Source organism: Mchenga conophoros, linkage group LG20, assembly GCF_057382185.1.
Source record: "Mchenga conophoros isolate Kocher_MC1m ecotype Shallow Benthic linkage group LG20, M_conophoros_male_GT1.1, whole genome shotgun sequence".
Lineage (NCBI taxonomy): Eukaryota > Metazoa > Chordata > Actinopteri > Cichliformes > Cichlidae > Mchenga > Mchenga conophoros.
The window spans coordinates 5,981,630-6,045,957 of NC_140545.1; the positions used below are offsets into that span (position 1 = coordinate 5,981,630).

The following is a 64,328-nucleotide window of genomic DNA, read 5'->3' on the forward strand; positions in this document are numbered from 1 at the left end:
ATAAATTATAATTTGCCATACCGCTTCCATACCGCCTTCACATGTAACTGATCGCTTTTAAAATGTATTTCTTTATTTTATTTTAGAATTTGCTTAAAATAAATCAGAAACATATTAGCATGTATATATATATATATATATATATATATATATATATATATATATATATATATATATAAAATTTATTTTTATGTTTTTATTTTTAAGAAAATATTTTGGCTTAAAACAAAGCAGCCTCGTGTCAGTGCCAAGAATGACTCCATATGGAAGCAGCTCATTGGCTGATTCTACTCATGACGCGTTAACGCGGAAGTCAACCACCGCCTCGAGAAAAATGGCTGCTCACAGGTGCAGCTGCTGGTCTTGGCTGCTTATTCTTTTTAGTTTGTCCGTGTTTGTTGTCGCAGACATTCATGAAACGACGCCAGTTAATGACCACCACGGTGGGGTTGACCATAATGCACAAACAGCGGAACAAACGGCTGACCAGCCCGCGGTGGAGGAGAGACGGTGGGAAGCAACCGAGGTTAAAGAAGCCGCTACGGTTGATGCTGCAGCCGACATTCAGGGCACTTCTGCACCTGAAACAGTGGTACCTTCGTCGGTACCACAGCCTAAAGACGACTTCCAAGAAGAGCTGGTCATCAGACCTCTGCACTCCGGAGATATTTATGCCAGCTTCCAGTTCCGCACCCTGTGGGACACAGACTTCATGAGAGAAAACAAAGGTAAGCTAACTGCTAGTAGGGAGATAACACTTGTTAGGCACGAATAAGAAAATACACACATGTAAATGTTTTATCTTCTTATAGAAGTAACTTTTGAATATACTTGAGTCTGTCGAATAGCTGACAGAAAAGCTGTAAATGTATAAAATGATAAGCATTTAAATGTTTCGGAATGAGGGTTCATTTTTTGCTTCTCGATGCTCCTATAATCTGTCAGATTGAAACATTAAAAATACCACGTGATAGGGCATCTGCATTTTCCGTCAGTTGACTTTCTTTTATAAATCACCATATTTTTGTTCATTTATTGATATCCCCTTCCTGTTAAAATCTGCGTCTGTTCCTGTTTAGTTGGTTTCAGGAGTATTTATACATTATTGGAAATATTATACGAGTTTAATACACCCCACATTCATTCAATAAGATTTTCTTTCTCCTGTTCTCAAAATTACAACAATGTTTGGTCTTTCTAACTCTAAACCACGTTGTTGCATTTCTCAGTGTCCCACTACCGGCTTTTCCCCAAGTCTCTGGGCCAGGTCATCTCCAAGTTCTCAGTCAGAGAACTGCACATCTCTTTTACACAAGGTTACTGGAGGACCATGCAGTGGGGGCAACCCTTTATACCATCCCCACCTGGAGCTGAGCTCTGGGTCTGGTTCCAAGACTCAGTGACAGAGTGAGTACAACAGAGATGAAATGAATGTGTGGATTAATAAGGGGAGGGGAGACAGACCCGTACTTATATAGTGTTTTTGTACTCTGAGCATTTAAAGCCCCTTCTTACTATGAGCCTCATTCACTTATTCACAAACACATTCATTAACCTGCTTTCGTAAACATTTTTTCTATGCCTTAGCATTTTTAATCTACCATGCACACATGACACTCCAATGGTGGCATCAACGACAACTAGGAGTTCAGTATGTGGACCAAGGATACATTGACATGCAGACTAGACAAGTAGAGGATTGAACCACCAACCTACCAGTTTTGCTCATCCATAACCGTCCTTGCGGTTTTTTGCTTTTGTGTTTTTCCTTTAGTTCTTATAATGACAGTGATGTTTCTCAAGCATTTGCCGAACTAGCAGACAGTTCAGGTAGTTTTTTTGCTGCAGTAAAAAGTTATGCAGTAAAATAACTCTCAGTAAAAACTGGCCATAAACTTGTTGCATTAAGACGGAGATAATCTGTCATCAGTCTGCGATTGAATTACATGCAATCTGTTTCAGATGATACATCAATTAAATGTGAATTTCATTGAATTTAATGCAAGTTTGCTCAGCTAACATAATCTCAGGATGGTGGTGCATGTGATGAACCCTCTTGTTCGTTATATTCCCAGAGTATCAATATTTGGTGACCCTGTATCGATACAATATCACCATACAAAGTATCGTAATGGTTTGCTGTATTGATTTTTTTCCCCCCACCCATGTAAAACTGCCAGAAATTCTACTCCCACAACTTTTGACTACAGTTTGTTTTGATATAGTTGCTGCCTAACCTACCTTTGCTAAATCATGTTAACATTTCCACATGCCTTTTTTCTGCCTTTCCCAGTGTCGATGCTACATGGAAGGAGCTAACCAATGTTTTGTCAGGCATCTTCTGTGCATCACTGAACTTCATTGACTCCACCAACACTGTTCAGCCCAGTGCCTCCTTCAAACCCCTGGGACTAGGCAACGGTACAGTCAGTCTCCTTTTTGCATTTAGAGAAACATCTCTAGTAATGAACCTCTGCAAAAGCTAATTGTGTCATCAGCCACCATTGAACTGTCTAATATCACGTTATTATACAGAATTAGTGCTAGAGAAAATCCTCTTGCAGTAATCCTCTTCTCAACTTGTTCCATCACTGGTCAGTTATGATTCATACAACTTTAACAGCATCAGCTGCGATAAAGTGCTTCAGATTACTGGAGATCAGTCTGTCATTTTTACCTTGTGTCTGTCAGAGTCACAAACACTGTGGTAGCTTGAATATTTTGCTCAAAACTTTGTTAACCTCACTGATGACTGTTCAAAGTGCTCTTAGAGGAATTCTGAAAGGTTGGCAACCTCTAGGAAGATTCTCATTTGTTCCAAACGACCATGTGTAGCAAATTTCTTTCAATTTCAATTGAGTCTCAGAGATTTAGTGCAATAACCTTCTTCCTCATCTAACCTAGACATGTGCTCTGTTTTTAGTTTTGTTTTTTAAACTATTGTTTCTAGTAGAGCAGGGCGATATGGCCAAAAATATTAATCACGATATAGATTTGAAAATTTGCGATAACGATATAACTGACGATATAATTGATGCAAGACAAAATACAACTCCACAACTTTACTAGCGCAAAAAAACCCCCATCCATTTATTTTCACTTAAACAAGCAGCTGTTTTTTTATGTGCATTAAAGCTGTATAAAAAATTTAACAGTGCAAATGCAAATTCCCTGTTGAAAGTTTAACCAAAAGGCATTTCCAGTAGAAATGGGCTGACATATCCTGAGCATAACCATGTATAATATCCACTGAAGTTAAAAAGAGATGCTTTGCAACATTAAACTGCAGTGTGCCAAATAAAAAAGTCAAATACGTATTTTTCGGACCATAAGGTGCACGGGATTATAAGACACATTAAGCGAAACAAAGCAGTCAGATAAATCAAACTTTATTCAACTCATCTTCTTCTTCCTCCACTTCTGTACCATTGATTCATTAATGCTGTATTCTATCACAGCTGCTCTATTCCCATGTTGTTGCAGTATGTTAACGACTAACCTTCTATTGTGGATGGATTATCTCAGTTGTTCTCCTGACTGAAGTTTGGTCCGTTTACAGCATCCTGCCATGCGATTGCATTTGTCTCTAACCATCAGGAACCTTCACGAGTGGAAAAGTGTTAGCGTTCATCCTCCAGCTTCACTGTTTATGTTATGCTAACATAGCTGTGTCGCTAGCGATCACCTAGCACATCATTAAATACCACCTAGCCCAACTTCAGTAACCTTACAAACCTCACTGCTGTGTAGCTTCATGTCTTCATTTATGTTGGAAATGATAGCAGAGCTGTACGTTTGAATTTTTTCAGAAATCTCTCAGTCAGAACATGCTATATCATGCTTAGGTAACTAGCAAAACTAGCGAGCTAACTTCCGCTAACTTCCTGCTAACTTCTAACTCCGTTAAATGTAATAAATTCTGTTTTCATGGATGCCTGGATGTTAAACTTCATAGTTACACCTGGTAAAGCAGCAATTCTGATCGTTTTATTAAAGATGAAAGAATTTAGACAGTTTTTAACTCTTAGTGATGCTGCAGTGTTCGTTTGACTTTGGGACCTGAAGGGAGCGGAGTTTAGGACACAGATTACTCCCAGATTTACGAGCACCTTAGTCCGACAAATACGGCAAAAACGACGGCCCGCTTCCATGTTCTACAAAAAAAATGTGCTTTGGTGGGTATCTGATGGACAAACGCCAAACCAGTTCCACACCACTGAAGTTGCACCATTTTTACAAACCAATTGTGGTTCATCCGTTTCACTCAACGATCCGCTTTCTCCCTTCTCATTCTCTGTTGCCGCCATGCTTTTTCTGCCATGTGCGAAAACAAAGGCACTGCGCATGCGCGTTTTACCCATATTCTATCGCGATATTTTATTTTCTTATCGTTGCCTAGCATTGTACCGGTATTACTGTTAACGGTATAATATGGCCCAGCCCTAGTTTCTAGTGATTTTACACCTCATGTTACTGCAAATGGTCGACTTTACAGGTGATATGATTGTCAGGCTTGTCAGGTGTGCTGCACCCCGTTAGAAACTTGGTTTAGTTGTGTTTTTTTGTTGTTGTTGTTGTTGTTTGGGAATAAGTAAACAGATGAACACTTTTTACACAGGTCCTGTTTGCATTAAAGAAACCTTTTGCAATAAAATGAGTGCTTTACCTGTACTCAGGTGCCTCTTTTTTTAATATATATATTAGATTTTATTTGGGCATGTGATATTCTTATTCTGAGGTGCATGTTAGACAGTTGAATACCCATTACAGCACTGCAGATGCCCCAGGACTCACTGTACTGCATATGCAATATTTGTGTGTGTGTGTGTGTGTTAAAGTGACAGACCACAGCTTCCTTCGCTATGCCACCCTCCCACGAGAAATTGTTTGCACAGAGAATTTGACACCCTGGAAGAAACTCTTGCCATGTGGATCCAAGGTAAATGTCTCTCTCTCTCTCTCTCCCCCCCCCCCCCCTTTTACATGTGCATTTTTCTTCCTAAAAAAAGCGCGGGACATCAATGCCATCTGTTAGCGTATTAAGTTTTCTCCTCACTATGTTTTCCGAACAGGCTGGTCTCGCTGTCCTTTTGAAGTCAGAGAAACTCTTCCACAGCAGTTTTCATTCCCAGGCAGTGCACATCAGGTCCGTGTGTCAGGACTGGCAGTGCAAAACCACATCCTGGGAGCTGAGACAGACGTTGAATTCAGTCTTTGACCTGCACAACTCTGGACAGACCAAACGAGGTGAGCGAAAGCACGTTTTTTTTTGTTCTCTGTCCCATATTTGGGTTTTGGTAACATTCCCCTGGCTTTTGTTAATTCAAGCTGTCTCTTCCCTCAGAGTGGTCTTTGTTCAAGATGTTCTCTCGGACCCTGACAGAAGCTTGTCCGTTGGCCTCCTCCAGTAAATTATATATCGACATCACAGACAACCCTCAGGTTAGCTTTTCCTTTAATATAAAATATGCAAATCTAAATCATTAGATAATTCAAACCTTAGAATACAAAACATCGAATTGTGACAGCTATATGAACATGGAGGTGTTGCTGATCTAGTGGATTATCTGTTGATAAACGGCACTACTTGTATGTATAGATAATGTCAAATTTATTATTGAAGCTCTGTAAGAGTTATGATTGGAACAAACCTGTTTTTATTTTGCAGGGGGAGCAGTTTGAGCTCAGCCCAGCCACTTCCCTGCTGAGCCAGGCAGTGGTGCTGGGAGACAGACGGACCTTCTCTGTGTACGATCTGACCCAAGAAACCACCTTTGGCACTGTGCGCTCCCTCAACCTGCTGATTCGATGGAAGTCCAATGAGGGTGAGCCAGAAGAGTAGAGACTGTATAATGTATAAAGCTGTGTATAATAGTCAGAATATTGTCTTGAAGAATGTATGATGAAACAAGAACAAGATAATAAAATGCACACACTTCACACAATTTTAAGGCATTTTTTTGATTGTCACATTTGTTTTACACCCAGTGAATTATTAAAATCAGTCTGACTTTCTGTCCTCAGGTGAAATGCTGCGTCCCTTGCTCCATGCTGAGCGTTATGTGGCTGGATACGGGCTGCAGACAGGAGAGATTCACACATTAATGTACAACAACCACCCATACAGGTCTTTCCCTGTACTGCTGCTGGACTCGGTACCTTGGTATCTTCGTCTCTACATCCACACGCTCAGTGTGACGAGCAAGGGAAAGGACAACAAGCCCAGTGAGTATTTTTAGAAAGCAGTAAAGGATGTGTGCACTGTTCATTTGCAATCAGAATAATAAATTTACATTGTCCCAAAAACAATTTACCTTTGAAAGATGACCAATATCCTGTACAGTGAGTACACAGTGTAGTACAGGATATTGGTCCGGTACAATGTCCTTAACTTCACTTAAGGCCACTGTGGAAATAAGAATATCATGGAGCAGCTGACTTATGAATTATTAATTCAATCAAAAATGTATGTCTTATATGGCCTTCACATGTACAGTTTGGTCCACATATGAGCCTCATCCATCCATCCATCTTCATCCGCTTTATCCGGGGCCGAGTCGCGGGGGTAGGAGCCTAAGCAGAGAAGCCCAGACCTCCCTCTCCCCAGCCACCTCCTCCAGCTTATCCGGGGGAACACCAAGGCGTTACTAGGCCAGCCGAGAGATATAATCTCTCCAGCGTGTCCTGGGTCTGCCCCGGGGCCTCCTCCCGGTGGGACATGCCTGGAACACCAACCCCAGGAGGCACCCAGGAGGCATCCTTGTCAGATGCCCGAACCACCTCAGCTGGCTCCTTTCGATGTGGAGGAGCAGCAGCTCTACTCTGAGTCCCTCCTGGATGGCCGAACTTCTCACCCTATCTCTAAGGGAGAGGCCAGCCACCCTTCGGAGGAAGCTAATTTCCGCCGCTTGTATCCGTGATCTCGTTCTTTCGGTCACTACCCACAGCTCGTGGCCATAGGTGAGGGTAGGGACGTAGATTGACCGGTAAATTGAGAGCTTCGCTTTTACAATCAGCTCCCTCTTCACCACGACGGACCGGTGCAGCGTCCGCATCACTGCAGCCTCCGCACCAATCCGTCTGTCGATCTCCGGCTCCCTTCTCCCATCACTCGCGAACAAGACCCCGAGGTACTTGACCTCCTCCACTTGGGGCAGGAACTCATCCCCGAGTGGGCACTCCACCCTTTTCCGGCTGAGAACCATGGCCTCAGATTTGGAGGTGCTGATCCTCATTCCCGCTGCTTTACACTCGGCTGCGAACCGTTGCAGTGCGAGCTGGAGGCCTTCACCCGACAGGGCTCTAGACTAACTTTTTGCCATGGTTGCACTGGTGCGCCTAAAAATAAAATTTAGGCGCACCAGCACAAAATTTAGGCGTACAAGCACAAAAGTTAGGCGTACCCAAATTTTTAAACTGCATTACTTAACACCGCAGTTTTACATGTTCACGTTTTTTTTGATTTGTAAATGATTAACTAACAACCTTTCAAAATGATTAACTTGACACCCCCTTTGCTGCCCAAATTAACAGCAGCTCCATCAGCCCCCATAGCAATGATTTTATCCAACCAGTTACTGCACTGGTCCCCAAGAGCAGCAAATGCTTTCTTTGAGGCAGCATAAATTCCTAAACAAATTAAAAAAAAATACCATTTACTTATCAGATCAAGAGTTTACAATGCAGTCTTTTTCAGTTTGAGTTTCTATATTCATGTATTATTGCTATGTTTAATTTTCAATGATAAGAACATGCTAGATATGGTTAATTCAGTAACACGACGTAATATTATTAATCATATACATAGGCTACGTGACATGACATGGCTTACCTTGGGCATGGGCATGCTGGACCTCAATGTGTCCAATCAGTATATTCGCTGGTCTTCCTTTTTGCAAGATACGAGCGTACACAATGACACATTCTTTTGTGGCGATGTCTGTGTCTCCATCGATCAGGAAGGCCATGTATGTACTGTTCGCAATTTCCACTGACGTCTTTTTTTTCAGTGTGTCAGCGATTACGCCTATAAACTGGGCGCATGCAACATCATTGCTGTATGTGGGGTTTATGTCCAAGCCATTTTTCCTGTGAAGAGTTATTTCTGACTTGAACTTAGTAAACGGAACTTCTTCTTTTGCAATATTGTAGGCGATGTTAAACTTAATGATCATCTCGGCCTCCTCCGATGACCTGTTTACTCCTGCCTGCCGCTGAAAGGCAGTGGGGAGCGGGGACATTTTGGCAGAGCATTTATCGCGGCATATAATGTGTCTTCTCGATGCTGTATGCTTTTTCAGCGTTTCAATTCGAAACGTATTAGCACCAGTGACAAATGCTGTGTTGCCGGCCATGGTCTTTCCACACTCGCGACAATAAATGCAGTGCATCATATTGTCAGCTTGGCTGTATCTTAGCCAGGGAAACTGGTCAAGCCACTCGATTCGAAATCTATACATTTTCTCACTTTTACTTTCAGTGGACTCCGGCTGGGAGTCGATCGTATGTGGCTCATTTTCTGATGCCGTCTCCGGACCAGTGTTTGACAAAAACGGAGAGGTTGATGGCTCCGTGTCAGAGCGCTGGCTCAGAATTTTGGACTGATCAGGCCTTAACTTAACGAAAAAGTTATCAATTGTTCTTTTCATATTTTCTCAATACCAACTTCATACACTTCTGACCTGGGCTACTCACCCTTCTCTATCTGCCCGCACTTTCAAACGTAAACACAAGTAGGTCTGCAGGAATATCTGGACCACGGCCAATCACAGAGGTCCCCGCCTCTGAGTATCTCTGATTGGTTTAGAACACGACATGGGCATAATGTGTGCCTGTTGTTGAACACACGGAGACTTTCAGGGTTGCTGAAACTTTTTTTCCGAGAAAATACTTGGTTGCACCGGTGCGACCAAGTATTTTTTTTACTTGGTCGCACCGGTGCAACCAAGTATTTTTTATTAGTCGCACCATGGAGAAATTTGGTCGCATTTGCGACCAAATTGGTCGCACTCTAGAGCCCTGCCCGATGAAGCCAACAGAACCACATCATCCGCGAAAAGCAGAGATGAGATTCTGAGGCCACCGAAGTGAAAGCCCTCCGCCACTTGGCTGCGCCTAGAAATCCTGTCCATAAAAATTATGAACAGAATCGGTGACAAAGGGCAGTCCTGGCGGAGCCCATCACCCACCGGGTGCGAACCAAGCTCTTGCAACGGTTGTATAGGGATCGAATGGCCTGTAGCAATTGGCCAGACACCCCATACTCCTGCAGCACCTCCCATAGGACACCCCGAGGGACACGGTCAAATGCCTTCTCCAAGTCCACAAAACACATGTAGACTGGTTCGGCAAACTCCCATGCACCCTCAAGTATCCTTGAGGGGATAAAGAGCTGGTCCAGTGTTCCGCGACCAGAACGAAAACCGCATTGTTCCTCCTGTATCCAAGGTTTGACTAGCAGACTAACTCTCCTTTCCAGCACCCTGGCATAGACTTTCCCAGGGAGGCTGAGGAGTGTGATCCCCCTGTAGTTGGAACACACCCTCCAGTCCCCCTTCTTAAAGATGGGGACCACCACCCCGGTCTGCCACTCCAGGGGTACTGCCCCTGATTTCCACGCAACATTGTAGAGGCGTGTCAACCAGGACAGCCCTAAAACGTCCAGAGCCTTCAGGACCTCTGGGCGGACCTCATCAATACCAGGGGCTCTGCCACCAAGGAGTTGTTTAACTGCCTCAGTGACCTCGCCTCCAGAAATTGGCGGGTCATTCCCCTCATCCCCAGACTTTGCTTCCTCCTCGGAAGACATGTCAGTGGGATTAAGGAGGTCCTCGAAGTATTCCTTCCACCGCCTGACAATTTTGTCAGTCGAAGTCATCAGCGCTCCGCCAGCACCATACACAGTGCAGGTAGAGCACCGCTTTCCCCTGCTGAGATGCCTGACAGTTTGCCAGAATCTCTTCAAGGCAGTCCGAAAGTCTTTTTCCATGGCCTCTACGAACTCCGTCCACACCTGAGTTTTTGCTTCAGCCACTGCCCGAGCCGCATTCCGCTTGGCCTGTCGATACCTGTCGGCTGCCTCCGGAGTCCCACAGACTCAATGTCCCCAGTCTCCCTCGGAATGCTGTTGAAGCTCTGCCGGAGGTGTGCGTTGAAGATCTCGCGGACTGGGGCCTCTGCTAGACGTTCCCAGCACACCCTCACTACGCGTTTAGGTGTACCAGGTCTGTCCAGCATCCTCCCCCACCACCTGATCCAACTCACCACCAGGTGGTGATCAGTTGACAGCTCAACCCCTCTCTTTACCCGAGTGTTCAGAACATATGGTCGCAGGTCTGGTGATACGATTACAAAATCAATCATCAACCTGCGGCCTAGAGCATCCTGGTGCCACGTGCACTTATGGGCACTCTTATGTTCGAACAAGGCGTTCATTATGGCCAAAGTGTGATTTGCACAGAAGTCCAATAACAAAACACCACTCGGGTTCAGATCAGAGAGGCCGTTCCTCCCAATCACGCCCCTCCAGGTCTCGCTGTCATTACCCACGTGAGCATTGAAGTTTCCCAGCAGGACAACAGAGTCTCCAGGTGGAGCACCTTCCAGCACCCCACCCAGGGACTCTAAGAAGGCAGGGTACTCTGAACTGCTACTCGGCGCATAAGTGCAGATGACAGTCAGGACCCGTTACCCGACCCTAAGGTGCAGGGAACAAACCCTCTCATCCACCGGGGAAAACCCCAACGTACCGGCAGCAAGCCGAGGGGATATTAGAATACCCACCCCAGCCCGCCGCCTCTCACCAGGGGCAACTCCAGACTGAGAGTCCAGCCCCTCTCCAGGAGACTGGTTCCAGAGCCCAAGCCATGCGTAGAGGTGAGCCCGACTATATCTAGCCGGTACCTCTCAACCTCACGCGCTAACTCAGGCTCCTTCCCCACCAGAGAGGTGACATTCCATGTCCCAATTGCCAGTCTTGGCAGCCGGAGATCAGTCCGCCAGGGCCTCCGCTCCTGGCCGCTGCCCGGCACACAATGGACCCGACCCCTCCTGCGGGTGGTGGGCCTGCGGGAGGATGGGCCCATGTCCCCTTTTCGGGCTGTGCCCGGCTGGGCCCCATGGACTAAGGCCCGGCCACCAGACACTCGCCCGTCGGGCACCCTCCCCGGGCCTGGCTCCAGGGCGGGGCCCCGGTAACCCTATCCCGGGCAGGGTAAACTGTTCCCTCAATGTTTTCTTCATAAGGGTCTTCTGAATCGCTCTTTGTCTGGTCCCTCACCCAGGACCAATTTGCCACAGGAGACCCTACCAGGGGGCAAAAGCCCCCAGACAACATCGACCTTGGGATCCCTGGGACACACAAACCCCTCCACCACGATAAGGTCGCGATTCACGGAGAGGACCTCAACCAGTCTACAAAAAAATCTTATTAGCCTTTGCGCTGTTTAGCATTAGCATATCACAAATTCAACTAGAAGACTATCACTCAGCCACCTCCCCGCAACCTATTTAACAAGCCTGCTTTGGTAGAATAGATCTGATATAAAGGTAAAGCAATACATCTTTATTTTTTTGTTTCTATGTCTGCAAGTCTTACTGGGACTGTTTCATGGATCTGAATATGACCACTGAATCATTTCTTAGGAGGTTTAATTAAATAAAAGAAGAAAAGTAGATCTTACATCATGTTGTTTAGTTGATTCTTGCAGCTTTGTCTATTGCCATGAAACACCTGCACATAAAAATGAAAGTTGCACTTACAGCTCAAAGAAACAGTCCATGAGTGCATCTTTTCAGTTTAGTGGCTTTCTGAAGGTGCTGTCCCCTGCCTCTGACCCCCATACCTTGATTCAAACATCAACATGATGATGCTAATTATGTTCTTTAAAAGCACAAATTGCCAGTGGCAAATGAATACACAGCCTTCTCTTTACACTTTGTAGAGGTGCACGATAGTCAGACTCCCACTTGAGCTGAACTTGTGTGCCTTCAACTTGATTTCATTTTCATTTTTGTTGCCTTCTGTTAGTTAGCTTAAATGTCCTGTGGACATGTGAGCATCTTTGCAGGCTTTGATTTTTGATGTTGACTTCTTCAACGATGGATATTATTATTCAGTCTTTTACTTAACCCTGTAAAATCTGAACCATGAAATAATTGCCAGAAAAATCTAATTTTCTTGAAGCTGGAGTTTTTATTGAACCTGTCATGAATTATGAGTTTTGACTTGTATGATTTTTGCTACACCAGCATTTCTGTGCAATTTATTGATGACTATTCATCTTCAGCAAAAATGTGTAAAGGGTTTAAGGTTAAAGAAATCACATTAATGATGTAAAGGTCTCAAAAACTCATGTTTCAAATATGATACATTTGACCTTACAGGGGTAAGTCGGTCATGCTGTTCACAGCCCACTGTAAGATACTTGACTTCCCACATTAACCCACAGGAATGGTTAGTAAGGGTTCATGCAGCTGCCTCTTTTTGCCACAAGATGGAGAACATGAGTCATGTTTTCTGTAAGAAACAGTTATCAAATACATATGTTGGTGTTCATTTCTAACTTGAATAACATGCTGTTATTGATTAAATATTGTCCCATTATGTAATTTATATAAACCAGTGATCTGTGTCTAAACTAGGGATTCACTGACTGTAAAAACTCTGGGTTGATAGCTGTTTAAAATACAATTTTCTTGACAGCAGATGCCAGAGCCTTTGTGTTTGTGCAGTTCTAGTTTGAACATTTAATCAGTGTATTATTGGTCACTTGTTTTTTTTCTTCCTCTGCTAGGCTACATCCACTACGAGCCATCTAAGGACCGTGTGAAGCCCCACCTGCTGGAGATGCTGATCCAGCTTCCTCCAAACTCTGTGACTGAGGTTACAGTGCAGTTTGAGAGGGCTCTGCTCAAATGGACTGAATACCCACCCGATCCCAACCACGGTTTCTATGTCGGGTATGCACGTAGGATTGCATGTGTGACATGTGTTGCTTCTCAAATGATTTTTGCTTTTTATTTTTTAGGATTTTAAATTAATTTCAGACTTTTATTGTCTAAAGTCCTTGTCCTTGTCTTTAACATTTAGATCTTCAGTTATTAGTTCTCTTGTACCAAGCACTGTCGCCATGCATACAAACAGCACTCGGGAACGACCACTTTTCAGCAGCTTGTAAGTACACAGCCCCATCTCCCACCCACCTTGATGAAAATGACATTTATTGTGTTTTATTCACGGACTGTTTGAGTTTCTGCACAGACACGTTTATCTAGAAAATGGGATGATCAAATTTTCCTCTCTCACCAGTTTTCCCTGTAAAGAAGAGTCCAGCTACTTTGTCCGCATCTACACAGAGCCTCTGCTTGTCAATCTGCCCACTCCAGACTTCAGCATGCCTTACAATGTCATCTGCCTCACATGCACTGTAGTGGCTGTGGGCTACGGCTCTCTATACAACTTACTAACGCGGAGCTTCCAGATCGAAGAGCCCAACCCAGGACTGGCCAAGCGGATCGCTAACGTCATCCGAAGGATGAGGGGCGTCCCGCCACTCTGAGGCTTTGTGAGCATGCCAAGTGGCATCTTTTAGAAAGGAAGTTTTCCTTTTGTTGAACTACTGGAAAATATATAATATACAGGGAAGAACTGGGACAAATACTGCTATGAATGTTTTAAAACCTGTCAACTTGAGGATTTTGTTGTTGAATTGAATAAGATGGATACATTTGTGTTTTAAAGCAATTTCTTGCTGCCTAAGGACAAAAAAAGTAGACGGGAAGTTGAAGATTTGTTCTTGTTTGATAAATATGAGGAACCAAAGCTGAGCAATGGGCTGCAGTGTTTTAATACCCCTTCGTTTTGGGGGATTTGGGGTAGGGTTTTTTTTTTTTTGTTTGTTTGTTTGTTTTCTGGATTTTTAAAACTATAACCCATTACAACATAATGCCACACTGTCATTAAGGCATACTGATACTTTGAGGAAACAGTGATTTCATATCTCACTGCACTCTGAAGCCTCTGGACTCAGAAATATAATCGCTTTTGGTCTCTAAGTGGTCTTAAGACTTATTTGGCATCTCCGCCACTATGAGATACACCAAGTCAAAGTCACTTCAGGATGTCCTAACGTTTTTCTTTTTAGGCTGCTTATCTTAATTGAAACTTCATTCATGACAGCGCATTAAAAACTCTAAAACTCATTCCAGTATGATGTCGTATATTGTGTGAAACGAATTCTAAAAAGTATAGACTTAAAAGTGATAAAATGAACTTTTTTCATGTTTCTACACAGGATATCAATCGTTGTCAAGTAAAACCGAGCTGCCCTTTACCAAATATTTATTTGGCACTGATTTTGGTTACAGTTTTGAATGTTGAATGCAATTGTCTGAGCATAATAAAAACCTTTTATTTGTTGAATTATTAAGTCATCAGTTTTAAGCACTTTCGTTGTCTTACAACAAATACACTATGGACAAAACTACAGAGCCACACTTCCTCTTCTCTAAATTCAGGTGCTTTCACTCCTGTTGCTGCAGGTAACAGCCAAGCAGTCTGCCTTTATTTGTTAAAGGTTGTTCTAAAGAGCTCACTAAATTTGAGTATGGTAGTGTAATAGGATGCCACCACCGCAACAAGTCAGTTCATGAAATTTTTTCCCTCTTAAGATATTTAATGATCAGGTGAAGTGGTGATATAGCAAAGTGGAGGCATCTAGGAGCCACAACAACTTGGCCACAACTTGTTGGACATGTAGATCTTCAGAGGGGTTTCACCAAGGGCTGAGGTGATACAGTCTAAAAGTCACCAAAACTGCTGACTCAACTGCAGAACTCCAAACACCGCTTGGATTAACATCAGCACTAAAACTGTGCCTGGAGCTTTGTGGTCCTGGGTTCTATGGCTGAGCAGCTCCTGTAGATGTTAAATACTAAATAAAATACTGCCATGCATTTACTTTTGTTTAAGCCTTTTACACACATTTTTGTTTGTTTTCCTTCCTAGAAAAATATTTCTGTAAAACAGTGAGCTCCATTTGAATATTTGACTATGTTCTGTATTGTTATTACTGTCACTGCCTTTTCAATAAACTGCCAAACATCATTTTTCAAATTACTAGACATGAAAGTTCCCAACTCTAAATTAAACAGGAGTTGGAACATTATTACTTCCTATTGAGTGCCCACATTTTTGTGTAAACATAGTTGGCCTCACTGATGACAGACTCTGAAGGAACAAACACAGAGGTCTCTCTGTATTTGCCAGGTCAGCAGTTCTTACCCCTGTGTGTTTGCCAACAGTGTGGAACAAAAACAAAGCGAAAAGCAGCTTTCCACATGTAGAATTTGATGTTCATATGTGATCTGCTACAAACTGCAAGTTTTCTCCTCGGACATGATATAGTAAAGGAACTTGTCACTGATTGTTGCAACTTTCTTTGGTCAAACTAGTAATTTATAAAAAAAACTAAAATGTTCTTTAAATAACAAACAGCAAAATACATTTTGAGACACAAGTGTGCAACAATGCTGAAAACTAAGAACGTTTTCATTGTCCATCTGAATCATTTTGTGTTCTGCCAGGAAACACTTTCCATTCTTGCTACATTTCATCATTTGTTTTTGCAGGGAAACGGACTCAAAAAACCCGACAGGCTTGTGAATTCCAGGATCTATTAAAAACACATTTATAGCAAGGTTATACAGGATTGGGCTATTTTTATTGGTCATACAAAAACAACAAAAACAATGCATCATACTCTAAGGCTTTAATTAGAAATGGATATACTGTTTTTCACACTGAAGTAAGAATACACGCGGTAAAAAAAAGAGGACAAGGAATAAATGCAAACAGGCCACTTTTTCTTTGTGGGAAAAATGTGTCCGTTTAAAAAGGAGAGATGTTTAATGTAGATGATGGACTTCCTTAGCAGGGCTCACTGCATGCATGACCACAGGTAGTCCTGCAGCACTTTTGATCTCCTGGACACTGACCATCGTGATAGCAGTACTCAGCACACATGGGGGTGGTCTCAGGCAGGGGGCAGCCGCCAGGCTTCACTGATCACAGCGAAGTCAAAAAAATATGATTAGTTATAAAATACCTTTAAACACTTGGGATGTACATGGGGGTGTTTTCTACTTTGTTGATCTCTCACCTACGTACGGTGCCATGCACTCATGTCCACACCCGTTGGAGCAGCACTTTTCCTTGTCGGGGCAGTCACTGTCCTTAGAGCAAAATTCAGCACACCGTCCGTAGCCCAGGCGCCTGCGAGGACACACTCCTGGCTTTACTGAAAGAAAAGAGAAATCAGTATAGACAAAGAGATAGAACGGGAGAGTGTGGTACACGGGCCTTTTGACTGACTTTTAGACAGCTGAGACTTGAAAGAAAAGAGCAGAAAAGCATTACGGATCAGCCGTGCCAAAGGAGACATGAGTTATGATTTTGAGTGGTTACCAATTTGGTTGCTAAACAAACAATCACGCGCATTTCAAAAAGAATCCGTAAGCAGTCAGATAATGCGTTGAAGAAATTTGAGTCAAAAGAAACTTGCCTGTTATTTTGCAACAAGCGCTCGCTGAAAGAACAGTGTCAAAGTGCGCTAATGCGCAAAATGCTAAAACCAATGCGCAAATTGTCCACCAGTGTTTGTCCATGTTCACTTCTTGCTCAAAACATGTACTGCTGTGTGCAAAAAATACTGTACACTAGTCCATAGCCACATGCTGAGCAGGCCACTTAGAGGATGCTGGGTCCTTGTGCCTGTAGAGTTACAGATAAAATATGGCATGTACTGTGGTATGAATCTTCTAATGTTGTTTACATGTTAGTAATAAAACTAGACAGCTGAAAAATGTTATGATGAACAATAGTTTTTGTCATGTGACCTAATTTTACCTTCACTTTATTTTAGTGCTTCCAGCAAATGAATCAATTTCTCCTCCAACAGTATCTGACATGTGCAAAGCGGTTTATTTTCTTTTTAACCAGTGAACCGCATTTCCATCTAGCATTATTAGACTCCATAGACAAAAAAACAAAAACAATATGCGGTTGGATTATTTACACACTTCAGAAACAAATTTGATACAATAGATCAGATGAGGAGTTTTAAAGTAATTTCAGAGTTGTTTTTTTTTAAAGAGACTGGCACCTTTTTTAAAGAGACTGAAGTTAAATGAATTCTTGCTCATATATTAGAGAAGGAAGTTATGCTTCTGGTGTCCCCCAGGGGTCAGTGTTGGGCCCTAGATTGTTTAAATCACACATCAATTACATACATAAGGTGTCCACAATATTAATAATGATTCTGTTTAAGACTAATAATTTATGCTCTGGTGATGATTTACAGCATTTACTGGATGAGATGACTTTATGACTCTACAAAATAACTTGTTTAGCGTGTTAGCTTAAGGGTGATGTGGAGGATGGCCTCTCTGTTCAGTTTAGTTGGGTGTGTGCTTGGCGTGTACACCACTGTGCAGACCACACAGTCCATTGCAGAATATTTTACTTCCCACAGAAATTCTACAAGAAGTGTTGGTAAGTCTCAAGCAGCTACTTCTTCTTTTCTCCACAAGGTGGAGAACATGTCTTAGTCTTCCAATCTAACTTGTTTATTAGTTTTTGTTCCAACATTACATGCTGTTATTGACTGAATATTGTCACATAGTATCATATTTATGTAAATTAGTAGGCTGTGCTAAAACTAGGGATGCACTGATAAAATGAAATGATAAACAAAGTAAAGAATAAATAAATGAAGATTTGGCTTGATAAAAACAAATCATTACATTTGATTAAAACTGAAATATTTTTTATTTGGAAATAGGACTGAAAGATGTCAACGATTGATTTTAACTGGTTGTTTCAACAGAGCTTTCCAAATTCAGTGTGTGAAATTCTACATATGGCCACTCTGACAAACTCATTTTTCTGCAGTTTTTGTGTGCTCACAAACTGTGAAATGTTCATGCTATTTACTTCTGATTTTCCGCTTTTAGCACTTAAATTCCTCCCCTGCACAGAATGGGGAGCAATAATGGAAACAGCCGTGTGTTTTGCTTTAGCAGCAGGTATCATTTATACAAATCTATGACATTGTTAAACATCCTCAGCACAAAATTACCCTTAATAATGTTGGATGCTGTTAACTGCTGCCAATTACAGAAGAAAAAATGTTACATTTGCATTGAATGTGTTAATAATGTATTTTATCTGTGGTGTAAAGGTGCACCATAGTCAGTCTCCCACTTAAGCTTTCTTTCTTGTTGCCTCCTATTAATTAGCTTGTTAGCTTGAGGCTGCTGTGGAGGAGGGCGCACAGCTTGACGGGCCAAAATCCATATCACTCACAGCCTAATTTAAGATACTTTACTTCCCAGAGGAATCACACGAGAACGGTATAGTAAGGGTTGATGCCGCTGCTTCCTTTCACCACAAAGTGACGAACATGAGTCATGTTTTCTGTAAGAAAGGAGGTTGTCAGATACATATTTTCGTGTTCCTATCTTGACTTGTTTCTTAGCTTATGCTCAAACGTTATATGCGACTATAAATGGAATATCATCATATTATATCTGTTTATGTAAACCAATGGGCAGTGTCTAAACCAGGCATGCACTGACTATAAAAACTCGATAGCTGTGCTTAAAATACCATTTTTGTTGATAGCAGTGTTGGTGTTTTTATTTTATTTTTATTTTTGCAGCTCTAGTTTGAACATTGATTTGTTTTCTGGAAGTTTGAAACTGTAACTCCATTAAATCATAGTGCATGATGTTACTGTGAGGAAACTGTAATAAAATACAAATCAGGTTGTTCTGATTTGATATCTCACTGCCCTCTGAAGCCTCTGAGCTCACATGGAGAGATTATTGCTTCTTTTCAATCTCCCTACTAGGAACAATCAGATACAGAGATACATTATGTCAGAGTGAATTCAACATGGTTTCTTTTTTGTTTTTAAATGCAAACTTTGTCCAAAACACGATACCCAAATACTCTCACAAACAAACAAATACAAAGAAAGATACCTAAAAGTAATGAATATTATCTTTAATGGGACAGGAAATCACTTGTTTTGAAGTAGATTTAAGTAAAAGCAGCAGGTCTGGAGCCACACTCCCTGTTCTCTGAATTGAGGTGTTTTTTTCAGTCCCGTTGTCACAGACGCATATAATCAAGTGCCTAGCCACGCAGTCTGCCTTTACAAAAACATTTGTCATCATCAGAAAAAGAAAGTCTTAATAATATTACAGAAAGAAAAAAAGTATTGCATTAAAGAGAAGGCCACAGTAAATTTGTAAAGATGTTTAATGTAGATTGACTTGGTACTTTCTAATCAGCGGGGCTCATTGCACGCATGACCGCAGGATGTCCTGCAGCACTTCTGCTCTCCTGGACACTGACCAGCACACATGGAGGTGGTTTCAGGCAGGGGGCAGCAGCCAGCCTTCACAGATACACCAAACCCAAAAATATGATTAGTTACAAAATATCGTTAACCACTTGGTGAATTATTTAAAGGGTCTTGGCTGCTTTGTGCATCTATTACCTTTGTAGGGAGCCATGCACTCATGTCCGCATCCATTGGAGCAACACTTCTCAAAAAAGGGACAATCTCTGTCATTAAAGCAAGATTCAAGGCAACGTCCGTGGCCCAAGTGTCTGTGAGGACACACTCCTGGCTTTACTGAAATGAAAGAGAAATGAGTATAGACCAAGAACTCCAGAGAGTGTGGTGGGTTGTCCCTCTGAAAGATATCCTTTGACCTTATTGAACCCTGAATTGCAGTAAATTAATAAAAATCTCTTCTAAGAGTTTCTGGAAATTGTGAAACATTTGATTGTGTTTTAGGCTGTGGCCACCCTGTTTCTCTGAAGGATGCTTACTGCACTTCCTTCTTCTCGACTAAGGTATGAGTCTCATGGAGATCCAGTTGATTAATCTCTCATTTCAAGTTAGATTCCACCCAACGTGTACACTCCAGTTCCCAAATATCAGGCAAAACTTATACAGTCTCACACAAAATGACAGCAGTAAGTCTCTGGTCTGCAGTACACAAAGAAACACATGGTCATAAAGAAGACTAACAAGCTTTTTTTTTAAAGTTCTCACTCTTTCATGTTTCATACAATCTCAAGGAAATGTGTATGAAATTAAACATTTTCTCTTTTTTGTGCACAATTGTTAGAGACAGCCTTTTCTGACTTCTACCTATTGTAGATGACATGATAACAGATAACCTGTAGATCAGCGGTCCCCAACCCCTGGGCCACAGACTGGTACAGGCCCTTGAGTCGTTTGGTTCCGGGCTGCGAGAGTTGAAGCTCGGTTGTGAAATTTATAGTTTTTTTAGGGTTTCGTTATTTTTTATTGTTTTTATCATTAAATCGGTTTCCCTGGCTCTTTTCCAGTGTGTTATGAATAAATTTTCTTTTTTGGGTACTGGTACTGGTTTTATTTTGTTGTATTTATCCGCGGCACCTTAAAGGCTGGTCCGTGAAAATACTGTCAGACATAAACCGGTCCGTGGGGCAAAAAAGGTTGGGGGCCGCTGCTTTAGATAACTGCCACTTTGTTCGTATCTCACCTATGTCTGGTACCATGCACTCATGTCCGCATCCATTGTAGCAACACTTCAGAATAAAGGGACAGTCTCTGTCATCAAAGCAAGATCTAGCACAATTTGTATGTGCAAACTTTATTTTTAAACTACTTGTCATTTTATTAACTGAGAAGATTTAACCAAATATTTAATCCACACCCTTTTCAGAAGACATTAAACATAGTGACACGTACTGGGAGCAGGAGGGACGCAGACTTCTTCACCATCATAGACACAGCATATGTGGCCTCTAGGACAGTCCTCATACCCCTTACGTGACAGAGCAAGATTAAGATGGTGTGAACATTCTGGGGTTGAAAGAAGCAGAAAAGCAAAAAAGGACATGGATGAGCTGTGAGGAATAAGAGTTATGATGCTTTGCAGTCGCCAAATTGGCTGTTTGACAAAATCAAACATGCACATTTCAGAAAGGATCCGTAAGCAGGCAGATTATAAATTGAGCACATCTGAGCCCCCCCCCCCAAAAAAAAAAACCAAAACAAAAAACTTGCCTGTTAATTTGCAGTAAGTTCTAGCAGAACAAACAAAAAACTGACAAAGTCGATCAGTGTTTGTCCACGTTCATCTTTTGCTCAAAGGAATGTGCTCCTGTGTGGTTGGTTTTTGTTCTTCAGTACCCAACTTACCCCCAATCAAAAAAAAGGAGATTAACACAAGTTTTCACCTTCTCAAATTTCGTGCAGTCCCAAGTATACATATATTAAATTATTAATCTTAGTATATATATTTTCCTATATTTAATTATGTCTGCACAAATTAATGGTCAGTGACAGCCTCTTTGCAACTTGCAACATGATATGTGTTGCAGCAGTTGATATCCTGTGGATAACTGTCACTTTGTTCAATCTCACCTGACAATGGAGCCATGCACTCATGTCCACATCCGTTGGAGCAGCACTTCTCATTATTAGGACAGTCTCTGTCATTAGAGCAAATTTCAGCACAATGTCCAAAGTCTAAGCGCCGACGAGGACACACTCCTGGCTTTGCTGGAAGGAAAGAGAAATTAGTGCAGACAAAGAACTCTAATCAGAAAGTGCAGTAAATGTGGATTTTACTGGAATTTATTTAACTTTTAGACTCTCTCTCATTCTACTGACTGAGAAGACTCAATGAAAAATTTACCACACCCTATTAAGAAGAAATTAAACATTGTGACACGTACTGGAAACAGGAGGGACACAGACTTCTTCACCATCATAGACACAGCATATGTGGTCTCTAGGACAGTCCTCATACCCCTTACGTGACAGAGCAAGATTAAGATGGCGTGGACATTCTGGGGTTGAAAGAAGCAGAAAAGCAAAAAAGGACATGGATGAGCTGTGAGGAATAAGAGTTATGATGCTTTGCAGTCGCCAAATTGGCTGTTTGACAAAATCAAACATGCACATTTCAGAAAGGATCCGTAAGCAGGCAGATTATAAATTGAGCACATCTGAGCCCCCCCCCCCCCCCCCCAAAAAAAAAAAAACTTGACTGTTAATTTGCAGTAAGTTCTAGCAGAACAAACAAAAAACTGACAAAGTCGATCAGTGTTTGTCCACGTTCATCTTTTGCTCAAAGGAATGTGCTCCTGTGTGCAAAAATACTGTCTGTGTACTAGTGCACAACCACAGGCTGAGAAGGCCAGTTAGTGGATGCCGGGTCTTTGTGCTCACAGATTTGCAGTCTCTCTGATAACATGTCAATTAAGACACACTTTCATTTTCAACCATGCTCCAATAGTGGCGTGTATGGTACATAGCTTGTGTTTAATATTAGTAATGAAACCAGACAACTGAAAAATGTTATAATGAGCAGCAGTGTTTGTGTTTGATCTCACTTTCCTTTCACTTTACTTTAGTGCTGTGTTTCATTTTTGTGGTCAAAGATTGCATGCTGTTATATTGTCTGCATGCATTGACCCTGCCAGTCACTATCACAGTATTTTGTTGTGCAGCAGCTATTCCTGAAGTGCAGCAAATTCCTCTCTCCTCTTCCTCTTCTGTTTTTCTTGAATTCTGTTTCACGGAATGATGCTATTGGACCTCTTTCTTCCTGCTAAGGAATGAGTTTCCTGGAGAAGTCTAGTTTAAATTCATATTACCACCCCACATTTACACTCTAATTCCCATATATCAGACAAGACTTGTGCAGTCTGATACTGCATCATTACAAGAGTCTTAATGGTTTTTGTTGTTCAGTACCCAACTTACCCCCAAGCAAAAAAAGGAGATTAACACAAGTTTTCACCTTCTCAAATTTCGTGCAGTCCCAAGTATACATATATTAAATTATTAATCTTAGTATATATATTTTCCTATATTTAATTATGTCTGCACAAATTAATGGTCAGTGACAGCCTTTTTGCAACTTGCAACGTGATATGTGTTGCAGCAGTTGATATCCTGTGGATAACTGTCATGTTGTTTATATCTCACCTATGACAGGAGCCATGCACTCATGTCCACATCCGTTGGAGCAGCACTTCTCATTATTGGGGCAGTCTCTGTCATTAGAGCAAATTTCAGCACAATGTCCAAAGTCTAAGCGCCGACGAGGACACACTCCTGGCTTTGCTGGAAGGAAAGAGAAATTAGTGCAGACAAAGAACTCTAATCAGAAAGTGCAGTAAATGTGGATTTTACTGGAATTTATTTAATTTTTAGACTCTCTCTCATTCTACTGACTGAGAAGACTCAATGAAAAATTTACCACACCCTATTAAGAAGAAATTAAACATTGTGACACGTACTGGAAACAGGAGGGACACAGACTTCTTCACCATCATAGACACAGCATATGTGGTCTCTAGGACAGTCCTCATACCCCTTACGTGACAGAGCAAGATTAAGATGGCGTGGACATTCTGGGTTTGAAAGAAGCAGAAAAGCAAAAAAGGACATGGATGAGCTGTGAGGAATAAGAGTTGTGATGCTTTGCAGTCGCCAAATTGGCTGTTTGACAAAATCAAACATGCACATTTCAGAAAGGATCCGTAAGCAGGCAGATTATAAATTGAGCACATCTGAGCCCCCCCCCCCCCCCCCCCCCCAAAAGAAAATTTGCCTGTTAATTTGCAGTAAGTTCTAGCAGAACAAACAAAAAACTGACAAAGTCGATCAGTGTTTGTCCACGTTCATCTTTTGCTCAAAGGAATGTGCTCCTGTGTGCAAAAATACTGTCTGTGTACTAGTGCACAACCACAGGCTGAGAAGGCCAGTTAGTGGATGCCGGGTCTTTGTGCTCACAGATTTGCAGTCTCTCTAATAACATGTCATTTAAGACACACTTTCATTTTCAACCATGCTCCAATAGTGGCGTGTATGGTACATAGCTTGTGTTTAATATTAGTAATGAAACCAGACAACTGAAAAATGTTATAATGAGCAGTCCATGTCCAAAGTCTAAGCGCCGGCGAGGACACACTCCTGGCTTTGCTGGAAGGAAAGAGAAATTAGTGCAGACAAAGAACTCTAACCAGAGAGGGTGGTAAATGTGGATTTAACTTGAAGAAATTTTATTATCTGTCATTTTATTAACTGAGAAGGTTTAACCAAAGATTTGCCACACACACCAAGAAGAAATTAAACATAGTGACACGTACTGGGAGCAGGAGGGACGCAGACTTCTTCACCATCACAGATACAGCATATGTGGCCTCTAGGACAGCCATTACACCCCTTACGTGACAGAGCAAGATTAAGATGGCTTGGGCATTCTGGTTTTGGAGGAAGCAGTAAAGTAGAAAAGGACATGGATGAGCTGTGGTAAATGAAGTCAGTCTTATAAAGCTGTCTGATTGCCAGTTTGGCTGTTTAACAAAACAAAACAAACATGCGCATTTTAGAAAGAAACCGTGAGCAGTAGATTATAAGCTGAACAAATCTGAGTCAAAAGAAACTTGGTTGTTAAAATGTCACTTTGTTCAATCTCACCTGACAATGGAGCCATGCACTCATGTCCACATCCGTTGGAGCAGCACTTCTCATTATTGGGGCAGTCTCTGTCTTTAGAGCAATATTTAGTACAACGCCTGTTTTGCAAGCGCCGGCGAGGACACACTCCTGGCTTTGCTGGAGGGAAAGAGAAATTAGTGCAGACAAAGAACTCTAATCAGAAAGTGCAGTAAATGTGGATTTTACTGGAATTTATTTGATTTTTAGACTCTCTCTCATTCTACTGACTGAGAAGACTCAATGAAAAATTTACCACACCCTCTTAAGAAGAAATTAAACATTGTGACACATACTGGAAACAGGAGGGACACAGACTTCTTCACCATCGTAGACACAGCATATGTGGTCTCTAGGACAGTCCTCATACCCCTTACGTGACAGAGCAAGATTAAGATGGCGTGGACATTCTGGGTTTGAAAGAAGCAGAAAAGCAAAAAAGGACATGGATGAGCTGTGAGGAATAAGAGTTGTGATGCTTTGCAGTCGCCAAATTGGCTGTTTGACAAAATCAAACATGCACATTTCAGAAAGGATCCGTAAGCAGGCAGTGTTTGTGTTTGATCTCACTTTCCTTTCACTTTACTTTAGTGCTGTGTTTCATTTTTGTGGTCAAAGATTGCATGCTGTTATATTGTCTGCATGCATTGACCCTGCCAGTCACTATCACAGTATTTTGTTGTGCAGCAGCTATTCCTGAAGTGCAGCAAATTCCTCTCTCCTCTTCCTCTTCTGTTTTTCTTGAATTCTGTTTCACGGAACGAGGGTGGTAAATGTGGATTTAACTTGAAGAAACTTTTTTATCTCTCATTTTATAAACTGAGAATGTTTGACCAAAAATTTACTCCACACCCTCTCTCAAGAAGTCTGTCTCTAGGACAGTGCTCACACCCCTTACATGACTGATCAAGCTTAAGATGGCGTGGGCATTCTGGTTTTAGAAGAAGCAGTGAAGCAGAAAAGGATATGAATGAGGTGTGGTAATTGGGCCAAAAGTTATGATGCTGTGTGGCCCCCAAACAGACCATATAAGTAACTAACAAACATGCACATTTCAGAAAGAATTGTTAAGAAGACAGTTATGAGCTGAACACGTCTAAGTAAAAAAGAAAAACCCAAACTCACCTGTGAAAATGCCACCAGTTTTCACTGTGGAAAAAACAGTGCCAAAGTGCACCAATGCACAAAGTGCTACAATCAATACACAAACTGTAGAACAGCCTTTGTCCATGTTCACCTCTTGCTCAAAAGAATGTGCACAACCACTGACTGAGTGGCCAGTTGAATGATGCTGGATCGTTGTGCTTGTAGTCTTATATTCTCTCTGATAAGGTGTCATATCAGAAACATTTTGTTTTTTACGTTCCTTGTTGCTGAAATGATAATATGAATCTTGTGTTTGCATCTTAGTAAAACATCTACACAGTATTTAATATCTTCTTCATATAGCAAGACAACAACGACATGCTCATGAAGAACATTAAGAAGATTTTTCCCACAATTGACTTTCTTATATTGCTATATCTTGTTGGTACCTACGATTTATAAAAGTATCAAATGAATCACATATTTCTCCTTGTTCTCTCATATATAATTGGTACTATCTTGTTCAGTCCCCTGCTTCCTTGTGTACACTGTGTCCTTGTTTATTTTTTGATTGTTCCTGTTCTTCAGATGAAGCTATGAAGTTATCTAAATCACATTTAACAACGAGTATTTATTGTACGCATATCCATTATTTCTGATACCAGAATTTTGTTCAGTCTCACCTAATGTATATGACATTATTGTTTTGTAGGATAACAAATTAATATTTTGACTCTAAACAAATCCATATACCTGCACTTGAATTTTTTTTTTTCATTTCTTGTCTGTTTAGCCTTTCTACCAAGTTCCAGACAGGCTTTTTGCAAATTTGTCACTTTTTTCTTCTTTTATCTGTTGTAGATGATACCAACGAAACATCACTATGTCATATCTGTGACAGTAGGAACAGTGAGAAATTCGTGAGATTGTCTGCACAATTACAATTTGTTTCTGCATGAGCTGACACACAGCTTAGTGTGTGTTAGATTTCAGATCTTCAGATAAGTCTCACTGAGCTCCTTCTGCCTGAGTATGAGATTGGGTCCCCTGACTCTGATAAAATGGTGCCAGCACACAAAATTTACTGCTGTCTCGTGATGTAACACCCAACATGTTTTTATTGCATTTGTAGATCAATTGTAAAAAGTATTCCAAACTAATTAGAAGTAAGGAAATAGCTCTAATGAAAAGCCATCATGAGACAAAATGAATACATTAAGTAAGTCAGTAAAATTGTATTTATATAGCACCTTTCAAGATAAATATCACAAATGATTCAGAAAAAATTTCGAAAACATAAAAACAAAAAGTAGTCTCTTTAAATTTTTGGCCTTGTATGCTGTGGCATCAGCAGGCCCTGAACACGTCCTGGATGGCCGGCCTCTGCCTCAGTTGGCTGTGGGCGTTCCGTCCAGGGCCTCCTTATTCCCTTTGCTGGGAAACCCAGCATTTCTCCAACTGCTCCATATGATAATTATGTGAATAACAAAATATTCACATAATTGGCGATCGTGGCTCAAAGAGTTGGCAGTTCGTCTTGTAACCGGAAGGTTGCTGGTTTGAGCCCCGGCTCAGACAGTCTCGGTCGTTGTGTCCTTGGGCAAGACACTTCACCTGCCGCCTACTGGTGATGGCCAGAGGGGCCGATGGCGCGATATGGCAGCCCCGCTTTTGTCAGCCTGCCCCAGGGCAGCTGTGGCTACAACTGTAGCTTGCCTTCACCAGTGTGTGAATGTGAGAGTGAATGAATAGTGGCATTGTAAAGCGCTTTGGGTGCCTTGAAAAGCGCTATATAAATCCAATCCATTATTATAGGTTGCTACGTGTTTCAAAATGGATCAGACCAAGTGGTATGGGCAACTCATGGCTGGGCCTAGAACCAGCTCAAAGCATCAAAGCTGCTTAAAAGCCATAAACACCTTTCTGACAGCCATATGGGAATTTTTTTTAAAAAGTCTTCACTTATCCCATGTGAACTAACACCTGTTTGAAACAATCCAGATATTTGACAGGAAAAAAAACATACATAATTTTCAGTCATGGCACAAGAAAAAAATGATCTAGAGTGCATTCAGATCAGGGATCAGTTTGTCTCGTTTACAGTGGACAGGACCATTCATGTGGCTTTGCTTGCTGTGCTGTGTCCTGCTCTTTCTTTATTCTTTCCACATCTGCTCAGTTGTTCCTTCAGCCCCTTGGCTCTTCACTATTTTCCTGTGCTCCCTCTTTCTTTCTTTTTTAACAAAATTAATCTGTAGTCCTTACCGTCTCATGACGAGAGTTGGCAAAAGTACAGACATCCTGTACTGAAGTAGAATTACAGATACTATTGTTAAAAAATACTCCAGTAAAAGTTGAAGTACTGATTCAGCTTCTTCACTCAAGTAAAAGTGAAAAAGTACCAGCTGTGAAATGCACTCAAAACAAGAAAGTAAAAGTAGCTCTTTGAAGAACCTTTCTACCACCCATTTTTATGGCATGCCAACAGAACCTTGCTCTACATTAATGTAATGATGAAATAATATTATTTTATGGGAATACAAACTTTATGTTAGTCTGTATTTTAATTCTAAAGAATGCACTCAGCTTGAATCAGTAAAGTAAGACATTAGCAAAGAAGAAAAAAATAGCTCTATTTTCTTTTGGCTACCACGTAGAGGGTGCCTTTACCTGTAAACAGGAAAATGAGTAGGGAAGAGGTTAAACTGGGATTCAGTAGGTGGAGGAATCAGTTGTAGTGGCTCAGTTCACAATAACTTCTATTGAGAGCTCCAGTTAATTTTCTTAGTGTACGGGCTATAATCAGCTGGCCTACTGAGGTTCACTCCTCTTTGTGGATTTACACACCTTAATTTAACAGATGTTTCATGAGTTGTCCTGGCTGATTTCAATCCTCTAGACTGCTGTCTTTATATTAGACACTATAAAGTTGGTATGAAGGTGCAATTTGGTGAATAAATCTCAGCATCATCAACTTAACTTCAGATTCACCTCTAGGCAAGGCAAGGCAAGGCAAGTTTATTTATATAGCACAATTCAACAACAAGGTAATTCAAAGTGCTTTACAGAGACATTAAAAAACAAAAACAACAAAAGCATGATTTAAAATTGATTTAAAAAAAACAGTAGATAAAATCAGAACAATAGATAAAATCAGTAGTTAAAATATAAGTTTTGAAATTTAAGCTTAAAAGTGTGGATTTGGTGCTTTATTCAAACGCAGCTGAGAATAGGTGAGTCTTCAACCTGGATTTAAACAAAAAGAGTGTTTCAGCTGATCTGAGGCTTTCTGGGAGTTTGTTCCAGATATATGGAGCATAAAAGCTGAATGCAGCTTCTCCGTGTCTGGTTCTGACTCTGGGAACTGATAAAAAAACGGATCCAGATGACCTGAGGGATCTGGAAGGTTCATACTGGGTCAGGAGGTCACTGTTGTATTTTGGTCCTAAACCATTCAGAGCTTTATAGACCAGCATCAGAACTTTAAAGTCTATCCTCTGACGGACAGGTAGGTCCTGTTGAGACATCAGATCTTTTATCCTTGAAATATTCTTGAAGGGGTAGTAAGCTGATTTTGTTATTGTCTTAATGTGTTTTTCTAAGTTTAGGTCTGCATCCATCACTACACCCAAATTTCTCGCCTGGTTTGTGGTTTTTAGGTGTATAGATTGAAGTTCTCTGGTGATCTGTAATCGTTTTTCTTTGGCACCAAAGACTATTACTTCAGTTCTGTTTTTGTTTAGCTGGAGAAAATTGTGGCACAACCAGTCATTAATTTCCTCAATGCATTTACCAAGAGCCTGTACAGGGCCTTGGTCTCCTGGTGACATTGTGATATATATTTTTGTGTCATCTGCATAGCTATGATAGTTTATTTTGTTGTTCTTTATAATCTGTGCCAGTGGGAGCATGTAAATGTTAAACAGAGGGGGTCCCAAGATGGAACCTTGGGGAACTCCACATGTGATGCTTGTCTGCTCAGATGTGAAGTTACCTATTGATACAAAGTATTTCCTGTTTTCTAAGTATGTTTTGAACCAGTTTAGTACAGTTCCTGAAAGACCTGTCCAGTTCTCCAGTCGTTTGAGTAATATGTTGTGGTCAACTGTATCAAATGCTGCACTGAGATCCAGTAAAACTAAGACTGACATTTTTCCACTGTCTGTATTCAGACATATGTCATTAAACACTTTGGTCAGAGCGGTTTCAGTGCTGTGGTTCTGTCTAAAACCTGACTCGAAGGCATCATAGCAGTTATTCTGTTTTAAGAAGTAACTGAGCTGCTGAGAAACTGCTTTTTCAATGATCTTACTTAAAAATGGGAGATTTGAGATCAGCCTGTAGTTGTTCATTTGTGTCTTGTCAAGATTGTCCTTTTTCAGTATAGGTTTAATTACAGCAGTTTTTAGTGGTTCTGGAAACACACCTGATATTAAAGAAAAGTTGACGATCTGTAACAGGTCTGACTCCAAAGTCTTTGAGACCTTTTTGAAAAAACGTGTTGGCAGGACATCTAAACAGCAGGAGGAGGAGTTCAGTTGACCTAAGATGTCCTCCAGGTCTTTGCTGTTAATAGGGTGAAACTGTTTCATGGTGTTTAAACAGTTTTTCGGTGGACACGGTACATATCCTGAATATGCTGTTGATGTACCAATTGCTTGTCTAATCTTTTGGATTTTGTCTGTGAAGAATTTGGCGAAGTCATTGCAGGCCATGTCAAATGAAGTTCAGCTGTCACTGACACAGGAGGGTTTGTTAGCCTGTCAACTGTAGAAAATAAGACCCGAGCATTATGACTGTTTTTGGTGATGATGTCAGAGAAGTAGGACCTCCTTGCACTCCTCAGTTGTAAATTATAATTGCGAAGTTTCTCTTTATAGATTGACATCTATAAAGAGAAACTTCACAATTATAACTGGAATGAACCTGGAGGAGGATAAGCAGAAGCGAATGGATGGATGGATGAACCTGGAGGTTTGTTTTTCTCCATCTGTGCTCAGCTTTCCTACAATCTCTTTTTTCATTTTTCACCAGTGTGGAGTTTCTCCAGGGAGACTTTTTCCTTCCAGAGATAACCTTCACCTTAATGGGAGCAATAGTGTCCATTACATTTAACATTTTAGCATTGAAGCTATTGACGAGCTCATTGACTGAACCTCTGGACAGGCCAGGTGTTAAGGGGAAGACATGGTTAAATATCTCACTACTGTATTCAGTTATACACCGTTTTGTGATCACTGTTGTTGATATATTTGTGTGGGCTGAAATTTTACTTTCAAAGAAAACACAGTAATGATCAGACAGGCCCACATCAGACACAGTAACCTTCGAAATGCTCAGGCCCTTGGAGATCAGTAGGTCAAGAGTGTGTCCTCTATTATGTGTGGCCTCTGTTACATGCTGAGTCAGCCCAAAGTTGCCCAGAATGTTACTCAGGTCTTTAGTCCCTTTGTCCTGAGGGTTGTCCACATGGATGTTAAAATCCCCAACAATAATTACACAGTCAACACAGATCACAGACAGCAGTTCACTGAGATCATTAAAAAAGGCTGTGCCGTATTTGCGAGGCTGGGCAATGTAACTTCGATTGCTCTGTTGAAGGCGGGGCTCGATGGCGAACCTTTGGTTGCTCTGGTGGGGGGTTCATGGGGGACAAAAAGGGATTGAGCTGGGGGGTAGATCTGAGCCCAGCATTGACCCGCTCCATCATCTCCTCAGTGAATTTCAGGTGTGGCGAGGAGGTCGAAAGGGAGCGGGAGGAGGCTGATGGCCTGTCAGGGGTTTGGGGGACTAGGGAAGGTCATGGTCCCTGGTCCTGGTTGTTGGTGTTGTTGAGAGAGTTGGAGGCAAATAGGGACCCCTCTGATGTCTCTCCTTTCTGAAGCTCATCCCAGGTGGGGGCAGATGAGGCTCCTCCTCAAGGTTTCTGCTGGGCTTTATCTGTTCTTGGAGTACTGTTTGTTCCTCTTTATGAGATAACTCCTTGTTTATCTCAGCCTTGGCACCAAGCACAGATGGATGACGTATGGAATAAAACAAGTTGGAGGTGAACAGTTTCACCCCTGACTTGTTAAAATTAAATCCATTTGCTTTAAACAGATGCCTGCATTCCCAAAAAATATTAAAATTGTTGATAAAATGCACTGAGTGGTCAGTACATGCTGATATAAGCCATTTATTCAGTGCAAACAACCTGCCGAATCGCTCGTCTCCTCCTCTGACGAGCGGTACAGGTCTGATAGGTTTGTAGCTTAAACCTATTCGCTGGAACGTTCAAGACAATTTACTACACAGCAAAAGCAAGACACGAGTAGGCAAAGTTCTTTTGAATTAATTGATTATGATAAAGATATATTTTGTGGTAACTACCTCTGCCTGGCATTCTTTTCATTTCAACCCGGATCCAACTGTTACTGTCCCCCACCCTCTTCGCCTGGCTTTCCTGTGGGGACGTAACAAAGCAGATATAACCTCTCTCCTGACCTTAAGTTGTGTTTGCATGCCAGAGTGATCTGGGAGGCACACAGAGTCTCCACAGACTACTAAGGATCAAACCTCTACCAACATGACATTGATTATAAAACTCTAAGCATAAATGACAATCAACAATATAAACCTGACAAGGTCCACTGATGAATACAGCTGCATTCAGAGAGTTTACTGTATTTAATAATCCAGTAAAGTCCGGTTTCAGAACCTCCGTCTGTTGTTTGGACACATCGTTTGACCCTGTATGCAGAACAATGTTTGTCACAGTTGGATATTCATCTGCAATTTGAAGAATTCTCTCCTTCAGGTTGTTGACCATATCCTTAGGAAAGCAGAGGACTTTAGTGTTCTTACCGCACATCACCCACAATCAGAGTTTCAGGCCTAGCCTTTAGCTTTCCCTGTGGCCTTTTACTTTTCAACAGATTTTCAGACCTTACTTCGCTACTTTTAGATGGATGGTTGTCCGATATAGATCCAGGGTCCTTTGATAGTGGAGCAAATCTGTTCTGCAGTTTCACATTCAGTTGTTTTGGAGGTTTGTTGTTAACCTTCCTATTCACGGTTGTCCAGTCCTGTTTCCTCCCGTATACAGGGGTAGAAGAGCTTCTGTCTCGTAGGAAGTGAAGGCCAGTCGGTTTCAGAGATTTCAGCTCACTGTGCCCTGCCTGTGATACGTCCTCCCCCTTCCAGGAGACATGATTTATGTCTTGGTTTTGCACCAAGACAGTCCAAGGGGGGATTATTGCTTGAGGATTTTTTATAATGCACAGAGTCTACTTTCTTGGTCATGTTATCTGTGCTCCTTAGCTGTGTACTAGCTTGCTCATCGCCATTGTTTTGAATCAAAAGCAAGGTTGTTTCATCTCCACACAGTCCATTTACCTCCACGTTTACTTCTAAGCGATGAATTTTTGTCTCCAGTACTGCAATCTTCTGCAGGAGGCTGTGGTAGTCATCTGTGTAGAGGGAAGGCATCTTGTTGCTAGTTAGCCTAGCGGTTAGCACCTTTCCAGGCTATTGAGGCTGTTCGGTGACCAGACGCTGTAATCAGGCTTTAGCTGTGTGTAGGCCACAGACACACGGAGCGCTGAAGATACGGTAACTATAAAAATGTTGCTGTTTCTGTTAAGAACGCTCTAGTCCTAATGATCTATAAGTGTCCAGAAGCTATCGCAGGTAAGCTCATATGGAAAAAAGGGAAAAAATAAGCATAAAAATCGATAAAAAACAATAAAAGAAGCAAAGCATTTAAAGAGCAACGAGAGGAAACGTCCACACTCACAAAAGGGGGGTCACACATATCAACTATATCTAGTTGATATAACCGAACTATGGCTTTAAACCTGTGACATTACAGCAAACTAACTTGTTTATCTTGCGCTAAATAGCGGAATATCAGTCTTTAACTAATATACTTAGTCTACCTCAATTTGTTTTGCATTTTTCACAATATGGCTAAGGAGCTTGGAAAGAAAAGCGTCTGGACTTCTTTAAGTTGCATGTTACACCTCTCATCAGGTGAGTGGGTGTTAAGGCGTCTGGGAGGTGATCTTAAAACTGTATTGGCGTCTGACAGTTGGTGTCGTAAACCACCGCCTCTGTTCAAAGATGGTCGCTCACAGTGGACATAAATGGCTTCTTTCACTCCTCTTTCAAACCATCTTTCTTCTCTGTCCCAAATGTGAACACTGGTGTCCTCGAAGGAGTGGCCTTTGTCCTTTAGATGTAGATGGACAGCTGAGTCTTGAGGTGGCTCTTCTATGTTGTGACATGCGTTTATGAAGTGGCTGTTTGGTCTCTCCAATGTAGAGGTCTAGGCATTTCTCACTACACTGTACAGCACATTGTTAAGATTGTGTTTAGGAGTTTTGTGTTTGGGATGAACCAGTTTTTGTCTGAGTGTGTTGCTGGGTCTGAAGTAAACTGTGATGTCGTGCTTGGAGAAGACTCTCCTGAGTTTTTCTGATAAAACGGTTACATAGGGGATGACAATGTTGTTGCGTTTGTCTTTCTTATCCTCCCTAGTTGGTCTCTGATCTTCTTTTCTGTGCATCTTTGCTTACTTGATGAAAGCCCAATTAGGATAATCACATGTTTTAAGAGCTTCCTTTACATGTGTGTATTTCTTCTTTTTCCCTTCAGGCTTAGAGGGAACTTTTTCTTACATTTCAAAGCAGGAAATCACTTGTTTTCCAAGCGATTCTAGTGATTGTAGATAAATGGGGAAGCCCTCTACCATTTTTTGCACTAATTTTAGTTACACTTTTTAAGGTAAATACAATTACTTGAGTGTCATAAAGTGTTGCATTTGATTTGTTGACTCATTACATTAGTGACGTGTCAATTTTAAGCACTTTCAAGCAGGTACACTATGTTGATGAAAGTATGGGGCCACACTTTCTTTCTGAATTCAGGGGTTTTCAGTCCAGTTATCGCAGGTGCATAAAATTAAGCACCTAGTCATGCAGTCTGCTTTTACAAAGATTTGTGAAAGAATGAATGCTTTTAAAATCCAGTTTGAGACACAAGTGAGAAACAGAATGATTTGATAATCCATCTGGATAATTTTGTGTTCTGACAATAAGCACTTTCCGTTCTTGCTACAGTTCAACAGGTGAGGGGCAATTTTTATTGGTATATATATAAAGAAGAAACACACGAGGCATCATGCTATAACTATGTAATTAGAAATGGAACAGATATACTATTCATAGTGAAACACAGTTTCTTCAATATTTTCACACTGAAGTAAGCTCACATGTTGTAAATAAGAGAACAAGAATAAAATGCCAACACACTGTTTTTTATTTGTAAGACAAATATGTCAGTTTGAAAAAAATCAGAGAGACATGATTATCATCAGAAACAGGAAGTGCTTATCGCACTTTGGATTCATTTGCAGAGATGGTCACAGTAAGTTTAATGATGTTTTTTTATAGATTGGCAGCAGAGCTCACTGCAGGTGTAATCACAGGTTGTCCTGCAGCACGTCTGATGTCCTGGACCCTGACCATCACGATAGTAGTACTCGGTACACATGTGGAGGCCTCAGACAAGGTACAGATCCCAGTCTTTACAGACACACCAAAGTCAAGAATAGGCTTAGTTACACAATTCCTTAAACCACTTGAAAAGTGTTTAGGGAGTGTTTGGTACTTTGTTCATATCTCACCCGTGTAAGGCGCCATGCACTGATGACCACATCCACTGAAGCAGCACTTCTCATTATCGGGGCAGTCACTATCATTAGAGCAAAATTCGCCACACATTATGTTATCAAAGCGTCTGTGAGGACACACTCCTGGTTTCACTGAAAAGAATAAGAAAACATTAAAGAAAAACTCTCCCTCTAGATGTGATCTCATTAGATAACCCATGTGTGACATGAATGCATGGCACCATACATAGGTGCCATGCATTCGTGAAATTTCGTGAAATGCATGGGTCCCTTTTTTCACGAGGGTCGCACATGGGTTAAGTGTGCAAGAATACTTTGCTCATCTCTCACCTATGTATGGTGCCATGCAATTACGTCCACATTTGGTAGAGCAGCACTTCTCATTACCGGGACAGTCACTGTCATTGGAGCAAAGTTCACCACACAGTCCAACAGTCAGGTGCGTGCGAGGACATTCTCCTGGCTTTGCTGATAGGAAAAATAAATTAGTACAAACAAAGAACTCCAACTAGAGAGTGCAGTAAATGTAGCCTAAATGTTATTTTTAAAATACTTCTTATATTTTAAAAAGATTTAATTAAATACACAGCCTCTTAAGAAGAAATCAAACATTGTGAGACGTACTGAGAACAGGAGGGACGCAGACTTCATCACCATTATAGACGCAGCATGTGTGGTCTCTAGGACAGTCATTACACCCCTTACGTGACAGAGCAAGATTAAGATGCGGTGGACATTCTGGTTTGGGAGGAGGCACTAAAGCAGAAAAGGACATAGATCAGCTGTGGTAAAGTGGTAAATGAGATAAGAGTTCTGATGCTGTGTGATTGCCAGTTTGGCTGTTTAATAAAACAAACCAAACATGCACATTTTAGTAATAAACAGTAAGCAGCAGATTATAAACTGAACATGTCTGAGGCAAAATAAACTTGCTTGTTAAAATATCTTCAAGTTAATTGCAAATATGTCTTTAAACGCTTAATTAGCTCCAGCCGTCTTTTCACTCATCCTCTTTCCCTGTCGTCTCAATGACATTTCTGTCTATTGACTCAAGATTTAATTTTCTTTTTCACCCTATCTGACTTCAAATTCGTGTCTTTCTGTTTTGCTCTGATTGTCACAGTGCTGGACCTCCATCTCATACTTTTTGTCCTATGTGCGTACACACACACACACACACACACACGCACACACACACACACACATATATGTATGTATATACAACGTACATATTTAAAACTGACCTCTTGACCTCTCAAGTTTCATGAAGTTGCAAGTAAATGTTTTTTTTATAGTTCAATTAAATAAGTCAGGTAGAGACATCCTTTGCAATCATTCTTTGTCTCTTCTTTCTATTGTAGATGATATAATAAACGAAATATCTTGCAGATAATTTTCACTTTGGAGTGATCTTTGCTACTTTGTTTATCTCTCACCTCCAACAGGAGCCATGCACTCATTTCCACATCCATTGGGGCAGCACTTCTCGTTATCGGGACAGTGACTGTCATTAGAGCAAGATTCAACACACAGTCCAACAGTCAGGTGCCTGCGAGGACACACTCCTGGCTTTGCTGATAGGAAAAATAAATTAGTACAAACAAAGAACTCCAACTAGAGAGTGCAGTAAATGTAGCCTAAATGTTATTTTTAAACTACTTCTTATATTTTAAAATTTTAAAAAGATTTAATTAAATACACAGCCTCTTAAGAAGAAATCAAACATTGTGAGACGTACTGAGAACAGGAGGGACGCAGACTTCATAACCATTATAGACGCAGCATGTGTGGTCTCTAGGACAGTCATTACACCCCTTACGTGACAGAGCAAGATTAAGATGCGGTGGACATTCTGGTTTGGGAGGAGGCACTAAAGCAGAAAAGGACATAGATCAGCTGTGGTAAAGTGGTAAATGAGATAAGAGTTCTGATGCTGTGTGATTGCCAGTTTGGCTGTTTAATGAAACAAACCAAACATGCTCACCTCCGACAGGAGCCATGCACTCATTTCCACATCCATTGGGGCAGCACTTCTCGTTATTGGGACAGTCATAGTCATGAGAGCAAGATTCAATGAATTCTTCACAAAGTCCAAAGTTCCAGCGTTTGCGAGGACACACTCCTGGCTTTGCTGAAAGAAATGAGAAATCAAAAGTGACCAAGAACTCTAACCAGAGTGTGCGTTAGGTTGTCCCTCTGAAAAATCTTATTGAACCCTGCAGCAAATCAATCAAAATGTCTTGAGGTCGCCGGACACTGGTACCACGACCACCACCAGTAGGCAACAGGTGAAGTGTCTTGCCCAAGTACACAACGACCAAGACTGTCCGAGCTGGGGCTTGAACCGGCAACCATCAGATCACAGGACAAACTGCCAACTCTTGAGCCACAGTAGCCCGAGGCAGTGAGGCAAAAAAGGATATGGATCAGCTGTGGTAAATCAGGTGACAGCTGAGGTGACAAACATGCACATTTCAGAAAGAAACAATACTCAAAAGAAACTCACTTATTAAAACGTCAGGTTCAGGTTCCACCCTAGAAAAAGCCGTGCCAAAGTGCACCAATGCACAAAGTGCTGCAATCAATATACAAACTGTAGACGAGCTTTTGTCCATGTTCACCTCTTTTTTTTTTTTAAAAAAAGACTGTCCGCAACCACTGACTGAGCAGCCAGTTAAAGGATGATGGATCACTGTGCTTGTGGTCTTATATTCTGTCTGATAAGGTTTCATATCACACACATTTGGTTTTTTATGTTCCTTGTTGCTCAAATGATGATACAAATTTTGTGTTTACATCTTAGTCAAACCACTAGGCAGTTTTCATTATCTTTATTATCCAGCATGACAACAACCACATAGTCATAGAGAAATTAACACCACTTTATCCCAATGTTAACTTTATTTTTATACTGTTGAACCTTGTTGGTAACCAAGATTTTTAAAAGTTCTTAGAAAGAGAACTGGACAACACAATCACAATATCTTTTGTTTCTTTATGTGCTTTGTATCCTTGTTTATTTTATTTTTATTTTTTCTGTTCCTGTGGTTCAGATAGGACCAGAATGTGCCTTTAGATAAGGAGGAGTCAACTCACTATGACATTCATATAACAAAATTATCCTTAGCTGTAAAGTGTTCTTTATCATCTTTTTATTGTTGTTTTTTCTCCTTGTTCTTCCTCAGGGTTGTATAGATATCCCTCGTTTTTGTTCACCTCTTACTAGAATTCCATTCAGTCTCTAATAGTCTAAGTGATTTTGCTGTTTTTTTAGGATAACAAATTAATGCACTATATTTGATCACATTACCATCAATGCGTTTTAAGATTTTTTTTTCTTTCATTTCTTGCACAAACTTTTCTTCTTCTATCTGTTGTTGATGATTCGTCTGTTTCTATGAGACATCAGAAACATCACTGCGTGAGGTCCATTCACCATGAGAGACGTGATAGGGACAACTTAGTGAGATAATATGAGTCTGCACAACTGTATTTTCCTTCTGCATGAGCATGAGGTGATACACAGTTTAGTCTGTATTAGATTTCAGATCACTCTGCTGGGAGACTGGACGGCCAGACTATCTGATTCGGTCCCCTGATTGTGATAAGGTGGTGCCAGCACACATAATCTGCGGGACTCTGTCAGGATGTACAGTACCAGCCCAAAACACAATATGTTTGTACTACATGTAAGGTTTGAGTGTTTAAGCAGTTCTTTTATGGCATAAGAAATAGTCCAAAGTGATCAAAAGTGGGGAAACATTCCTAACAAAAACAAGTAAATGTACTTATGATGAGACAAATGAACACTTATAAATAATACTTTAAGTAATGTGGTGTTCACTAGTATAAAAGGCAGAGGTCAGGTCCATCGTCAGAAAAGCAGAACACTCTCTCTCATAACTTCACTGAGAAGAGCTGTTTCACTGAAATGAGCTCATTTTCACAAACGCTGTATTTGTGTAAAACAGCTGTACGCTGCACAGCTGTAACCTTTTCTAAACTCTTAAAAGTAAATGGTATTGTTTAAGGTTAGCTAAATGGTTTTTTGTTTGTTTGTTGTTTGTTTGTTTTTTGTTCTTTTTAAGTGAGTGGATATATAAGATTCTTAAAACAAGCAGATTCTAGTGGATCCTTGATTATATTGAGCACACAGAGTCAGATAGACTGAAACACATTTTTGAGCAAAGGTGCAGGTCAAATTTTGTGAGAACAGAAGGATGCTTTCATCCAGTCAGCTAACACTGACAAATCAGGTAACCAAACAGGTAAAAAGCTGGAGTACAACAACGATAAACAAACAACAAGAAGGCTTTTACAGCCTAATTTGAAAGAATTGATACAGCTGGTTAAGAAGGAGTACATAATGTAAGGTTGCTGAATAAATACCTCAGGATTACCTCTGCTCTTTGAAGCCAGGTTTTAAAAAAAATAGGCGTCCCTCACATGTATTACTGAAATGTTGAAAAAAACTGTCATGGTTCTGGGTCAGTTCTGACCCAGCATTTTGAGTTCTCATGTTTTGGTTTGATTTTGTATTTTTGGTTATTGTCTTGATCTATTGTCAGGTGATGATGATGATATTTAGTATGTTCCAGCTTATTCTGGGTTAGGTTTAATTCTGCCCGTGTAAAGTCCATGTTTCTTAGTCTGCGTCTTTGTTTATTGGTTCCTGTTTTATTTTGAAAGATTATGTCTTATGTCAGTGTGTCCAGCTTCGCTCCCCTGTCTCGTTAGCCCTAACCTCTCCCAGCTGTGTCTCTCTCCTGTTTCCCATTCCCTGATTACTCCCCTGTGTATATTAGCCCTGTGTTTGCCTTTGCTCAGTGTCGTGTTGTACTCTCAGATTGTGCCTGTGTGTTTCTGTTCTCAGTATTCATTGTTCAGTTCGCGTTTTGTTTTCTGCCAGCAAGAAAGCTGAGGTTTTTGAGTTGTATTCAGCCTCCGAGTCCTGCATTTGGATCCTCACCTCCGCCTGCCCGCACACAGAGCCCTGACAAAAACAAAACAAAAGTTCCTTTAAAGGATGGAGATGGATGTGTAAACGAGTTGATCTCCACAAGAGATCAACTTTTCAAAGAACACTTTAAACAGCGAGTACTGGCATTTATCCAGGGATGAAAGTTTAAAAACGGGCGCAAACGTTGACTTAAAAGGAAAGACTGATAACAAACTGTTATTAGTCAGGGAGGACAATACAACACAGCGCAGTAAAAAGGATCCTTATCCCTCATGTTAAAAAACATTGGCCAAAATGCATTAAAAAATTAACCATATTTTTAAATTCTTAAGATCAAAGGACCAAGTAGCAAGATTTTTTTTTTTATAATTTCTTAAAACTTATGTTCTTTAGCGACTGTACATTTTTTTAATAACTAATGCTTTTGATAAAAATTAATGCTTTAAGCTGATAACCTGTATTTAAGAAAAGGAACAGTCTTCTGTAATGAAACAATTTAAGACAGGTCTACCAAGCAATCGGTTTTGTTCACCTTAAACGATGAAAAAATCATTCAAGAATGCATTATGAGAGGTATTATATTAAGATGAGAAACAGAGTCAAATATTTACATCCAGTTTCAGTAAGGAGTTCTCATAAACATTACACACACAGGCAGTCCAGGAGAGCACAGGCTTGAGCCCTAATGAGCTTGTGTTCAGACATAGTGCGCATGGACCCTTGGCTGCATTAAAGGATAATGGGGTTGATTCAGAACCACTTAAAACCTTGGCTGTCATTGTGAATGGATTTAGACGCCAATTGTTTGTAGTTGGTTTTATGGCAAAAGGCACAGACTGGAATGAAGAGTGTGAATGATTGTGGCACACAACATCGTCAGTTTAATCCTGGGGATCAAGTTGTGGTGCCGTCTCCAATTGTGGGATCTCCACTTCAGGCCTGATATACAGACCTTCATATGGTCAGAGAAGCTTTCTGATCTGAACTATTTAGTTTCAACATCAAAATGGACAAAGTCAGTTCAGCTTTGTCTTATTAACAAACTCAAACTGTATCATATAAGTGACATCCACATCTGCTCAGTTGTTCCTTCAACCCCTGGCACTTCACTATTTTCCTGTGCTCCTTCTTTCTTTCTTTTTTTATTTTTAAATTCATCTGTAGTCCTTACCATCTCATGACCAGAGTTGGCAAAAGTACAGATATTCTGTACTTAAGTAGAATTACAGATGCTATTGTTAAAAAAAAACTACTAAAAAAAACTACTCTAGTAAAAGTTGAAGTACCGATTAAGCTTCTTCACTCAAGTAAAAGTGAAAAAAGTACCAGCTGTCAAATGGACATGCCACATATCCTGGTGATTAATACATGAACAGAATTGCCTTTCATGCATTATTTTTCAGGCTCAAATTGGTTTGTTGTTTAAAGACAGGAAATGATAACTCGCGTCAAATGCATCAAACCAAAAGTAAAAAGCATGTTTTGAAAATGTAAGGAGAAAAGGCAAAAAATTGTCAGGAAAGAATTAAATTCAAATTCAAATTTCAAATTCAAATTTTATTTGTCACGTACACAGTCATACACAGTACGATATGCAGTGAAATGCTTAGACAACTGCTTGTGACCTAAAGAAAAAAAAAAGAAAAAGGAAAAGGCTATGAATAAGATAGGAAATAAATATGTAAAATTAAAAGGGGTAAATTTAACTAGGAAGGAATAAAATATAAAAAATTAAGGTTAAAAATGAAATAACTGTACAACACAAATTAGAATGAAGGGTAAATTTAACTGGGAAAGAATAAGATAAATATATAAATTAAAGTTGAAAATAACTGTACAACAAAATACACAATACACAGTATAGAACTATATAAGAATGTATGAAGAAATATAAATATGTATATATATATACACAATAACAGCAGCTGTACAACTGGTAATGAAGAATATAGTGACCAGTGTTGTGCAATCCACATTATGTCTTGTGCAGTGCAAATGTGCTTAAAGTGATTTAAGTGATGAAGTGAAAACAATGTCCAGAATGTCCAGTGTGTGTAAGAACTGTATGTGTGGGTCAGTACTGTGTGGTGGTGTGATTGAGAGACCGTATCGCCTGCGGGAAGAAGCTCCTCCTCAGTCTCTCTGTGTTGGTCTTCAGGGAGCGGAATCGCTTTCCTGACCTCAACAGAGAGAACAGTCTGTTGTTGGGATGGCTGAGGTCCTTCACGATCTTCCTGGCCTTGGTCCGGCACCGCCTGCTGTAGATTGAGTGCAGGTCAGGGAGCTCGGAGCGGATGGTGCGCTCAGCTGACCGCACAACCCTCTGTAGAGCTCGTCTGTCCTGCATGGTGCTGTTCCCGAACCAGGTTAAGATGTTTCCCGCCAGGATGCTCTCTATGGTGCACGAGTAAAAGTTCTTGAGCACCTTGGAGGGCAGTTGGAAGTCTCTCAAGCGTCTGAGGTGGTAGAGACGCTGACGGGCCTTTTTCACCACGGTGTTGATGTGACAGGACCATGACAGGTCCTGCGTGATGTGAACTCCGAGGTATTTGAAGCTGTCCACTCTCTCCACTGGGCACTCGTTGATGACGGGGGTCTGGTAGTTCCTCTCCTGCTTAGTGCTGAAGTCCACTATCAGCTCCTTTGTTTTACTGACGTTTACTACTCGAATAAAGTACAGATACAGTCATGTCCTCATGTCAAATCTATAATCCAAGTTTTAACAGTGCTTTAGTTTTCACATAGTCAGGTTACACTTTCAAAAACCGTCCCTGGGTCGGGGGTTTAATGGTGATTCGTGGAGCAGGCTTGCTGTGTTCCAGTGGTTTGGAGAGGCATCTGGTCACCACCACTTCAAAGAACTTTTCTCTTTTTCTTACATTTCAAAGCAGGAAATCACTTGTTTTCCAAGCGATTCTAGTGATTGTAGATAAAAGGGGAAGCCCTTTACCATTTTTTGCACTAATTTTAGTTACACTTTTTAAGGTAAATACAATTACTTGAGTGTCATAAAGTGTTGCATTTGATTTGTTGACTCATTACATTAGTGACGTGTCAATTTTAAGCACTTTCAAGCAGGTACACTATGTTGATGAAAGTATGGGGCCACACTTTCTTTCTGAATTAAGGGGTTTTCAGTCCAGTTATTGCAGGTGCATAAAATTAAGCACCTAGTCATGCAGTCTGCTTTTACAAAGATTTGTGAAAGAATGAATGCTTTTAAAATCCAGTTTGAGACACAAGTGAGAAACAGAATGTTTTGATAATCCATCTGGATAATTTTGTGTTCTGACAATAAGCACTTTCCGTTCTTGCTACATTTCAACAGGTGAGGGGCAATTTTTATTGGTATATATTTAAAGAAGAAACACACGAGGCATCATGCTATAACTATGTAATTAGAAATGGAACAGATATACTATTCATAGTGAAACACAGTTTCTTCAATATTTTCACACTGAAGTAAGCTCGCATGTTGTAAATAAGAGAACAAGAATAAAATGCCAACACACCGTTTTTTATTTGTAAGACAAATATGTCAGTTTGAAAAAAATCAGAGAGACATGATTATCATCAGAAACAGGAAGTGCTTATCGCACTAAAGAAGAAAAAAGTGATTTGGACTCATTTGCAGAGATGGTCACAGTAAGTTTAATGATGTTTTTTTATAGATTGGCAGCAGAGCTCACTGCAGGTGTAATCACAGGTTGTCCTGCAGCACGTCTGATGTCCTGGACCCTGACCATCACGATAGTAGTACTCGGCACACATGTGGAGGCCTCAGACAAGGTACCAGTCTTTACAGACACACCAAAGTCAAGAATAGGCTTAGTTACACAATTCCTTAAACCACTTGAAAAGTGTTTAGGGAGTGTTTGGTACTTTGTTCATATCTCACCCGTGTAAGGCGCCATGCACTGATGACCACATCCACTGAAGCAGCACTTCTCATTATTGGGGCAGTCACTATCATTAGAGCAAAATTCGCCACACATTATGTTATCGAAGCGTCTGTGAGGACACACTCCTGGTTTCACTGAAAAGAATAAGAAAACATTAAAGAAAAACTCTCCCTCTAGATATGATCTCATTAGATTACTAAACCCTCAAATGAATTAATGACCATGAGGGTGTTTGCAGTACCGAAACAACCAGGTCATCATGAAGAAATGTAACACAACTTTCCTGGAAATAAACCACCTCTTGCCCTCTCAAGTTCCACGCAGTCCCAAGCAAATGTATATCAAATTATTTATTTTTTCATTTTTTTCTCAGTTTGATTCATTAACCCATGTGTGACCCTCGTAAAAAAAGGGACCCGTTTGGGTCTTAACCCACATGGGTTAAGTGTGCAAGAATACTTTGCTCATCTCTCACCTATGTATGGTGCCATGCATTTACGTCCACATCTGGTAGAGCAGCACTTCTGTTTACCGGGACAGTGACTGTCATTAGAGCAAGATTCAACACACAGTCCAACAGTCAGGTGCCTGCGAGGACACACTCCTGGCTTTGCTGATAGGAAAAATAAATTAGTACAAACAAAGAACTCCAACTAGAGAGTGCAGTAAATGTAGCCTAAATATTATTTTTAAAATACTTCTTATATTTTAAAAAGATTTAATTAAATACACAGCCTCTTAAGAAGAAATCAAACATTGTGAGACGTACTGAGAACAGGAGGGACGCAGACTTCATAACCATTATAGACGCAGCATGTGTGGTCTATAGGACAGTCATTACACCCCTTACGTGACAGAGCAAGATTAAGATGCGGTGGACATTCTGGTTTGGGAGGAGGCACTAAAGCAGAAAAGGACATAGATCAGCTGTGGTAAAGTGGTAAATGAGATAAGAGTTCTGATGCTGTGTGATTGCCAGTTTGGCTGTTTAATAAAACAAACCAAACATGCACATTTTAGTAATAAACAGTAAGCAGCAGATTATAAACTGAACATGTCTGAGGCAAAATAAACTTGCTTGTTAAAATATCTTCAAGTTAATTGCAAATATGTCTTTAAACGCTTAATTAGCTCCAGCCGTCTTTTCACTCATCCTCTTTCCCTGTCGTCTCAATGACATTTCTGTCTATTGACTCAAGATTTAATTTTCTTTTTCACCCTATCTGACTTCAAATTCGTGTCTTTCTGTTTTGCTCTGATTGTCACAGTGCTGGACCTCCATCTCATACTTTTTGTCCTATGTGCGTACACACACACACACACACACACACACACACACACGTATGTATATACAACGTACATATTTAAAACTGACCTCTTGACCTCTCAAGTTTCATGAAGTTGCAAGTAAATGTTTTTTTTATAGTTCAATTAAATAAGTCAGGTAGAGACATCCTTTGCAATCACTCTTTTTCTCTTCTTTCTATTGTAGATGATATAATAAATGAAATATCTTGCAGATAATTTTCACTTTGGAGTGATCTTTGCTACTTTGTTCATCTCTCACCTCCGACAGGAGCCATGCACTCACGTCCACATCCATTGGGGCAGCACTTCTCTTTACCGCGACAGTCATAGTCATTGGAGCAAAGTTTACCACACAGTCCAACAGTCAGGTGCCTGCGAGGACACACTCCTGGCTTTGCTGATAGGAAAAATAAATTAGTACAAACAAAGAACTCCAACTAGAGAGTGCAGTAAATGTAGCCTAAATATTATTTTTAAAATACTTCTTATATTTTAAAAAGATTTAATTAAATACACAGCCTCTTAAGAAGAAATCAAACATTGTGAGACGTACTGAGAACAGGAGGGACGCAGACTTCATAACCATTATAGACGCAGCATGTGTGGTCTCTAGGACAGTCATTACACCCCTTACGTGACAGAGCAAGATTAAGATGCGGTGGACATTCTGGTTTGGGAGGAGGCACTAAAGCAGAAAAGGACATAGATCAGCTGTGGTAAAGTGGTAAATGAGATAAGAGTTCTGATGCTGTGTGATTGCCAGTTTGGCTGTTTAATGAAACAAACCAAACATGCACATTTTAGTAATAAACAGTAAGCAGCAGATTATAAACTGAACATGTCTGAGGCAAAATAAACTTGCTTGTTAAAATATCTTCAAGTTAATTGCAAATATGTCTTTAAACGCTTAATTAGCTCCAGCCGTCTTTTCACTCATCCTCTTTCCCTGTCGTCTCAATGACATTTCTGTCTATTGACTCAAGATTTAATTTTCTTTTTCACCCTATCTGACTTCAAATTCGTGTCTTTCTGTTTTGCTCTGATTGTCACAGTGCTGGACCTCCATCTCATACTTTTTGTCCTATGTGCGTACACACACACACACACACACACACACGCACACACACACACACACATATATGTATGTATATACAACGTACATATTTAAAACTGACCTCTTGACCTCTCAAGTTTCATGAAGTTGCAAGTAAATGTTTTTTTATAGTTCAATTAAATAAGTCAGGTAGAGACATCCTTTGCAATCACTCTTTTTCTCTTCTTTCTATTGTAGATGATATAATAAACGAAATATCTTGCAGATAATTTTCACTTTGGAGTGATCTTTGCTACTTTGTTCATCTCTCACCTCCAACAGGAGCCATGCACTCACGTCCACATCCATTGGGGCAGCACTTCTCGTTATCGGGACAGTCATAGTCATGAGAGCAAGATTCAACACACAGTCCAAAGTCCCAGCGTTTTTAAAAAAAACGGGTCCCTTTTTTCATGAGGTCACACATGGGTTAAGTGTGCAAGAATACTTTGCTCATCTCTCACCTATGTATGGTGCCATGCAATTACGTCCACATTTGGTAGAGCAGCACTTCTGTTTACCGGGACAGTCACTGTCATTGGAGCAAAGTTTACCACACAGTCCAACAGTCAGGTGCGTGCGAGGACATTCTCCTGGCTTTGCTGATAGGAAAAATAAATTAGTACAAACAAAGAACTCCAACTAGAGAGTGCAGTAAATGTAGCCTAAATGTTATTTTTAAACTACTTCTTATATTTTAAAATTTTAAAAAGATTTAATTAAATACACAGCCTCTTAAGAAGAAATCAAACATTGTGAGACGTACTGAGAACAGGAGGGACGCAGACTTCATCACCATTATAGACGCAGCATGTGTGGTCTCTAGGACAGTCATTACACCCCTTACGTGACAGAGCAAGATTAAGATGCGGTGGACATTCTGGTTTGGGAGGAGGCACTAAAGCAGAAAAGGACATAGATCAGCTGTGGTAAAGTGGTAGATGAGATAAGAGTTCTGATGCTGTGTGATTGCCAGTTTGGCTGTTTAATAAAACAAACCAAACATGCACATTTTAGTAATAAACAGTAAGCAGCAGATTATAAACTGAACATGTCTGAGGCAAAATAAACTTGCTTGTTAAAATATCTTCAAGTTAATTGCAAATATGTCTTTAAACGCTTAATTAGCTCCAGCCGTCTTTTCACTCATCCTCTTTCCCTGTCGTCTCAATGACATTTCTGTCTATTGACTCAAGATTTAATTTTCTTTTTCACCCTATCTGACTTCAAATTCGTGTCTTTCTGTTTTGCTCTGATTGTCACAGTGCTGGACCTCCATCTCATACTTTTTGTCCTATGTGCGTACACACACACACACACACACACACACACACACACACACACACACACACACACACGTATGTATATACAACGTACATATTTAAAACTGACCTCTTGACCTCTCAAGTTTCATGAAGTTGCAAGTAAATGTTTTTTTTATAGTTCAATTAAATAAGTCAGGTAGAGACATCCTTTGCAATCACTCTTTTTCTCTTCTTTCTATTGTAGATGATATAATAAATGAAATATCTTGCAGATAATTTTCACTTTGGAGTGATCTTTGCTACTTTGTTCATCTCTCACCTCCAACAGGAGCCATGCACTCACGTCCACATCCTTTGGGGCAGCACTTCCCTTTACCGCGACAGTCATAGTCATTGGAGCAAAATTCAATGCACAGTCCAACAGTCAGGTGCGTGCGAGGACATTCTCCTGGCTTTGCTGATAGGAAAAATAAATTAGTACAAACAAAGAACTCCAACTAGAGAGTGCAGTAAATGTAGCCTAAATATTATTTTTAAAATACTTCTTATATTTTAAAAAGATTTAATTAAATACACAGCCTCTTAAGAAGAAATCAAACATTGTGAGACGTACTGAGAACAGGAGGGACGCAGACTTCATAACCATTATAGACGCAGCATGTGTGGTCTCTAGGACAGTCATTACACCCCTTACGTGACAGAGCAAGATTAAGATGCGGTGGACATTCTGGTTTGGGAGGAGGCACTAAAGCAGAAAAGGACATAGATCAGCTGTGGTAAAGTGGTAGATGAGATAAGAGTTCTGATGCTGTGTGATTGCCAGTTTGGCTGTTTAATGAAACAAACCAAACATGCACATTTTAGTAATAAACAGTAAGCAGCAGATTATAAACTGAACATGTCTGAGGCAAAATAAACTTGCTTGTAAAAATATCTTCAAGTTAATTGCAAATATGTCTTTAAATGCTTAATTAGCTCCAGCCGTCTTTTCACTCATCCTCTTTCCCTGTCGTCTCAATGACATTTCTGTCTATTGACTCAAGATTTAATTTTCTTTTTCACCCTATCTGACTTCAAATTCGTGTCTTTCTGTTTTGCTCTGATTGTCACAGTGCTGGACCTCCATCTCATACTTTTTGTCCTATGTGCGTACACACACACACACACACACACACACACACACACACACACACACACACACACACACACATATATGTATGTATATACAACGTACATATTTAAAACTGACCTCTTGACCTGTCAAGTTTCATGAAGTTGCAAGTAAATGTTTTTTTATAGTTCAATTAAATAAGTCAGGTAGAGACATCCTTTGCAATCACTCTTTTTCTCTTCTTTCTATTGTAGATGATATAATAAATGAAATATCTTGCAGATAATTTTCACTTTGGAGTGATCTTTGCTACTTTGTTCATCTCTCACCTCCGACAGGAGCCATGCACTCACGTCCACATCCTTTGGGGCAGCACTTCTCTTTACCGCGACAGTCATAGTCATTGGAGCAAGATTCAACACACAGCCCAAAGTCCCAGCGTTTGCGAGGACACACTCCTGGCTTTGCTGAAAGAAATGAGAAATCAAAAGTGACCAAGAACTCTAACCAGAGTGTGCGTTAGGTTGTCCCTCTGAAAAATCTTATTGAACCCTGCAGCAAATGAATCAAAATGTCTTGAGGCCGCTGGCACCACCGGGCACTCTGACCACCACCAGTAGGCAACAGGTGAAGTGTCTTGCCCAAGTACACAACGACCAAGACTGTCCGAGCTGGGGCTTGAACTGGCAACCATCAGATCACAGGACAAACTGCCAACTCTTGAGCCACAGTAGCCCGAGGCAGTGAGGCAAAAAAGGATATGGATCAGCTGTGGTAAATCAGGTGACAGCTGAGGTGACAAACATGCACATTTCAGAAAGAAACAATACTCAAAAGAAACTCACTTATTAAAATGTCAGGTTTAGGTTTCACCTTAGAAAAAGCCGTGCCAAAGTGCACCAATGCACAAAGTGCTGCAATCAATATACAAACTGTAGACGAGCTTTTGTCCATGTTCACCTCTTTTTCTTTTTTTTTAAAAAAAAGACTGTCCGCAACCACTGACTGAGCAGCCAGTTAAAGGATGATGGATCACTGTGCTTGTGGTCTTATATTCTGTCTGATAAGGTTTCATATCACACACATTTAGTTTTTTATGTTCCTTGTTGCTCAAATGATGATACAAATTTTGTGTTTACATCTTAGTCAAACCACTAGGCAGTTTTCATTATCTTTATTATCCAGCATGACAACAACCACATAGTCATGGAGAAATTAACACCACTTTATCCCAATGTTAACTTTATTTTTATACTGCTGAACCTTGTCGGTAACCAAGATTTTTAAAAGTTCTTAGAAAGAGAACTGGACAACACAATCACAATATCTTTTGTTTCTTTATGTGCTTTGTATCCTTGTTTATTTTATTTTTATTTTTTCTGTTCCTGTGGTTCAGATAGGACCAGAATGTGCCTTTAGATAAGGAGGAGTCAACTCACTATGACATTCATATAACAAAATTATCCTTAGCTGTAAAGTGTTCTTTATCGTCTTTTTATTGTTGTTTTTTCTCCTTGTTCTTCCTCAGGGTTGTATAGATATCCCTCGTTTTTGTTCACCTCTTACTAGAATTCCATTCAGTCTCTAATAGTCTAAGTGATTTTGCTGTTTTTTTAGGATAACAAATTAATGCACTATATTTGATCACATTACCATCAATGCGTTTTAAGGTTTTTTTTCTTTCATTTCTTGCACAAACTTTTCTTCTTCTATTGTTGTTGATGATTCGTCTGTTTCTATGAGACATCAGAAACATCACTGCGTGAGGTCCATTCACCATGAGAGACGTGATAGGGACAACTTAGTGAGATAATATGAGTCTGCACAACTGTATTTTCCTTCTGCATGAGCATGAGGTGATACACAGTTTAGTCTGTATTAGATTTCAGATCACTCTGCTGGGAGACTGGACGGCCAGACTATCTGATTCGGTCCCCTGATTGTGATAAGGTGGTGCCAGCACACATAATCTACTGTACTCTGTCAGGATGTACAGTACCAGCCCAAAACACAATATGTTTGTACTACATGTAAGGTTTGAGTGTTTAAGCAGTTCTTTTATGGCATAAGAAATAGTCCAAAGTGATCAAAAGTGGGGAAACATTCCTAACAAAAACAAGTAAATGTACTTATGATGAGACAAATGAACACTTATAAATAATACTTTAAGTAATGTGGTGTTCACTAGTATAAAAGGCAGAGGTCAGGTCCATCGTCAGAAAAGCAGAACACTGTCTCTCATAACTTCACTGAGAAGAGCTGTTTCACTGAAATGAGCTCATTTTCACAAACACTGTATTTGTGTAAAACAGCTGTACGCTGCACAGCTGTAACCTTTTCTAAACTCTTAAAAGTAAATGGTAATGTTTAAGGTTAGCTAAATGGTTTTTTGTTTGTTTGTTTGTTCTTTTTAAGTGAGTGGATATATACGATTCTTAAAACAAGCAGATTCTAGTGGATCCTTGATTATATTGAGCACACAGAGTCAGATAGAGTGAAACACATTTTTGAGCAAAGGTGCAGGTCAAATTTTGTGAGAACAGAAGGATGCTTTCATCCAGTCAGCTAACACTGAAAACTCAGGTAACCAAACAGGTAAAAAGCTGGAGTACAACAACGATAAACAAACAACAAGAAGGCTTTTACAGCCTAATTTGAAAGAACTGTTAAAGCTGGTTAAGAAGGAGTTCATAATCCAAGGTTGCTGAATAATACCTCAGGATTACCTCTGCTCTTTGAAGCCAGGTTTGAAAAAAATAGGCGTCCCTCACATGTATTACTGAAATGTTGAAAAAAACTGTCATGGTTCTGGGTCAGTTCTGACCCAGCATTTTGAGTTCTCATGTTTTGGTTTAATTTTGTATTTTTGGTTATTGTCTTGATCTATTGTCAGGTGATGATGATGATATTTAGTATGTTCCAGCTTATTCTGGGTTAGGTTTAATTCTGCCCGTGTAAAGTCCATGTTTCTTAGTCTGCGTCTTTGTTTATTGGTTCCTGTTTTATTTTGAAAGATTATGTCTTATGTCAGTGTGTCCAGCTTCGCTCCCCTGTCTCGTTAGCCCTAACCTCTCCCAGCTGTGTCTCTCTCCTGTTTCCCATTCCCTGATTACTCCCCTGTGTATATTAGCCCTGTGTTTGCCTTTGCTCAGTGTCGTGTTGTACTCTCAGATTGTGCCTGTGTGTTTCTGTTCTCAGTATTCATTGTTCAGTTCGCGTTTTGTTTTCTGCCAGCAAGAAAGCTGAGGTTTTTGAGTTGTATTCAGCCTCCGAGTCCTGCATTTGGATCCTCACCTCCGCCTGCCCGCACACAGAGCCCTGACAAAAACAAAACAAAAGTTCCTTTAAAGGATGGAGATGGATGTGTAAACGAGTTGATCTCCACAAGAGATCAACTTTTCAAAGAACACTTTAAACAGCGAGTACTGGCATTTATCCAGGGATGAAAGTTTAAAAACGGGCGCAAACGTTGACTTAAAAGGAAAGACTGATAACAAACTGTTATTAGTCAGGGAGGACAATACAACACAGCGCAGTAAAAAGGATCCTTATCCCTCATGTTAAAAAACATTGGCCAAAATGCATTAAAAAATTAACCATATTTTTAAATTCTTAAGATCAAAGGACCAAGTAGCAAGATTTTTTTTTTTATAATTTCTTAAAACTTATGTTCTTTAGCGACTGTACATTTTTTTAATAACTAATGCTTTTGATAAAAATTAATGCTTTAAGCTGATAACCTGTATTTAAGAAAAGGAACAGTCTTCTGTAATGAAACAATTTAAGACAGGTCTACCAAGCAATCGGTTTTGTTCACCTTAAACGATGAAAAAATCATTCAAGAATGCATTATGAGAGGTATTATATTAAGATGAGAAACAGAGTCAAATATTTACATCCAGTTTCAGTAAGGAGTTCTCATAAACATTACACACACAGGCAGTCCAGGAGAGCACAGGCTTGAGCCCTAATGAGCTTGTGTTCAGACATAGTGCGCATGGACCCTTGGCTGCATTAAAGGATAATGGGGTTGATTCAGAACCACTTAAAACCTTGGCTGTCATTGTGAATGGATTTAGACGCCAATTGTTTGTAGTTGGTTTTATGGCAAAAGGCACAGACTGGAATGAAGAGTGTGAATGATTGTGGCACAAAACATCGTCAGTTTAATCCTGGGGATCAAGTTGTGGTGCCGTCTCCAATTGTGGGATCTCCACTTCAGGCCTGATATACAGACCTTCATATGGTCAGAGAAGCTTTCTGATCTGAACTATTTAGTTTCAACATCAAAATGGACAAAGTCAGTTCAGCTTTGTCTTATTAACAAACTCAAACTGTATCATATAAGTGACATCCACATCTGCTCAGTTGTTCCTTCAACCCCTGGCACTTCACTATTTTCCTGTGCTCCTTCTTTCTTTCTTTTTTTATTTTTAAATTCATCTGTAGTCCTTACCATCTCATGACCAGAGTTGGCAAAAGTACAGATATTCTGTACTTAAGTAGAATTACAGATGCTATTGTTAAAAAAAAACTACTAAAAAAAAACTACTCTAGTAAAAGTTGAAGTACCGATTAAGCTTCTTCACTCGAGTAAAAGTGAAAAAAGTACCAGCTGTCAAATGGACATGCCACATATCCTGGTGATTAATACATGAACAGAATTGCCTTTCATGCATTATTTTTCAGGCTCAAATTGGTTTGTTGTTTAAAGACAGGAAATGATAACTCCCGTCAAATGCATCAAACCAAAAGTAAAAAGCATGTTTTGAAAATGTAAGGAGAAAAGGCAAAAAATTGTCAGGAAAGAACTAAATTCAAATTCAAATTTCAAATTCAAATTTTATTTGTCACGTACACAGTCATACACAGTACGATATGCAGTGAAATGCTTAGACAACTGCTTGTGACCTAAAGAAAAAAAAAGAAAAAGGAAAAGGCTATGAATAAGATAGGAAATAAATATGTAAAATTAAAAGGGGTAAATTTAACTAGGAAGGAATAAAATATAAAAAATTAAGGTTAAAAATGAAATAACTGTACAACACAAATTAGAATGAAGGGTAAATTTAACTGGGAAAGAATAAGATAAATATATAAATTAAAGTTGAAAATAAAATAACTGTACAACAAAATACACAATACACAGTATAGAACTATATAAGAATGTATGAAGAAATATAAATATGTATATATATATACATAATAACAGCAGCTGTACAACTGGTAATGAAGAATATAGTGACCAGTGTTGTGCAATCCACATTATGTCTTGTGCAGTGCAAATGTGCTTAAAGTGATTTAAGTGATGAAGTGAAAACAATGTCCAGAATGTCCAGTGTGTGTGTAAGAACTATATGTGTGGGTCAGTACTGTGTGGTGGTGTGATTGAGAGACCGTATCGCCTGCGGGAAGAAGCTCCTCCTCAGTCTCTCTGTGTTGGTCTTCAGGGAGCGGAATCGCTTTCCTGACCTCAACAGAGAGAACAGTCTGTTGTTGGGATGGCTGAGGTCCTTCACGATCTTCCTGGCCTTGGTCCAGCACCGCCTGCTGTAGATTGAGTGCAGGTCAGGGAGCTCGGAGCGGATGGTGCGCTCAGCTGACCGCACAACCCTCTGTAGAGCTCGTCTGTCCTGCATGGTGCTGTTCCCGAACCAGGTTAAGATGTTTCCCGCCAGGATGCTCTCTATGGTGCACGAGTAAAAGTTCTTGAGCACCTTGGAGGGCAGTTGGAAGTCTCTCAAGCGTCTGAGGTGGTAGAGACGCTGACGGGCCTTTTTCACCACGGTGTTGATGTGACAGGACCATGACAGGTCCTGCGTGATGTGAACTCTGAGGTATTTGAAGCTGTCCACTCTCTCCACTGGGCACTCGTTGATGACGGGGGTCTGGTAGTTCCTCTCCTGCTTAGTGCTGAAGTCCACTATCAGCTCCTTTGTTTTACTGACGTTTACTACTCGAATAAAGTACAGATACAGTCATGTCCTCATGTCAAATCTATAATCCAAGTTTTAACAGTGCTTTAGTTTTCACATAGTCAGGTTACACTTTCAAAAACCGTCCCTGGGTCGGGGGTTTAATGGTGATTCGTGGAGCAGGCTTGCTGTGTTCCAGTGGTTTGGAGAGGCATCTGGTCACCACCACTTCAAAGAACTTTTCTCTTTTTCTTACATTTCAAAGCAGGAAATCACTTGTTTTCCAAGCGATTCTAGTGATTGTAGATAAAAGGGGAAGCCCTTTACCATTTTTTGCACTAATTTTAGTTACACTTTTTAAGGTAAATACAATTACTTGAGTGTCATAAAGTGTTGCATTTGATTTGTTGACTCATTACATTAGTGACGTGTCAATTTTAAGCACTTTCAAGCAGGTACACTATGTTGATGAAAGTATGGGGCCACACTTTCTTTCTGAATTAAGGGGTTTTCAGTCCAGTTATTGCAGGTGCATAAAATTAAGCACCTAGTCATGCAGTCTGCTTTTACAAAGATTTGTGAAAGAATGAATGCTTTTAAAATCCAGTTTGAGACACAAGTGAGAAACAGAATGTTTTGATAATCCATCTGGATAATTTTGTGTTCTGACAATAAGCACTTTCCGTTCTTGCTACATTTCAACAGGTGAGGGGCAATTTTTATTGGTATATATTTAAAGAAGAAACACACGAGGCATCATGCTATAACTATGTAATTAGAAATGGAACAGATATACTATTCATAGTGAAACACAGTTTCTTCAATATTTTCACACTGAAGTAAGCTCACATGTTGTAAATAAGAGAACAAGAATAAAATGCCAACACACCGTTTTTTATTTGTAAGACAAATATGTCAGTTTGAAAAAAATCAGAGAGACATGATTATCATCAGAAACAGGAAGTGCTTATCGCACTAAAGAAGAAAAAAGTGATTTGGACTCATTTGCAGAGATGGTCACAGTAAGTTTAATGATGTTTTTTTATAGATTGGCAGCAGAGCTCACTGCAGGTGTAATCACAGGTTGTCCTGCAGCACGTCTGATGTCCTGGACCCTGACCATCACGATAGTAGTACTCGGCACACATGTGGAGGCCTCAGACAAGGTACCAGTCTTTACAGACACACCAAAGTCAAGAATAGGCTTAGTTACACAATTCCTTAAACCACTTGAAAAGTGTTTAGGGAGTGTTTGGTACTTTGTTCATATCTCACCCGTGTAAGGCGCCATGCACTGATGACCACATCCACTGAAGCAGCACTTCTCATTATTGGGGCAGTCACTATCATTAGAGCAAAATTCGCCACACATTATGTTATCGAAGCGTCTGTGAGGACACACTCCTGGTTTCACTGAAAAGAATAAGAAAACATTAAAGAAAAACTCTCCCTCTAGATATGATCTCATTAGATTACTAAACCCTCAAATGAATTAATGACCATGAGGGTGTTTGCAGTACCGAAACAACCAGGTCATCATGAAGAAATGTAACACAACTTTCCTGGAAATAAACCACCTCTTGCCCTCTCAAGTTCCACGCAGTCCCAAGCAAATGTATATCAAATTATTTATTTTTTCATTTTTTTCTCAGTTTGATTCATTAACCCATGTGTGACCCTCGTAAAAAAAGGGACCCGTTTGGGTCTTAACCCACATGGGTTAAGTGTGCAAGAATACTTTGCTCATCTCTCACCTATGTATGGTGCCATGCATTTACGTCCACATCTGGTAGAGCAGCACTTCTGTTTACCGGGACAGTGACTGTCATTAGAGCAAGATTCAACACACAGTCCAACAGTCAGGTGCCTGCGAGGACACACTCCTGGCTTTGCTGATAGGAAAAATAAATTAGTACAAACAAAGAACTCCAACTAGAGAGTGCAGTAAATGTAGCCTAAATATTATTTTTAAAATACTTCTTATATTTTAAAAAGATTTAATTAAATACACAGCCTCTTAAGAAGAAATCAAACATTGTGAGACGTACTGAGAACAGGAGGGACGCAGACTTCATAACCATTATAGACGCAGCATGTGTGGTCTCTAGGACAGTCATTACACCCCTTACGTGACAGAGCAAGATTAAGATGCGGTGGACATTCTGGTTTGGGAGGAGGCACTAAAGCAGAAAAGGACATAGATCAGCTGTGGTAAAGTGGTAAATGAGATAAGAGTTCTGATGCTGTGTGATTGCCAGTTTGGCTGTTTAATGAAACAAACCAAACATGCACATTTTAGTAATAAACAGTAAGCAGCAGATTATAAACTGAACATGTCTGAGGCAAAATAAACTTGCTTGTTAAAATATCTTCAAGTTAATTGCAAATATGTCTTTAAACGCTTAATTAGCTCCAGCCGTCTTTTCACTCATCCTCTTTCCCTGTCGTCTCAATGACATTTCTGTCTATTGACTCAAGATTTAATGTTCTTTTTCACCCTATCTGACTTCAAATTCGTGTCTTTCTGTTTTGCTCTGATTGTCACAGTGCTGGACCTCCATCTCATACTTTTTGTCCTATGTGCGTACACACACACACACACACACACACGCACACACACACACACACATATATGTATGTATATACAACGTACATATTTAAAACTGACCTCTTGACCTCTCAAGTTTCATGAAGTTGCAAGTAAATGTTTTTTTATAGTTCAATTAAATAAGTCAGGTAGAGACATCCTTTGCAATCACTCTTTTTCTCTTCTTTCTATTGTAGATGATATAATAAACGAAATATCTTGCAGATAATTTTCACTTTGGAGTGATCTTTGCTACTTTGTTCATCTCTCACCTCCAACAGGAGCCATGCACTCACGTCCACATCCATTGGGGCAGCACTTCTCGTTATCGGGACAGTCATAGTCATGAGAGCAAGATTCAACACACAGTCCAAAGTCCCAGCGTTTTTAAAAAAAACGGGTCCCTTTTTTCATGAGGTCACACATGGGTTAAGTGTGCAAGAATACTTTGCTCATCTCTCACCTATGTATGGTGCCATGCAATTACGTCCACATTTGGTAGAGCAGCACTTCTGTTTACCGGGACAGTCACTGTCATTGGAGCAAAGTTTACCACACAGTCCAACAGTCAGGTGCGTGCGAGGACATTCTCCTGGCTTTGCTGATAGGAAAAATAAATTAGTACAAACAAAGAACTCCAACTAGAGAGTGCAGTAAATGTAGCCTAAATGTTATTTTTAAACTACTTCTTATATTTTAAAATTTTAAAAAGATTTAATTAAATACACAGCCTCTTAAGAAGAAATCAAACATTGTGAGACGTACTGAGAACAGGAGGGACGCAGACTTCATAACCATTATAGACGCAGCATGTGTGGTCTCTAGGACAGTCATTACACCCCTTACGTGACAGAGCAAGATTAAGATGCGGTGGACATTCTGGTTTGGGAGGAGGCACTAAAGCAGAAAAGGACATAGATCAGCTGTGGTAAAGTGGTAAATGAGATAAGAGTTCTGATGCTGTGTGATTGCCAGTTTGGCTGTTTAATGAAACAAACCAAACATGCACATTTTAGTAATAAACAGTAAGCAGCAGATTATAAACTGAACATGTCTGAGGCAAAATAAACTTGCTTGTAAAAATATCTTCAAGTTAATTGCAAATATGTCTTTAAACGCTTAATTAGCTCCAGCCGTCTTTTCACTCATCCTCTTTCCCTGTCGTCTCAATGACATTTCTGTCTATTGACTCAAGATTTAATTTTCTTTTTCACCCTATCTGACTTCAAATTCGTGTCTTTCTGTTTTGCTCTGATTGTCACAGTGCTGGACCTCCATCTCATACTTTTTGTCCTATGTGCGTACACACACACACACACACACACACACACACACACACACACACACACACACACACACACACACACACACATATATGTATGTATATACAACGTACATATTTAAAACTGACCTCTTGACCTGTCAAGTTTCATGAAGTTGCAAGTAAATGTTTTTTTATAGTTCAATTAAATAAGTCAGGTAGAGACATCCTTTGCAATCATTCTTTGTCTCTTCTTTCTATTGTAGATGATATAATAAATGAAATATCTTGCAGATAATTTTCACTTTGGAGTGATCTTTGCTACTTTGTTCATCTCTCACCTCCGACAGGAGCCATGCACTCACGTCCACATCCTTTGGGGCAGCACTTCTCTTTACCGCGACAGTCATAGTCATTGGAGCAAGATTCAACACACAGCCCAAAGTCCCAGCGTTTGCGAGGACACACTCCTGGCTTTGCTGAAAGAAATGAGAAATCAAAAGTGACCAAGAACTCTAACCAGAGTGTGCGTTAGGTTGTCCCTCTGAAAAATCTTATTGAACCCTGCAGCAAATGAATCAAAATGTCTTGAGGCCGCTGGCACCACCGGGCACTCTGACCACCACCAGTAGGCAACAGGTGAAGTGTCTTGCCCAAGTACACAACGACCAAGACTGTCCGAGCTGGGGCTTGAACTGGCAACCATCAGATCACAGGACAAACTGCCAACTCTTGAGCCACAGTAGCCCAAGGCAGTGAGGCAAAAAAGGATATGGATCAGCTGTGGTAAATCAGGTGACAGCTGAGGTGACAAACATGCACATTTCAGAAAGAAACAATACTCAAAAGAAACTCACTTATTAAAACGTCAGGTTTAGGTTTCACCTTAGAAAAAGCCGTGCCAAAGTGCACCAATGCACAAAGTGCTGCAATCAATATACAAACTGTAGACGAGCTTTTGTCCATGTTCACCTCTTTTTTTTTTTTAAAAAGACTGTCCGCAACCACTGACTGAGCAGCCAGTTAAAGGATGATGGATCACTGTGCTTGTGGTCTTATATTCTGTCTGATAAGGTTTCATATCACACACATTTGGTTTTTTATGTTCCTTGTTGCTCAAATGATGATACAAATTTTGTGTTTACATCTTAGTCAAACCACTAGGCAGTTTTCATTATCTTTATTATCCAGCATGACAACAACCACATAGTCATGGAGAAATTAACACCACTTTATCCCAATGTTAACTTTATTTTTATACTGCTGAACCTTGTTGGTAACCAAGATTTTTAAAAGTTCTTAGAAAGAGAACTGGACAACACAATCACAATATCTTTTGTTTCTTTATGTGCTTTGTATCCTTGTTTATTTTATTTTTATTTTTTCTGTTCCTGTGGTTCAGATAGGACCAGAATGTGCCTTTAGATAAGGAGGAGTCAACTCACTATGACATTCATATAACAAAATTATCCTTAGCTGTAAAGTGTTCTTTATCGTCTTTTTATTGTTGTTTTTTCTCCTTGTTCTTCCTCAGGGTTGTATAGATATCCCTCGTTTTTGTTCACCTCTTACTAGAATTCCATTCAGTCTCTAATAGTCTAAGTGATTTTGCTGTTTTTTTAGGATAACAAATTAATGCACTATATTTGATCACATTACCATCAATGCGTTTTAAGGTTTTTTTTCTTTCATTTCTTGCACAAACTTTTCTTCTTCTATTGTTGTTGATGATTCGTCTGTTTCTATGAGACATCAGAAACATCACTGCGTGAGGTCCATTCACCATGAGAGACGTGATAGGGACAACTTAGTGAGATAATATGAGTCTGCACAACTGTATTTTCCTTCTGCATGAGCATGAGGTGATACACAGTTTAGTCTGTATTAGATTTCAGATCACTCTGCTGGGAGACTGGACGGCCAGACTATATGATTCGGTCCCCTGATTGTGATAAAGTGGTGCCAGCACACATAATCTACTGTACTCTGTCAGGATGTACAGTACCAGCCCAAAACACAATATGTTTGTACTACATGTAAGGTTTGAGTGTTTAAGCAGTTCTTTTATGGCATAAGAAATAGTCCAAAGTGATCAAAAGTGGGGAAACATTCCTAACAAAAACAAGTAAATGTACTTATGATGAGACAAATGAACACTTATAAATAATACTTTAAGTAATGTGGTGTTCACTAGTATAAAAGGCAGAGGTCAGGTCCATCGTCAGAAAAGCAGAACACTGTCTCTCATCACTTCACTGAGAAGAGCTGTTTCACTGAAATGAGCTCATTTTCACAAACACTGTATTTGTGTAAAACAGCTGTACGCTGCACAGCTGTAACCTTTTCTAAACTCTTAAAAGTAAATGGTAATGTTTAAGGTTAGCTAAATGTTTTTTTGTTTGTTTGTTTGTTTTTTGTTCTTTTTAAGTGAGTGGATATATAAGATTCTTAAAACAAGCAGATTCTAGTGGATCCTTGATTATATTGAGCACACAGAGTCAGATAGACTGAAACACATTTTTGAGCAAAGGTGCAGGTCAAATTTTGTGAGAACAGAAGGATGCTTTCATCCAGTCAGCTAACACTGACAACTCAGGTAACCAAACAGGTAAAAAGCTGGGGTACAACAACGATAAACAAACAACAAGAAGGCTTTTACAGCCTAATTTGAAAGAACTGTTAAAGCTGGTTAAGAAGGAGTTCATAATCCAAGGTTGCTGAATAATACCTCAGGATTACCTCTGCTCTTTGAAGCCAGGTTTGAAAAAAATAGGCGTCCCTCACATGTATTACTGAAATGTTGAAAAAAACTGTCATGGTTCTGGGTCAGTTCTGACCCAGCATTTTGAGTTCTCATGTTTTGGTTTGATTTTGTATTTTTGGTTATTGTCTTGATCTATTGTCAGGTGATGATGATGATATTTAGTATGTTCCAGCTTATTCTGGGTTAGGTTTAATTCTGCCCGTGTAAAGTCCATGTTTCTTAGTCTGCGTCTTTGTTTATTGGTTCCTGTTTTATTTTGAAAGATTATGTCTTATGTCAGTGTGTCCAGCTTCGCTCCCCTGTCTCGTTAGCCCTAACCTCTCCCAGCTGTGTCTCTCTCCTGTTTCCCATTCCCTGATTACTCCCCTGTGTATATTAGCCCTGTGTTTGCCTTTGCTCAGTGTTGTGTTGTACTCTCAGATTGTGCCTGTGTGTTTCTGTTCTCAGTATTCATTGTTCAGTTCATGTTTTGTTTTCTGCCAGCAAGAAAGCTGAGGTTTTTGAGTTGTATTCAGCCTCCGAGTCCTGCATTTGGATCCTCACCTCCGCCTGCCCGCACACAGAGCCCTGACAAAAACAAAACAAAAGTTCCTTTAAAGGATGGAGATGGATGTGTAAACGAGTTGATCTCCACAAGAGATCAACTTTTCAAAGAACACTTTAAACAGCGAGTACTGGCATTTATCCAGGGATGAAAGTTTAAAAACGGGCGCAAACGTTGACTTAAAAGGAAAGACTCATAACAAACTGTTATTAGTCAGGGAGGACAATACAACACAGCGCAGTAAAAAGGATCCTTAATCCTCACCTTAAAAAGCATAAGAAACTGTTACTAACAGTTATCTTTACAATTTATTGCACTATGTGTTTACATGTTGGATGATTTTGGCCAAAATGCATTAGAAATTGACGATATTTTTAAATTCTTAAGATCAAAGGACCAAGTAGCAAGGTATATATATATATATATATATATATATATATATATATTATAAATTAATGCTTTAAGCTGATAACCTGTATTTGAGAAAAGGAACAGTCTTCTGTGGTGAAACAATTTAAGACAGGTCTACCAAGCAATCGGTTTTGTTCCCCCTAAACGATGAAAAAATCATTCAAGAATGCATTATGAGAGGCATTATATTAAGATGAGAAACAGAGTCAAATATTTACATCCAGTTTCAGTAAGGAGTTCTCATAAACATTACACACACAGGCAGTCCAGGAGAGCACAGGCTTGAGCCCTAATGAGCTTGTGTTCAGACATAGTGCGCATGGACCCTTGGCTGCATTAAAGGATAATGGGGTTGATTCAGAACCACTTAAAACCTTGGCTGTCATTGTGAATGGATTTAGACGCCAATTGTTTGTAGTTGGTTTTATGGCAAAAGGCACAGACTGGAATGAAGAGTGTGAATGATTGTGGCACACAACATCGTCAGTTTAATCCTGGGGATCAAGTTGTGGTGCCGTCTCCAATTGTGGGATCTCCACTTCAGGCCTGATATACAGACCTTCATATGGTCAGAGAAGCTTTCTGATCTGAACTATTTAGTTTCAACATCAAAATGGACAAAGTCAGTTCAGCTTTGTCTTATTAACAAACTCAAACTGTATCATATAAGTGACATCCACATCTGCTCAGTTGTTCCTTCAGCCCCTGGCACTTCACTAGTTTCCTGTGCTCCTTCTTTCTTTCTTTTTTTATTTTTAAATTCATCTGTAGTCCTTACCATCTCATGACCAGAGTTGGCAAAAGTACAGATATTCTGTACTTAAGTAGAATTACAGATGCTATTGTTAAAAAAAAAACCTACTCCAGTAAAAGTTGAAGTACCGATTAAGCTTCTTTACTCAAGTAAAAGTGAGAAAGTACCAGCTGTCAAATGGACATGCCACATCTCCTGGTGATTAATACATGAAGAGAATTGCCTTTCATGCATTATTGTTCAGGCTCAAATTGGTTTGTTGGACAAAGTCAGTTCAGCTTTGTCTTATAAACAAACTCAAACTGTATCATATAAGTGACCAAAATTCTAGTCAGAGTTTTAAGGACATTGTGCACCCTGTTTTGTCTGTTTCTTAGTGGTTAAAGTATACCTGTTTGTTTGGTGATGTACCATTTTGCACTGACTGGGTTGAACATGATATTGATGTTGGAGATGTACAGCCAGTTAAGAAGTGATTCTATCGCAGGTCACTGGAAAAGCTTAAACAAATGGGTGCTGAAGTTTCTTTTATGCTCTGAAATGACATTGCTTTTCCATCTATCCTGGTGCCAAAGCCAGATAAAACATTTTGTATAGATTTAAAAGTCAATTCTGTAACAAACTCTTTTCTGTTCCCACGAATGGATGACTGTATTGACCAGGTTGGATCGGCCACATTTTCAAGTAAATTTGATTTGCTTAAAGGTTATTGGCAGGTGCCATTGTAGGCACGGGAACAGGAAATATCACCTTTCACCACCCCTTTAGTTCCTTATTCTCATAAAGTCATACCATTTGGTTTAAGAAATGCTCTGGCAGCATTTCAGTGATTAATGAATGAATGAATGCTTTATTGGCTATATGCAGGTTGGCCCACAGAGGAATAGGACCCTCTGTGGACGGTTACAGCTTTAGGAATAAAGCTGTAACCGGCTTAGAGGGTCACTGACAAGTAGGATGCTCATCTTCATCACATGCAAGCATTGTTTGATCAACTGGCTGATGCCAAGCTTACTATTAACTTGGCTAAATGTGAGTTTGCTAAGGTGATGGTGATCTATCTTGGCCGTGTGGTGTGACAAGGGCTTGTGGCCAATGTGACAGCAAAGGTTGCAACAA

At 40.1% G+C, this 64,328-nt stretch overlaps 5 protein-coding genes across 5 annotated transcripts; 1 reads left to right on the top strand and 4 right to left on the bottom strand.

The window, feature by feature from the left end:
• Nucleotides 1–281: 281 nt before the first annotated feature.
• On the top strand, nucleotides 282–15,118 carry pigt (phosphatidylinositol glycan anchor biosynthesis, class T). Its single transcript, XM_085261223.1, has 11 exons — nucleotides 282–728; nucleotides 1,230–1,407; nucleotides 2,294–2,421; nucleotides 4,839–4,939; nucleotides 5,073–5,247; nucleotides 5,345–5,442; nucleotides 5,669–5,825; nucleotides 6,025–6,225; nucleotides 12,795–12,960; nucleotides 13,091–13,174; nucleotides 13,310–15,118. Exons 1-11 carry the CDS (start codon nucleotides 335–337, stop codon nucleotides 13,557–13,559), a joined length of 1,932 nt encoding a protein of 643 aa, XP_085117349.1. The 5' UTR covers nucleotides 282–334; the 3' UTR covers nucleotides 13,560–15,118.
• Nucleotides 15,119–15,755: 637 nt separating this feature from the next.
• Nucleotides 15,756–16,726, bottom strand: wfdc2 (WAP four-disulfide core domain 2). Its single transcript, XM_085261226.1, has 3 exons — nucleotides 16,563–16,726; nucleotides 16,161–16,298; nucleotides 15,756–16,062 (listed from the first exon to the last, which is right to left on the bottom strand). Exons 1-3 carry the CDS (start codon nucleotides 16,663–16,665, stop codon nucleotides 15,929–15,931), a joined length of 375 nt encoding a protein of 124 aa, XP_085117352.1. The 5' UTR covers nucleotides 16,666–16,726; the 3' UTR covers nucleotides 15,756–15,928.
• Nucleotides 16,727–19,053: 2,327 nt separating this feature from the next.
• On the bottom strand, nucleotides 19,054–38,027 carry LOC146550210 (uncharacterized). The gene is made up of 19 exons (XM_085259743.1): nucleotides 37,841–38,027; nucleotides 37,319–37,465; nucleotides 37,073–37,204; nucleotides 36,771–36,908; nucleotides 35,959–36,090; nucleotides 35,665–35,802; nucleotides 35,329–35,466; nucleotides 35,211–35,227; nucleotides 25,704–25,902; nucleotides 24,875–24,988; nucleotides 24,561–24,698; nucleotides 24,230–24,343; nucleotides 23,378–23,491; nucleotides 23,064–23,201; nucleotides 21,806–21,919; nucleotides 21,492–21,629; nucleotides 20,814–20,927; nucleotides 19,566–19,703; nucleotides 19,054–19,463 (listed from the first exon to the last, which is right to left on the bottom strand). Exons 1-19 carry the CDS (start codon nucleotides 37,947–37,949, stop codon nucleotides 19,441–19,443), a joined length of 2,295 nt encoding a protein of 764 aa, XP_085115869.1. The 5' UTR covers nucleotides 37,950–38,027; the 3' UTR covers nucleotides 19,054–19,440.
• A 5,769-nt stretch (nucleotides 38,028–43,796) lies between these two features.
• Nucleotides 43,797–49,963, bottom strand: LOC146550211 (uncharacterized). Its single transcript, XM_085261224.1, has 12 exons — nucleotides 49,819–49,963; nucleotides 49,303–49,440; nucleotides 48,476–48,607; nucleotides 48,182–48,319; nucleotides 47,364–47,495; nucleotides 47,062–47,199; nucleotides 46,058–46,189; nucleotides 45,764–45,901; nucleotides 44,966–45,097; nucleotides 44,672–44,809; nucleotides 44,193–44,330; nucleotides 43,797–44,091 (listed from the first exon to the last, which is right to left on the bottom strand). The coding sequence occupies exons 1-12, from the start codon at nucleotides 49,925–49,927 to the stop codon at nucleotides 44,075–44,077; spliced, it is 1,482 nt and encodes a 493-aa protein (XP_085117350.1). The 5' UTR covers nucleotides 49,928–49,963; the 3' UTR covers nucleotides 43,797–44,074.
• Nucleotides 49,964–55,767: 5,804 nt separating this feature from the next.
• Nucleotides 55,768–59,747, bottom strand: LOC146550212 (uncharacterized). Its single transcript, XM_085261225.1, has 8 exons — nucleotides 59,594–59,747; nucleotides 59,078–59,215; nucleotides 58,241–58,372; nucleotides 57,939–58,076; nucleotides 56,937–57,068; nucleotides 56,643–56,780; nucleotides 56,164–56,301; nucleotides 55,768–56,062 (listed from the first exon to the last, which is right to left on the bottom strand). The coding sequence occupies exons 1-8, from the start codon at nucleotides 59,700–59,702 to the stop codon at nucleotides 56,046–56,048; spliced, it is 942 nt and encodes a 313-aa protein (XP_085117351.1). The 5' UTR covers nucleotides 59,703–59,747; the 3' UTR covers nucleotides 55,768–56,045.
• Nucleotides 59,748–64,328: the final 4,581 nt, after the last annotated feature.

What these genes read in the sequence shown, in the direction of transcription:
- pigt (XM_085261223.1), top strand. Translation starts at nt 335, where the DNA reads ATGGCTGCTCACAGGTGCAGCTGCTGGTCTTGGCTGCTTATTCTTTTT. An exon ending in TCGATGGAAGTCCAATGAGG is followed by an intron (nt 5,826 to 6,024) that starts GTGAGCCAGAAG and finishes TTCTGTCCTCAG; the next exon opens with GTGAAATGCTGCGTCCCTTG. An exon ending in GGGAAAGGACAACAAGCCCA is followed by an intron (nt 6,226 to 12,794) that starts GTGAGTATTTTT and finishes TTCCTCTGCTAG; the next exon opens with GCTACATCCACTACGAGCCA.
- wfdc2 (XM_085261226.1), bottom strand. Translation starts at nt 16,665, where the DNA reads ATGGACAAACACTGGTGGACAATTTGCGCATTGGTTTTAGCATTTTGC. An exon ending in CGCTTGTTGCAAAATAACAG is followed by an intron (nt 16,299 to 16,562) that starts GCAAGTTTCTTT and finishes CTTTTCTTTCAG; the next exon opens with TAAAGCCAGGAGTGTGTCCT. An exon ending in GTGCATGGCACCGTACGTAG is followed by an intron (nt 16,063 to 16,160) that starts GTGAGAGATCAA and finishes CGCTGTGATCAG; the next exon opens with TGAAGCCTGGCGGCTGCCCC.
- LOC146550210 (XM_085259743.1), bottom strand. Translation starts at nt 37,949, where the DNA reads ATGGACAAAAGCTCGTCTACAGTTTGTATATTGATTGCAGCACTTTGT. An exon ending in GTGCATGGCTCCATTGTCAG is followed by an intron (nt 24,344 to 24,560) that starts GTGAGATTGAAC and finishes CTCCAAAACCAG; the next exon opens with AATGCCCAAGCCATCTTAAT. An exon ending in GTGCATGGCTCCTGTCATAG is followed by an intron (nt 21,920 to 23,063) that starts GTGAGATATAAA and finishes TTTCAACCCCAG; the next exon opens with AATGTCCACGCCATCTTAAT.
- LOC146550211 (XM_085261224.1), bottom strand. Translation starts at nt 49,927, where the DNA reads ATGGACAAAAGCTCGTCTACAGTTTGTATATTGATTGCAGCACTTTGT. An exon ending in CTGCGTCCCTCCTGTTCTCA is followed by an intron (nt 47,200 to 47,363) that starts GTACGTCTCACA and finishes TTTTCCTATCAG; the next exon opens with CAAAGCCAGGAGAATGTCCT. An exon ending in CTGCGTCCCTCCTGTTCTCA is followed by an intron (nt 44,810 to 44,965) that starts GTACGTCTCACA and finishes TTTTCCTATCAG; the next exon opens with CAAAGCCAGGAGTGTGTCCT.
- LOC146550212 (XM_085261225.1), bottom strand. Translation starts at nt 59,702, where the DNA reads ATGGACAAAAGCTCGTCTACAGTTTGTATATTGATTGCAGCACTTTGT. An exon ending in CTGCGTCCCTCCTGTTCTCA is followed by an intron (nt 58,077 to 58,240) that starts GTACGTCTCACA and finishes TTTTCCTATCAG; the next exon opens with CAAAGCCAGGAGAATGTCCT. An exon ending in ATGCATGGCACCATACATAG is followed by an intron (nt 56,302 to 56,642) that starts GTGAGAGATGAG and finishes TATTCTTTTCAG; the next exon opens with TGAAACCAGGAGTGTGTCCT.